General features: G+C 35.0%; 4 protein-coding genes across 6 annotated transcripts; 1 reads left to right on the plus strand and 3 right to left on the minus strand.

Moving 5' to 3' along the window:
• Positions 1 to 223: 223 nt before the first annotated feature.
• Positions 224 to 8,191, plus strand: LOC136412322 (pro-resilin-like). The gene is made up of 6 exons (XM_066395350.1): positions 224 to 344; positions 4,938 to 5,001; positions 6,401 to 6,616; positions 7,038 to 7,154; positions 7,219 to 7,399; positions 7,453 to 8,191. The coding sequence occupies exons 1-6, from the start codon at positions 246 to 248 to the stop codon at positions 7,988 to 7,990; spliced, it is 1,215 nt and encodes a 404-aa protein (XP_066251447.1). The 5' UTR covers positions 224 to 245; the 3' UTR covers positions 7,991 to 8,191.
• Positions 8,192 to 8,232: 41 nt separating this feature from the next.
• On the minus strand, positions 8,233 to 17,687 carry ChT (choline transporter). Its single transcript, XM_066395348.1, has 6 exons — positions 17,448 to 17,687; positions 15,199 to 15,395; positions 14,912 to 15,141; positions 13,850 to 14,312; positions 13,468 to 13,789; positions 8,233 to 13,407 (listed from the first exon to the last, which is right to left on the minus strand). The coding sequence occupies exons 2-6, from the start codon at positions 15,362 to 15,364 to the stop codon at positions 12,801 to 12,803; spliced, it is 1,788 nt and encodes a 595-aa protein (XP_066251445.1). The 5' UTR covers positions 15,365 to 15,395; positions 17,448 to 17,687; the 3' UTR covers positions 8,233 to 12,800.
• A 5,274-nt stretch (positions 17,688 to 22,961) lies between these two features.
• Positions 22,962 to 58,559, minus strand: LOC136412087 (ras-related and estrogen-regulated growth inhibitor). 3 transcript variants are annotated; one of them, XM_066394979.1, is made up of 8 exons: positions 58,311 to 58,559; positions 44,920 to 45,035; positions 32,484 to 32,620; positions 29,282 to 29,491; positions 29,126 to 29,227; positions 23,975 to 24,158; positions 23,776 to 23,923; positions 22,962 to 23,547 (listed from the first exon to the last, which is right to left on the minus strand). In XM_066394979.1, the coding sequence occupies exons 2-8, from the start codon at positions 45,023 to 45,025 to the stop codon at positions 23,445 to 23,447; spliced, it is 990 nt and encodes a 329-aa protein (XP_066251076.1). In that variant the 5' UTR covers positions 45,026 to 45,035; positions 58,311 to 58,559; the 3' UTR covers positions 22,962 to 23,444. The 3 variants fall into 3 exon arrangements, with proteins under 3 accessions (XP_066251076.1, XP_066251077.1, XP_066251075.1); XM_066394980.1 differs by lacking the exon at positions 58,311 to 58,559 and adding an exon at positions 44,275 to 44,360 and having other exon boundaries at positions 44,920 to 44,966; XM_066394978.1 differs by lacking the exon at positions 58,311 to 58,559 and having other exon boundaries at positions 44,920 to 45,041.
• LOC136412256 (uncharacterized) lies at positions 52,092 to 52,888 on the minus strand. The gene is made up of 4 exons (XM_066395270.1): positions 52,640 to 52,888; positions 52,508 to 52,587; positions 52,290 to 52,449; positions 52,092 to 52,234 (listed from the first exon to the last, which is right to left on the minus strand). Exons 1-4 carry the CDS (start codon positions 52,812 to 52,814, stop codon positions 52,125 to 52,127), a joined length of 525 nt encoding a protein of 174 aa, XP_066251367.1. The 5' UTR covers positions 52,815 to 52,888; the 3' UTR covers positions 52,092 to 52,124.
• Positions 58,560 to 59,405: the final 846 nt, after the last annotated feature.

Genomic DNA, 59,405 nt, shown 5'->3' on the forward strand with positions numbered 1-59,405 from the left:
GTCCTTGATTATGTTATTTCACCCTTTCTGCGAAGCTCATATATTCTTATTGAAGAACTTTAAGAAAACACTCCTTTCCGTAAAACAACTCTTGAACTTGAAGACAATTTGCTCTTTATGATTCTCAAATCAACTAAGCCGAGACCTTCAAAATTGCCCCATCTTGATCATCACTGATGAAGATTCGTCTCCATGACTTTCACTTTCCGAGCTTCGCCAAAATATATATAAGTGAAGCACCGAAGATGTTCATCAACACAAACCAGCGGATCTTCAATAAGTCTGCAATTTTTCTAATTACTAGTTTTTACGAGTGTGCATTCGCAGTCATGCGTTATTACGTGGTAAGTGATGTCCGATTAGTGTTTAGCTCTGATGACCCCAAATGGAGGATTGTGGATTTTCACAAGTGTTTCGATAATCGTGTTCGGGCTCTTGATATTTTTTTGAAATTTGAAAAATAATTTTTCCTCTTAGAAAATTTAGTAATAGTGGAAAAAATCACACGACTTTAACAAATTCTGCAGAAGTGTCGCTTTTCAATCAACCCTCAGTTGAGCGTGTTCAGAAGTAGTGTTGTCGGGTTTGCTCGTTTTTAAACATTTTAATAATATAAATTTTCAGATCTTTGTCATTTTTTAAATATATTCTTTAATTTTACTCCAGTAGATAATCTTAAACGAACAAACCACACAGGTATTCCACAGTGAAAATCTTAAGGGACAATTCTCAATGCTTTCGAGTTTCTTCATGTTACATTTTTCTAATCTGAACCATAGCAAATTTTTTATTTTCTTTATTTAATCGTTGTCAGTTTTGCTTGAAATGATCTAATCTTTTATACTAAAATGTTTAGAAATTTAATAATTTTGCTCAAAATCAAATTTTGAAGTATTAAAAATGTTCCCTAAGCGCATTTTTTTAAGTTGGTTCTTAGTTAGATTCTCAATTTCGATGAAAATTACCTTCAAAATAAACTTACCAATACTGCGACAAGCAGATACTCAAGCCCAACAGATCAAAGTCCTGGCAAGTTTATCAAGATGATAAATTCTGGAAGCGCTGAAACAAAGACGGGGATTGGTCAATTTCGTGGTTTCCATGGAAATGATTTTCTAGGTAAAGTTGCTAGTACATTAATCTGTGACTTTCGGTAGGTCGATGGCTCTTAAAATTGGTTTTCAGTCACGTAAATTTTCTTTCCGATAGGGTAAATCGAATTTGACATTCACATGGAGTTTTCTAACATGAGATTTTAACATTTACTTAACAAACTTTGAAGAAATAAATCTTCAAATCTCTAAACTTTAAAATTGTGTTGAATAGAAAAATATTTGCGCGGTTCCTTTGAAGCCCCAAACTCGAAACTAAAAGCAGCATAACTCAATCGGTGAACTCTATTATTCGTACATTTGAATATCAAAAACCAGGTTTTCTCGATATTCTTTTTCTGACTTTGCTTCATTTTCCTCGTTACTTACGTAACTTTTAACATCTCTTGGGAACAAGGGAATATTCTATAAACTATTTGACTATGTGCTATTTGACAAACTTTGATGAACCCAAGACAAATATTCAAGGCTTTGGAAAGCTTGTAAGTTGCCTGTAATAGGAAATTATTCATAGGTCTAAAAGGCTGTTAAGGAGGTTATTGCAGCTTTGTAGGTGTTTTTTGAATATGCAAAAATAAAATTTCGTGTCTACTGCTTTCAATAATTTTTTCAATTGATTTAACGTTTGCTTTGACCTAAAAATGCTACGATTTCCTCAAATTAACTGAAATAGAAAAAATCTGCTTTTAAGATTCTATGTTCCATATGGCAAGGTTGCTTTGACGAGAATCTTAGAAAACAAATGCTAAGCGCCTTATTGCCAATTTTAGCTCCATCATAACGGTTGGGATATGACATACATGTATCTCGTCAGGTAATTTAGGTAAATTTCTTTGAAACTGGCAGAGATATCAAAATAAAATTATGTGGGCTCCCTCAAAAATCATAAGAACACAAGAAGTAACTTCCCAATATCTCTCAAATATTTCCCAACAGCAAGACCTGCCGTTGTCAAAAGTGTCCGACAATTCTAAAAATCTAAAAAATAGGAGCTTTTTCTGTAGATAAATTTCGGCAGAAATAGCTCATTTCTCTTTTTCAAACTCAGGATTTGTGTTGGTCATTTGGAAACGTCTTCTGCGGACTGAGGACCCATTTTACGTCAAAAAAAAAAATTTCTTCAGTCTACGCTGTCAGTAATGTATAAAGTGATCTTAAGAAACAAGAACACTCTTTAAAATCACTTGTTGCTTTCCATTTAAATTATAAAATAATTTTTTCTAATATTCTCCATTCCCTCTGGCAATTCTGCTTTGACGGGTTTCTTTAAAAACAAATTTTGCTGTTGCCATTTTCACTTAATCAATGTAACTAAGTATCATCATCTTAATGAGTTTTTTTTGTGTTAAATAAACATTTTGAAATACGTATTATATTATAATAGACCCAGATGCTAGTTACGTCAATTTCGCATGATTTATGTCGCTCTTGTGTCAGTAATACATCTGTCGATGGCTTGCGGCCAAAAGGTCTCTTGGCCGCAAGCCATCAACTGATGTATGATGAACATATTTTTGACGTCAACTTTCTATCAAAATTCGTATACCCTTCTTAATATTCTTTGCTCGTTTCGCAAGCCAAGTTAACCTCATCAAACTGAGTTTGATCTTCCCTATCACTCTATATAATCTTGTTAGAGTCATCTTTGCTCTAACCTCCTTAACTTTGTTTCGGTTCAACTCGGGGGCAAAGAATGGTGAAAATAGGGTCTAATGTTGCAGCGAAATATTAAATTTCTACAATAATTTTGTGCCAAAATAATTTCCGGAAGAGATAAATCTCGTTCCTTTTGCAAACCATTCACAAGGACCATTTCAGCAAGACAATTGAAGAAAGTGCAATTAAATTTATTGTCGTTTAATTGGGTAAATTTATTTACCAAATGACGTTTTAATGTTGATGTTTAAGTGTCGTTTACATCACTTTCTGAAGAAACTGTTATGAGCATAAAATTCCAAATGGAAAATTTTTTGCTGACATGGTGCCTCCAAATTTTCCTTTGTAAAGTGTAAAAATTTAATTGTTTATTGTTGGGCATTCATGTTGAGTACTGATTTCTTGTACGTTGGATGCTTACACGTTGTCTCCTCTCGTACTTCCTCAATTTATTCAAACCTCATAGACATTACTAAACGGTTTGCTAGTATTTCTGTTCGGCAACGACTGAGAGTAAAAATACTTATACCAAACACGTATAATATAATACACATTATACAATAATTTAGAAGGTGGGCTAATTGCGAAGACAGTTAAAATGCCATTATCAGTTTTCTTTTCAGTAGCAAGGAACGTTTTAGTTCAGTTAGTTCTGGGAACCAATTTTAAAACTTAAATAATTTATGTTTCGTTATCGGGAAAAATGTCAGTAACACTCTCTATCAGGCCTTTCATGGAAAAACGTATTTAGAGCCAGCTTTGACTCTGAAAATCATTGATTCTTTAAGAAATCAAATTGAAAATTTCTTCGATATTCAAAAAGGATTAATGTTTAACAAAACTACAGTGGACTTAGACATTTTTCAAAACTGTTTTTTTTTATTGCGCTTCTAACAGCCGCTTTGAGCTTTCTTCTCTAATAGAGAGTAACTAAGACTGATGTTACGTAAAAGCACAGTGATGTAGAACATTTTTCTCTTAAGCTACAACTGTTTTAAAATGGTCTTAGTATAGTTAGGTTGGGGCAGTCAGAGCCCAGAACGCCAGTGTCTGTTACCAAACCACGTTGATTTTTTTCCCGACAAATATGGAACTAATAGTTGGCACACTAACAGTGGCATAGAATATTTTTCCCTGAGTTAGAAAAAATAAGACTTTCTCCTGTGGAATGTGAGCTTTACGTCTTTTCTTATTTCCAGTAGCCCTCTGGGCCTCGGTACACCCACCGTCTTTTATAAAATCAATTTGAATTTTTTGCCACGTGAAAAAACGATTAAAAGAGTAAAAAATTGTTGAATCTCTTTTTAACGACTTGACTTTGTTCCCCTCGTAATAAACCCATAAGTTTTAACGCTTGCTACGAACCAGTCTGTACAAGAAAATTTCCCTCCGCAGAACATAATAACATACTCAATTAATTAATAATTGCAGCAAGTGGAGTCTTCTTAATTAACAAACCCAATTTGCTCATCAGCCCCTGTAATGCAATAGCTAATAATTAATTGAGTTCCCACATTCAAACAATTTACAAAATTAACAAGAGCTTTGCCAACAACTGAGATCCAAATATTTGTGTAATAGTAACACAAACTAGTATTTTACATAAGTGTACACTTATTTACCATGTTTTGTTACGTCTTCATTAAGACCTACTTAGCACCCACAGAAGTCGTAAGCAAGCACTCTAACCGTTTATGAAATTTAATATAAGCGAGACAAAATTGTATTGTTTGTGTTGTTTGTTTTGGTGGCAAAATTGTGTTGTTTTATGTGTGTAGATATCCTCAGAATATATTTGCGATTTTTGCCTACAATTGGTTACGACACATAGACTTGTAATGACAATATTCTAATTAGTTGGACCTCCAAAGAAAATGGGTCTACAAGATAAGAAATTGTTGCAAACAGTGGATCTGATGTAGGTGTGGATTTTTTGCGATATTCACTTATAGTGGTATTAATTACAAGGTCATGTAATATTTCAACACTACCTTGCCATTACAGGATTCAAAAGACGTTTAAATATATGGAAATTGCTATTTAGGTACTCCATGTTTTAATTAGAGTACATCTTCAATCTTCAATGCCAGGACTTACATTGGCTGAGTTACCGTTCATTGCGACATGAATTAAATAAATTTTCTTAACAAGGCTTTTCTTCTCTTTTAGGTAACTCTGACACTTTGCACTCTTCTCTCTTCATCCCATGCGGCTCGCCTGCAAAAGCGTGACGGTAAGTCGGTAAACACCCATTATTTTCTCTATATATTTTCAAATATGGTTATTATTGCTTTGTGGACTTTACGTAACGCAAAGAGAAAAACCGTGATGTAATTTGAAAGAATCAACTATATTTGGCGTTCGCTTTAGTGGAACGTCTTTGCTTTCGTTACTCTTAATCGTAAATTTCATTTGCAAAGTGGTAATACCGCTATTTTTAACCATCACCGCATTTCTTGACAATTTTGAATTAAATCTAAAGAATTCGAGATATGAAACGCGTATCTTTTGCCCCCTTAATGTAATCTTGAAAAAAGAGAAAGTACAATTTTGAACATGTGAATGCACATCTCGTAACTGAGATAGTAAATTTGCACAGTCATTATGTGATTCAGGTCTAAAATCTCATAGCACATCATTCACTCGATTAATGAATCGATACTTTTTAAATATTTTTAATTACCCACTAGTTTTTATTTATTTTTTAACTATCAGGAAAAGGAGGATTTTCAACGCTCCCAAAAAAATCATTTTTTACGACTTCGCAAATCGAACCAAGAATATTTTGTATTTATTCCTCTTAGGACATGCACGAGCAGAAATGAAACGAAACTTTCCTCGGTCTGAGACACATTTTAAAATTTTATCCTCGAAAAATCTTCAAAATCCAGACATGGATTCTTGTGCAGCACAGAGCGACGATTTTCCAATACATCTGGTAATCTGTAGGATAGAATTAAGAGCTTTTTAATGGAATTTTCTTAGGACAGCTGCTATCGAAAATATAATTAAACTTTGAGTGGTTTTGGGATTTGGATTTCAAAACTTGATCCTACAATAAAAATTACAAAAGCAAGATATAGACACAGGTCCAATAGCACAAAGTGATAATTTGTCAGTACATTTTATTTTATTATTTTATTATATCGTCATCGGCCATGGGAGGTTTCTTGAGTATGAAAAATTGTAATAATAAATATTCCTAATTTTTCCTCCAAACTAAAAAAACAACGTTACAATCTATTCCTCGATAAGGCTGTGTCACCGTCATCAAAAATCCCACAAATCAAAACCACTTCCGATATACGATAATGAAGCAGTACTTATTTACATAGTCAGCAGCATTCCTAATAGAGATATAAATAAATAGACATTTTTCACTGTTATTTCCTAATAAATCAAAACCCGATACCACCTTAAGCAGACTTAAGAAAAGTGCTAGTTGCACCGATGAATCTTTCTCACACGCTATGCGCCAGTCGGAATGCTAATAGGTTCATTAGCCTTCGGCAATCAGTTTCTATTTATCTTGTAATGAAAAACATCAGGTTTTAGTACTACTAAAATACGTTAAGTGGCTTCTTTATTGTTATGCATGACAGGAATAATTTATGATTGCACACCTATTCTAGCACCGCTAGGCGGAGGTTATCCGTCTGGCAGACCTGGAGGCAGCTACCTTCCTCCTTCCAATGGAGGAGGCTTTGGTGGAGGAGCACCTTCTTCGAGCTATGGAGCACCCCAAGCTCCAGCTTCTCAATATGGAGCACCAGCCTCAGTACCCTCTTCGAGCTACGGTGCTCCTTCTTCCGGAGGCAATGGCGGAGGTTTCGGAGGTGGCTTTGGAGGTAAATTTAACTTTGACCTCAATGAGTAATTTTTAAGATTTAAGTTAGTGTGTAACACTATTATTATTACGCAAATTTAACACGTTTTTCTAATATCAATTAAGCCAATTATTGCAATCGTGCTTCATTGATGGTAAAAACGTGTTCTGGTAATGAACTTGTTGAACATATCGCGTAACATAGATTCACATCTTTAGACAGACGCCAAATCTTATGAGTGAATTTATCCAAGCAGAACTAGAAACTTCTTCATGTATGAACTTCTAAAAAGAGTTAATTCTTCGTTTATTCCATATCATTTCCATGGAAATAGTCGTCAAAGAAGATTACCGTTTTCTTGGTTTTCATAAAAATTATCTTCGTGATAATATTATCAATTAATTGAGCTACTAGCTCTAATGGCATTCAAAACCAAATCAAGGTGGTGCACCATCTGGAAGCTACGGCGCCCCTCAAACTCCCAGCTCCAACTACGGAGCCCCAGCTCAAGCACCCTCTCCAAGCTATGGTGCTCCTTCCTCAGGCAACGGTTTTGGAGGTTAATATTCTCCCTCAAGCTTAAATTTGAATGAGATGTAACATATTTTTATTTCGTTTAACAGGAGGTTTTGGTGGTGGAGCTCCATCATCCAGCTACGGAGCTCCCTCTTCAGGATTCGGAGGTAACGGCAAAGGAAGGTCAAATGGCAACGGCAACAGTCATGGTAATGGGCATGGAAGCAACGGTTTGAGCCAGTACCTTCCACCCTCCACCAGCTACGGCACCCCTGTGGGACCCTCCAGGTAAGCAACCACATTTAGATTGTTCTTCGACTAGCTAGAATATTTTTTCTTAGACCATCCGGTCCCTCTAGACCGTCCAGCTCTTACGGAGCCCCCTCAAGGCCTTCCAGCTCTTACGGAGCTCCATCAAGACCAAGCCCTTCCTATGGCGCCCCCACCTCCGGTAATGGTTTTGGATCTTCTGGAGGTTTTGGAGGAAGCGCCCCATCAGCAAGTTACGGAGCCCCTCAAACTCCTTCATCCAACTATGGAGCTCCCGCTCAAGCTCCTTCATCCAGCTATGGCACTCCTGCTCGAGCTCCTTCAACCAGCTATGGAGCTCCAGCTCAAACTCCTTCATCTAGTTACGGAGCTCCCTCATCTGGCAGTTTCGGAGGAGGTGCTCCCAGCTCTTCCTACGGAGCTCCATCCTCTGGCAGCAGCTTTGGAGGAAATGGAGGGTACAGTTCCGGCGGATTTGGAGGATCATCCTCAGGTGGATTTGGGGGTTCGTCCTCAGGTGGATTTGGAGGTTCGTCCTCGGGTGGATACAGCTCGGGAGGAAATGGAGGTGGACAGAACTATGACAGCAACGGCGGATATGTTTATTGATCATTTTTCAGTCAAGATGGTTTTGTAAATAAACTTTAGAATATTTATTTCATAGTCTCATTCAGTGAGGGAAAGAGTTACCATATTTTAAGTTTTGTATAACATAGCCAGTATTTAGACTCTAGCTTGAACAGTATTGAAAACGAAATAAATGATTTTTGTAAATTTATCAAATTGGGGATAATAAAAGTATGATTTTAATTATGTGTTTGATTTGTTGGATAAAAGAAAGTTTATGAAAGTTTTATGAATTTAATTTATTTCCATTTTACAACAATAATAGAACTAGTCCATCTAGAGTTTCATTTATACAGTAATAGATATTTATTTATACATCAAATCTAAAGGTTTTATATCTGGAGGTTTAACAGTCTATACTTTCATAAATACAATAGATATTATTGAACCTAACAGCTTCCTTTTGTTTAAGACTATACACGTATTGCTCTATAGTGCCAGCATCTTATTACTTGAGCTAGTCGTGTTTCGTAATATCTACAATAACGGTAAGTGTAGGCCTACTTTAGCATACTAAACGTTTATAGTATTGCGGTTTTGTCCTAAATTACGTTTCTAGTTATAATAAGATATCAACACTATAGCTCTGGAATATCAAGGTTATCATACGTAGCAATATAACAACAATAATGATATGTATTTTAGATATGTTTGACTCGATTTTGTGCCTTAACAATGCTTAGAATCTATAGGATAGAGAACAGATAAACAAGGAAATTCTAATAAACATTAGCCAGGATTGCAAATATTAGCTAAAAACAAATAAGTAAAGCCGATTTAAATCTGAGTAATTTGCCTTAAAGTAAATTAAGCAGGTGAATTAAGTGATAAAACGAAATTAATTTTCAACAATTTTCAACTTTCAACAACCTTTTATTTTTAATTCATTATTTTTAATAATTTCTGGTTTCAGCAAAAATTGTCCCCAGTATTAAATTATTCCAACAATCCTTCTAACAACTCTTCTCTAACATCTTTACATAACATTATCAGCTATCAAATTAAGTTCAAAGAAACTGGCATAAAGTAATATGTATTGGGAAGATTTCTATGTATTATTCGTGACTAATTTAAGTTATCAACTATTTATCAATAGGTTTGGACAGCTTCCAAGATAAAACTTAAATGAAGACTGCCCAGTCACATACTCAAAGTAACAGTGCTTGTAATCATCATCCTCAGATTGAAAATCAGTTTTAGCAAAGCTCTCGAAAAATAAAGTAGCAAAATCAATTCCTTTTCCAGTCGAATATCCGATACTTTCATGATAATTTACATAAAAATCTTCCCGTATGTACAGTATGCGTATTTTGTTTTGTGATCCAAAGAAATGGAATAAATGTAGTATCTCCATTAATGAACATAATCATAAAAAATCCTGAAACATGTCAATTTTAGATTTCAAAATGATATTTAAAATCTACGGCCCTATAAGAATATAGTCATTTTACATCTACCTGTAAAGACGTGATAAACCCTATTAGCCCCTACAGTGCAACAAATGCTATCAAGCGGGATGGGATGGACATAATTCTATCAAGCTCCATTGGCAATAAACATGAAATACCCCAAGTTTACCCAAATATAGGTATGTCTTCCTCCCAAGGAGGTTTAATAAAATTTTCATATACATAACGGCCGCCAGGCTATTTAGTAGGCCTCAAAAGTTAAATTTTGTAGGCCTTGAATTTAAGGCTTCATTCGCAAAATGTCAAAATATCTAATATTTTATTATTAATTATTTAGGGATTTACAGCCTAATGGGTTAGAAATTTTGCTCCAAATAAATTATGTGTAAATCAGTGAAGACCTGAGATAAATCAAGAGACGAGAAAACTCTTGGAAAATTATGAAAGGTATATGCGGTGGGATTTGATTTTAAAAGGTCAACAAGTATAAATTCTTCTAATTGAATTATTTAAATTGAATTTTTAGCTAAATTGCAGAAAGTGCAGATATTTAGCCATAGGTATATTTCACACGGATACATATGTATAATGAGTATCATCCCCTCGGGAAAATTTCTCCGACAGGGATGATAGCTTACATTATATGCTCGTTTACTACTATGATATTTTATTAGGTTTAATGAGAAGAATATCCTGAAAAATTACTCTTTTTTGCTAAATGTGAGCAGATTCTTTACAACCATAACAGTTTTGAATAATAATTGAAAATATCTTTTAAATAAAGTAAAAGTCCACATTTTCAATGTAAAAATTTTTAAAATGGAGCTGTTACCGGAAAAGATTAAATGTGAGGATGATATAATCAAACATTGACTTGTTCCGGGATTTTTAAAATAAGTAATGAATTTATTGTGGGCCAAATTGTATGGGTGGCCCGTAATAAAGTGGATGCTTCCAAATGAAAAACGATTTCCACGCAACCTAACTAAATTACCACTATTAACACATTACAACATTTAAATTTTATTAGAAATCACAATAGTAACATTAACTCTCATATATATAAATATATATATTAGGATATGTATTAGATACTCTGCATACATACAGAAAAATGTCTCCAAATGTGTCAATTTAGAAAATCCAATAAGGGATATGATATGTTATTGTAGGTAGGTACCTAATGGCATTTTGTTTTATGTTACTAATAAGAGGTCATTTGAGGATTGTTCATATCAAGGTAAACATCCTTCCACTGAATCTCCGTATAGTTTATCACATTAAAACCAGTTATATCCAAGTCTCCAAGGCTATTTTCCTACCAGCGTGCGGTAAAATTTATTTCGCACCCAAAACCTTTATGATGTCAAAAAATCTTTGTGGGCGGTATCAAGGCGTCATTCACGTGCGGTGAAATTTTTATCGCACGCTAATATTTAATTAAACTCACAGAAAATTAAATTAGCTCACTTGAGTTCATAGAAAAAATACTGTATCTAACAAGTGCGAAAATATCTTACTATACTCAACTTTTGACCCAACACCGCTTCGCGTTGTTCATGCAATCAATTTCCCGTTAAGCATCACTTTCCGCACTATTTAAAGATATATTATAATGATAATAACACATAAATAACTATTCTATATATTTAAAGAAAAAGCCCTGAGGAATCATAACTAATTTGCAAGCTTAAAAATACAGAAACATTATTGACATCAACAGGAAGTATTTATATCATTAGCGAATGGATCTCAGAAACTATCAGAGGTATAAAATCTCGAAAAGTCAAATTTTCTTGCCTTGGCTAAATCTCTCTAGCTGCGTTATTATGGGTTTTAGAGAAATTATGTAAATATAAGTGTTGACAAGTTTTGTCCTTAGCACCGAACATATCTGTAGAGTAAATATAAAGAGTGCATTGAGCATCGGCACTTTGATTTAGTCAGATCAAAGCAATACAGATAAACTCCAAAAAAGTCAGCAGCTACATTCCTGAATTCAAGTTTAGAACTCTACCATTTACAAGCTAGTGAAACATGCGTTATCCATAGTTATTCATATTCATTATTGAAATAAGTAATACTGGTACTTTCACTGCTTCCAGCGGGTGCGCGAGGCAAGAGGAAGGGATAGGTGAATTATAAACGACGTTTTCGGGTGTTGAGCCTAACGAGGGTTCTATGGTAAATGTGTGTTCAGTGTCCTGTTTTTTTTTAGTAATATAAACAAAGTAGATTGATAAATTTACTTTGTTTATATTACTTACTTACTTACTGTTTTAATTTCATTAAGGACTTTAGCTAGATATGTAAGATATTTGGGAGAATTTGTTTTTTATGTCGTAACTCTGATGATTTCCAAGATCCCTTCGCCAACTACAAAAAACTGACCCTATATCGGCTGCCACAAATTTATATGTAAATACGGGGACTTAGAAAACTGGTACTTTGTAAGAAATTCGAATTTGACCAAAATTGGGGGAAATGTATGCAAATTTCTCCCTATTTGAGCCAAAAATATTTTTAAAAATTGGAAAAGTCCCGAATAGGCACTTCCGGAGATATCCAGAAAAAACGAAGGGATATAGTTCTTGTATATCACACTGATTTCCACTCGAAACCCTTAGACGCTTTCCAAATAAAAACTGACCACAAAACAAATTAATCGCCACGAAACGTCCAGAAGTTTGGACGCTTTTTGTGACACTTTCATAATTAAATTATTATTACATCACGAGCGGACCAATTAAAAGTTCTTGTACCCATGAGAGATTCATAACGCTCCAGGACGGGCAACGTAACAAGAGACGAAAGTTGAACAAACTGATATCACTTAACACCAAATATAGGACGTACAGAACTGAAATTTATAGCTCATTTATCATCTGTTTATAAAGAATGATCGATGGCACTTCCACCTGATGAAACTAATAAGCAGAAACAAGTGTCGCCAAGTCTTCTAATATCATCTTCCCTTTCTACTTGAACGCTCATGGAATTTTGCGAAAATGTCGTTAAGATTTGAATTCAAATTAATGAATATACCATGGATTCAGAAGAATTCGATGTTGTGTTCGTTGAAGCAACAAAATCTCAAAAAAATCACAAAAAAATAATATTATCGAGGGTTGTTATACAAATATCTGAAATTGACGGCTCTGAGAGCAGCGGGAGTAACACTGTTTTTGACTACATAAGGCGCACTCATCTAACATAGCTCGTACTCACTAACACGTAAAAAGCGTTTAAACTAAAATTTTAAGGACACTAGTAGCGCTTTTCGGGGAAGCCGACTCATCTTACTTCTACTATACTTTTTTAATGCAACTAAATATGGAAGTAAATTAACTTGTGAGTCGAACTTCTTTTAGTATCTACATCACTTACAGCTTAGTTTGGTAGTTGTCCAAGGGATGAATGGCTGGAACATTTTTGCCCCCTCCTCCAGCTGAAGATACAGAACTGCGCAACCTATCGATCTCTGCGGCAGGAATGTCATCATCAGCCTCAAGGGCAGGATTAATCCGTCCATTCCTCTCATCCTTGCCCACCAAAGTGGCAGCACCGTATACTTTACCCATAGCCCCGGAAGTCATTACAGCCATCTGCTCGCCCTCTTCAGCGGGCTCCCCGACTCTCTGAATGTCCTCAGGGATGTTCACCACGCAGTGAAATAGATCGTAACCCGGTGCCAGTCTTCCAGTTTCAAAGACGTACTTCGTACCCCAGGAAACTCCCACCAAGGTAATCAGAGATAACATCATGGCTGCGGTCCTGAAAGGGAACTTCTGGACCTTCTGAACTTCGTCGTAGCCAGGGAAATGGATGAACGCCGGTAGATGCATCAAAGGTTCTCCTCCCGAGATTCTGACCAAGAAGGCCATAATATAAGCTGCCAAACTTCCGTAAGTGTTACAGTAATCTTTAAAGTGCACAACCATGAGAAGCTGGGGGAAAAGGATCACGTAAACCAAGTCGGAACACATGGACCTAAGAGATTTATTAAAATACTTTATGAACTTGATATAGTCACTTCAGTCTATGACATACCACAGCCCATAAATTGAAGGAATAGTAAGGGCCATCACAGTAGCTAAGAACCCAACAACCAAAATAGACACCCTCATGACCCAAATAATCTCCATTTCTGAAGCTTTCTGTCTAAAAATCAGTTTGTAGACGTTCCTTGCAAACATCGAACTGGCTGACAAAACACTGGAATCTGCTGAAGACATCACTGCAGCTGAAACAGCCCCAAGGCCCAGGAAAGAAACAAAATCCGGAGTTAAATACTGCAACACCATTGGGAGAATCATTCCAGTCTCTTCAGTGGTCAATGGAAATGGACCTTTGTACTCTGTTTCATTCCATGCTATTTTCAAACAAAACTAGTTTCATTAACTGGACAAACAAGCACCGAAAAGCGCCTTACCGGTGGCCTTAGCAATAGCGCCAATCATCACAGGAGGTATAGCCATTATGCCACACCCAAATGCAGCTACGTAGCTGAGCAATTGCGCTCTCTCGGCCGATTTACTGGAAAGCACTCGCTGGAAGTAAACTTGCCATGGGATGCCTCCGAAGATCAACAGAAGGCCGTAATCTATGTAAGAAGGCAAATCTCCAGATTCTATTTTTCCTATCCAGTCGTGTTCGGTTGTAGACAGGGGCCGAACATGTTCATTTGTCCATGCGAATGGGATGCACATCCACAAACCGATGAAGATGCAGAATAGCTGGATGACGTCGGTGTAGGCAACAGCATACAGCCCACCGAAGAGGGTATAGAGAACAGCGATGCAGGCGCTGAATATGACACTAGTGCGATGATCCATATCTATGATCACTGATAAGGTGGCTCCGAGGGCTGCAAGAATACCAGCCGCCCAGAAGACCTTAAAGAAAAAATGACAATTTTAAATGGAATTTTTACGTTTTTGGAAAAACTGGATCTTATTGAGAGATGATAAATCCAAATATAAAAACGGTGTTAAACAAAAAATGAAAACGGAAGCTTGAGATACACTCGGTCAGTTCTAATTATCGTAGATCGGTCATGAAAAGATTAGTAGATTTAGTAGGCATTGCATTCTGAGGCCATTTTGACTCAGAGGAGTAATTTTCTTATCCTTCAAAGCCCTTCTTCAGTGTACACAAAGCAGTAGGAACAGAAGTATTTTACAAATCATTTGCACTAAAAGAAATGGAAAAGTCGACCCTCGACGATTGTCCTCATGAATCTTGATGAAATTCTTGTACGTAATAAAATTTTTGCCGCAAAAACTCGAACTGCACAATCAATATCTAGGAAACTTCTATGTAGGTCAAAAGAATAAATTTATACCGTCCAAGGGCCTGCAACCTTTGAATATTAAAATGAGTTTCCAAGGCGAGATTATGAATTCCCAGACATGATCCCTGCTAATTAGCCATGAACTAATTTTTAACAGGTTTTAAGTACCAAGAACGTGTTCGGATTTAACTAGGTGCTTACCTCACCACACAAGGCAGGCAGAAAGAGCAACCCCCCCATTCGCTCCCCGAAGCAATCCTGAAGAGGGTCCAACATGGTGATGTATCCTTGTTGTCTCATTTTATTGGCAAAAAATATTCCTCCAAATACCAAACTTAGGGCATAGCCGAATGGGGCTTGGCACCAAATTAGACCTGAGGTATATACTGCTTCTGCTGTTCCGTTAATGTAACCACCACCCACCCATGTAGCTGAAACAACGTAAATATAAAAAATTCACTTTCCTTATTTTAGAGATTTATGTTTACCCGTCATGGTAAATATTCCAACAAACAGGCCGATGTTGCGACCAGCGAGCATTACTTCTTCTTCAGAATCATTTCCTTCTTCCTTTTTTCTGCCAGCCCACACACCTACAGCCAAAATTAGCACGTAGAAGATGACGATGGATATGACTCCTGCGATATTGATCATGATGATTTTTGGTAGAGGGGATGTTCAGAGCCTAAGGAAAACACAAAAAAAATGGAATAATAAAGGATTTTGTTTTGGAAAAGTACTTGGAATACTTTAGTTGCTACGTTGTACAATAGTCAATATTCAGGCCTATTTTTATGCTTTGCGTGAGCCACACGCTATCCATCAATGACCGCAAAATATGGAAATTTGGAAATTTTATGTCTTTTTCCTGATATTTCGTCGTCAATTTGAATAATCGCATTTCAAAGTGTCGGGCAAAGCAATATCCAAGAGCACATGAAAGTTGTAATTTTTTGGGAGATAGAGCAATTTGTCCCGGTAATGGCAGCTAAGCAAGGACAAACCAACCCCTACACTGGGGAAAACACACCATTATCGATTAGTTTTTGGGTGAATAACGACTAATCGAAATCCAATTTGCTTTCAGAATAGAAACAATAGCGTTATTATCGTTTAGCTTCGTGACCTATTTTTAAGGAATCTTTCATATTACGTGTGTACACCAAAGGCTCATAAAGGCAACTTTTTATTCCATAGGCTTGATTCTTCTATGATCATTCTAACTTATAAATAAATGAAAAGGAAAATAGATCATTGCGGGCTACTAGAGCTTGATAGGTTAATATAAGACCTGCGTTTAAGTGCAGTCCAATACTTATTAGAAAGAGTGATGCCTTGAGTAAATTCATGAGCAGTTAAATGGTAAATATCAAAGAGCTTAATAAACTCTCATACGTTTGCGGCCACCGTCCATCTCGAAATGTGTTTTAATGATCGCCTATTACTAAACTTATATCAGATTACCACGAAATTTGAACAATTCCAAGGGATTGTTCAAGATCTGGCGAATCGGATTTAAACTTCCATGATTTAAATCGAATTGTGTGAAGTTGTGTTAAATTGAGTGAAACAGCAGTCGAACCAAAATAAAACTTTTATCGCTTTTTATTGCAATAAAGTTTCGACGATTGTTTTTCCTCTGCGAATTCATAATTTCCAAATTGGAACGCCTTCTATATCTATCGTTGAAGCAAATGTTGAACACTACTCGCAAATCTAGTTCTAATGTGGTATATGCTTGACGTGTATGATATGTTGTCCATATATAACTAGAGGAAAACCTTTAACAAAAAACTGCAAGCTGTGAAAACATATAGATTTTCAAGTGTATCTTCTGATAAATAAGTTGTTACTACTGTTGAATAATTTTTTATTTGTCGCTCTAAAGCGGTCCATCCGTTACCAACGCAGGTTTTTGGTGTGGGGTTGGTGTGAGTTAGAAGAGGGGCAAATTTACTTTTAACCAAGATCGCGAAATGAAGTATGACGTATTTCATTCGAATTAAGCTTCATTTGAAGAATCAATTTAGGAACCATTCCATGGATATCAAGTGGAGTAAACAGCGCATATTAGTCCATAATGAGATTGATGAGGGTAAGGAGTTTTCTAAATATATTGGTTGGCATGAAGAAAGTTATTGTTTTGAATTTAAAGCAAAACATTTTGAAAAAATCAGAGATTTTGTGTGACAAACTTATCTTCACATTGAGGTGTCCCACCTCGGAGGGGACCTTCGAGAACGTCGGTATAATGTGCTCTTTAAAAGAATAAGTAACATTATTGTTGTTACATTTGCCGACAGTTCAAAAAACGGTTTTTTGATGAGGATGGTTCACGGCATTTCAATATTGCGCCACAAGTAACTAAAGAAGAATTAGGAGAACCAACAAATGGCGTAAACCTTTGCTTCATTTTAAGATTTTTCGACGTGAGTCCCAAGGCGTAGGTAGCAATTAAAAAATAACAAAATTAGTGCAAATACTGAACTCCTAAACAAGTTGCAAGTATTTAATGTGCTCAACTCATTGTCCATGGACCCATTCAGCTCTATGCATACTTAATACAACATTCCCTGCTAAGCAAACTCCTAATGACCTTCCCATTCATAAAATATTCCGGCTCCATTTCAAGTCGATATCCAAGATGGCGTCTGCATAATAGTAACTACTTACGAGCTAGTCTTCTATATTTAAGTACTTGTTGACAAAGCAATGTCATTAACTACCCCCATCTTACCGAAACCAAACCGTAGATGTCCGAAACCCGATTTGCCCAAGAGCGCCTATGTAAGGAACCCCAACACCTGTTTGTAAAGACAGCAGTCTCCCCACCTGAGGGAGGTTTTTTGTGAGGGGCTATTCCTGGTTCTAAATCTTAAGGACAACATCTGCCTCAGAGCGTGACATCCACATTGAACATACACAACGGTGATATGTCTTTTTTGTACGAGTCCAGACAGATAAAAATCCTCCGCGACGGTCGTGCAAGAACTAACCTTCCAGGACTCTGGATATCGATCCGGATCGGGTGACGTCATGGGCGGCACGTGGCCCATTGGTTGGGCGGGGAATAGAGGCGGATCCAGGAGTTCGCCCACGTAGGCACAAGGTCGTGCGAAAAGTAGGGGTGGGGTGGTCTGGAATAATTTTTTGTGCGTGAATGAATTAATTATCAAATTAAGGGATGTGTGAAGTTTTTTGAAGGTAGAAGGTATAGAATGTGAAGGTAGCATTAGGCGCTCTTGAAAGGGAATGCGCTTCGAGTTCAATGGGTTAAGTGAGTTAATCAATAAGGTTTGGGGTAATTTTAGATGGGAGCGAGTGTTGGGCACATTTCATGAAAGTGAACTGAAACTCATATATAAGCTGGTCAAGCCCTTTGGAAATTAATATTTAATGCTGGATACTGAAGTTATGAGGCGAAGATATAAATAAATAATAATGGAAAAGCTTCTTGTCGTCTCGTGAGGAGAAATTTCATACCCGACCATTTTACAGAGACATTAAAGTATAAGTTAGGAAAGAGCATTTTTAGAGTATTTTTAGTGAAAAGTATTGGTCCCCTATTAATTTTATTATGGATAGGCAATTTTTAAATTTAATGATAAATGATTTTTTAAGTTTAGCAAGAGGAAAAATTGAAGAATACTCTGTCAAAGGCACCTTTAATAAGAAAAAAGTTTGCCACTCCGGAATTAGTTCTAAAATTACTGCAAATGTGTGAATGTTCCCTTATCTGCGATAATTCTATTCAATTGTGGTATTCTGGTTTATGAATTATCAAAAAAGCGCAAAATTGGTCACTCGATAATTAAATTGCTAATTGAAAACAGTATAAAAAAGTTGATACATCTTGCCGCATGTTCGCAAGGAGTTTTAATCTGTTTTTTTTAAGTGATCTGATTCCAGTATTTAAAATTCAAAAAGTTCACTTAACACTCCCAGAACCGACGAATGGCAAGGTCCTCAAGGCTGTGCCTTGGGTTAGAGATGAAAGCTACTTAAAAGTAGCGGGAAAGCTTTCGAAATGAAAATATAAGTTTCACGATATTTCTATTGAAGCAGAGAGCATGGAACTTTGCGTAGATGTGTAACCTTGAAAGAAAATTGCCGAAAATTTTCTGGAACTTCAAGCCACAACCGCTCCAATCTTATAGCCAATAGGACTATGAAAGGTAAGATGTCTCCAACAGGGGGTGAATTGCTCCTAAATGTTTAAAAGTTGTTCATCAACGCCCAGAAAGAGGCGACCAAAAAATACGGCTTAGATATTAATTGTTATATATATTTCTGAACAAGTGATGCTCCTGAAACCTTTAGAACTCAACATCACCCTGAAATGACCAAACGAGAAGACTACTAGAATTTAAAAAAAATCCTGGACCACTAGAAGACTAAAAATCGGACATCCGAGAAAATGATTCAATTGCAATTTTTAGAAGCAAAAATATCATTTTGTGTCATTGCTCTCACAGCATTGTTGTTTTGAGAACCTTAAAAATCATCGCGAATCAAACAAAATCGGAAAGAAATTCAAGTCGAAACTTGGTGATCCAACTAATTTAACATTCTTCTATCTACGGATATTCATCGAAAGGATTTTAAACTCTCTAAGTTAAATTTGCAAAAGTTTTTTTCAAAGAATTTTATCTAATAGACACAAGTCAATTAATCGGACTTTCAATATAAACGACGAGTAGAAAGGACCTATCTAGTAAGTGATCAAAATTTCAACCTTTCGATGTCGAAAGAACTTTTCGTTTCTGGAAGTTTCGTTTCCGGAAGTTTCGTTTCTGGAAAGGAGTAACGGGAGGATTTCAGTAATAATAACTGTGATTTACGAATTAATTAGCATGGACCTAGAAATTCATTTTCAAACGGGTTTCCCAGAGAACAAAATTCAAAAACAATTTTTCACGAAGGCCACAACTCTGGTCGCCTTCATCACACCCACTCCAATTTTATCGGCAGTTAGAGGCCAATTTGGACCGAAACTGAGTTCAAAGTTTCGATAGAGATAAACAAATACTGGAAAATCTATTTAAGCTTTCATCCAGAGGAGAATTCATACCGATTTATTCGTATTTGTCATGTAAAGAACATGAGGGGACATCTATCAAGGTTTTATGGGGTATTCTCATAGAATCAAAAAATCTCTAGAATTATCAATCAATAATTCATTCTACTGCCGCATGAGAAATTTCATATATGAATCGATCCATATCAAAACCCAGTTCGGTATATTCAACTGTTTAGTCCAACTCCTCATCCAAAGAGGTCACGCCTGGATCTGAAGAGAAATCGATAGGAGTAAAGCGGGAATAAAATCAATTTTGTTTATTTGGATGGATTTATAAAATTGAGATTTTTTGTAGATAATCACTGGGTGTCAGTGCCAATTTATGGGTGGCAATTTCTACCAGAAACAGCATAAAAATAACTTTTACCCATCAACGTATTTATTTAAACTTAAGCACATACATACAAATATGACGTTCAGAATCACTTTATAATGGAATGTTTTAAGATATCTAGTCCTTATTCTAATAGAAAACTTCGATGGATGGGCTTTAGATTAAAACAGATTTAAAAACTGTTATCGTTGATACGTCAATAGCTCCTTATATGCTGCCTTTCTTCTTCTATATAGCATCTCCAATGTCAGACAAGACTCAGATTTTTCAACATATTCATTTTATCAGATACCAGCAGCTCTTATCATTCATTAAAAAAAAATGATATGTAATGGCGGCAAAATTGAGTGAACATGGATTGAATTCTTGTCTTCGGTCGTGGTCTATACCAAAAAGACGCACCTTAACTTATAAGTAAGCTAACCTGAACAACGATGTTATCTAGGATCTTACCTCGGTATACCTTATTTTGATTACGACTAAGCCAATAACTAGGAATAAGAATAAGTTTACAAAACCTACTTTATAAAGCGTTTGGCTGCTTATAAGTGGACTTCTGGTTTTCATACCTAAGAGTATGTTGATATTTCCACTTTTAAAATGTTTAACAAACAATTTATACATATATAAAGCTGTATTTTGAACACCAACGACAACATCACAGCAAATATTTTCTTCTTATATATGTTCTTTTATGAATTTACCCATATTATACACACACATGCATTTTATACAAATTAAGAGTCTTATATATAAAGTGTCTTTCAAATCAAAAGGGATAAGTTTTTGTAAGCATAATCAAGAGTTAGTTCCTCTAAAGTTATTAAAAAATCTATTTCGATGGATTGTTCTTTATTGCCCAAACTATTTTCGTGATTCCATTTTTGGAAATGCAGACAATCTAAGAACACTTTCCTACATCACCTTTCCAGGAACAATAATACAACGATGTGGTTTTCAGATACGACGTTTCAAAGAAAAGCACCAAAAATGTAGCCACGTAAAAAATTTAAATATTAAAGAAGGAACATAAAGTTCTTAAAAGTTTTCCCATAATTTTGTGAATTAAGACCTGGTGTGAAAAACAAGGCAAACCTCGAAAAATCCCCTAGAAATTCCTTGAGAATATCAAGCAAATGGACCATCCAAAAACACTTTCAAGGAATTATCAAAAGATAAATCATATTGGCTTGAGTTTTTTTAACATGAATATCTCCACAATATAAGTGCATCTGAGAGTTTTCGAGAAATTTCTCCGGCAGTTCCGCCAAAAATCTAACTATGCAAATTGCAAAAAAATCCTGGATCATCTTTAAAACCTCCCAAAAACGGTATGCAAAACCGTCAAAAAGGGTCAGAAAATTTGTCCTGTGAACTCCTTCAAGGATCTAATAGACATAACTTTTTCTTGAGTTCAGCAAAAATCCTTAAAAATTCGGACATTTTTAATGATATTTATACTGGTGCCCAAAAAACTAAGAAAATTTTCAGAGCAATTGACAATAAAAAAGTGTCAACAAAAAATCGTAAAAAATTTGCAAAAAGAAATTCACTAACATTCTCAACAAATCAAATGGAAAGCTGATTTTCTCGCTGATTCTTCTGGAACTAAAATATAAAAAACCTTTGTGAGTTATTGAAAGTACATTTTTGTTACCAGGGGCATGTAGACTCGCAAGAAGGAAATTGGAAAATACCAAAAAGCCGTCCAGGAACGTTATGTAGAAGTTAGAAAAAAGTCCCGAGTTCGATTTATATAAGAGCCCTTCGGGATCTTTCTAGAATCATTGAAAATCAACCGACAATTATGAAAACTCGAGGATTTTTGGAAATAAATTAACAGCTTCCAGATTTGGGAAAAATGTCTCCAAAGATATATTCACTTCCAGGGAAATTATCAAAAATTCCTTCGGCAACGCTAAACAGAGTTGTAGGAAACAATCCTCAGTTCGGTCTTTTTAGAAATCGATCGTGATTTTTATTCAATTACAAAAATCTTATAACAAAGAAGAAAATCCAATTTTTTGGAGAATGCAAGACATGCTTCCAACGATATTCTTAAACATATCTTCAAAACCTTGAACAGTGAGGGTGAGAAAATTGAATGACGAAATTTATAAATATCGTCACTCAATTTGCTCACAGAAATTTTGTCATATGTAACATAACAAGACCTCGTGTGTTATCAGGTACACAACTTTAAATGCAAATAATATTACACAGCAACGAAACAACAAAAAATCCTAATCGCTTCAGCGTGAGAAATTGTTTTTGCTGATTTGGAGTGATTTTGATTACAAAAACAATGATTAAGCTAACGTACAGATAAAATTTATCAGATCAAACTTGAGGTTGAGTTATAATTAGCTGGACAAATGCCCAAAAAATTACTCCATTTATTAAATGAATTTTAAATTATGTCGGTAAAATGCTGAGTTGTCTGTCGAAAGCCTTTTGCCAGTCCGAATGTACACAGAAAGTGTGCATGATGCTTTTATGGCAAAACGCAATATTTGACAAGACAGATCAATGTTGGCGTTAGAAAACAATGGTAATGGAAACTAATGGCAATGATATTTCTTTGACGACACTGATAAAAGCCTGTTTGTTTGTCGCCGTGAAACCCATGTTGTTAGCGATATCAGGAACATTTAATAAGTAGTAAACTCAAATGATTAAAAACTTATGAATACCTGATGAAAAATTTAATTTTTCTAACGAGTGCATTTATCACTGGAAAATTTCTATCAGTGCCTTTTATTGTTAGTTAATAGTGAAGAATCAAGGTTCTTCCAGAGAATAGAAATCTTGAAAATTACACAAAACAGTGTGTCCCATCTGATTTGAATTACAATTTATTTCTATGTGTGTTCGAATACAAATTTCTAAAACGAATCAACAAAGAGATCAAGTCAACAAAGAAATTCAAATCTCCTCTAATCCGATTTCACGCAACTTTATTCTTTGCATTAATAGCAAAATGCTGATGATTCTTTTATTGTGCAAGAAATTCATACAAATTCAAATTTTGTACACTAAATTTAAGTTTTCCAGACAAATATCAACACTAATTAGTATTCTCGATGGCTAGAAATTCAATGCAAAATAAGAAGGGTGTTTGCATTAATCGTGACGCTGAATACATTTGCCAGGACTGAAATAGGCTACAAGTTCTCGGAAAAGTTTAAATCGACACAACCAACTTTTAGAGGGTTTATTATAGAAGTTCTGATGTTTTCGGGGTGCTTTACAAAGGCACTTTTCATTTGGAAAGTTGGTCTGTAAGCTATACAAAAATAATGTTAACCACGAAATAAAAATTAATAACTGGCATTGTTCCCTCGCATGGATATACTCATCCGTCTGTCAGCGTTGAAAAATGGAATTGTCTCGGTAGAGTTTCCAGAACTTCTTGGCCGATATCTGAAACCGAAGTTCCTTTTGTATTCGAAACTTAAATAAACGTTGCTACTTCCTACCATTCCAATCTTTCGCTCTTTAAATTGCTTAAAATATATTTTTTTTTTGTAAAAGAGGCAAAGGGAATTTTTTCCTCTCGGCCTCTGAGTTATATTTAAAACCCCAATAATTCTTTTCCAGAAATTACCTTTTGAATTTCTTGAGAAAGGTTTTCGCCAAATTACCACGTACCTCCACTTCCACGGTTTATGTTGCAAATGTCCGTCAGTGGAAGCTCTGGCCCTAAATGGCTGTCCCTCGCTAGGACTAGAGATATTACTGTCTTTAAACTCCATGTCTTCCTCCTCTTCTTCGAAATCCACTTCAGTCCATCGACGACCTAAACATCCCTCTTATACTAACGATTTCTTCAATATGTAAAGAACTATACCTAACATTCCAGTGGGACGACAGCTACATGGAACAAGACTACTAGGAGAGACTGAGTTTGAGCAGGACAATCTGGCACAATCTGGACTTTCTGGATCCTTATCGCTCCCGCATCGTTTTAGCTTACTTGGATTTTTGTTTAATACTCTCCAGAATCGGCACGTGTCTCGGAACACGTTCCACACCTAAAACATTTCCTGATTGCTTAAATACCAAGGGATGGAGACCGTTACAGCTATCTAGCTTTGATAACTCATTTCTTGGCCCTGGATTAGTGAAAAACTGATTAATGTTTTCCAAGCAGAACATTTTTCCTCCACCAGTAATAAATCTAAAACGAAATAAAAACATTGATTTATGAAATGGGTTTGCTTCAGCTATGAAATATTGGGTTTGATCTTGTACTCGATAATGCTGGATTAGTTTACGCCTTTTTTTTGGTCCAAAAAATTGTCCTTGGCTTATTATCATTCATTTAGCAAGTCTTAAACCCTAGATGAATTTATACAACGGGCCAAACTAATAAATCGGATTAGTCAACAGAAGTTAATGTCAAAATTAGACGAAGTATCCAGCAGCTCTCGGAACCACAATATCGTTTGTTCTCTAGTTTCCAGTTCCTAATTAAATGTGTTCTGGGTACACTAAATAATTAAACTTCGTGGTTTTGGTTATCCTGCTGCAACAGCTAACAAACAAATTACATGCTCCAATGGTACTGCTGTGATTTAACCTCATTCAAAAATGATTAACCTCTAGCTACCTACATCGCTACAAAATACATACAAAATAGAAAAATATAGAGCCGAGGACTGGAAGGAGTCTTGAAGAGTAGTAAGAGGGCAGAGGTGGCAGACTGAGGTTTATTCTGTGTTCCTGAAAGAGAATCCCCTTTTTGAAGATAAATTGCCCCATTATCGAAGGTTTTTCATTTTTATGCAAAAATTAAAATCTTGCACTACCCTATCCTACATATACCAAATTTCTCCCAAGTAATGCCGTTTCTCATAAAGTGAAATATACAAATTGAATTTAAAAGCAAATATAACATCAAAAACGGTTTTAACTGACTTAACGGCGGGTTAAATCATTTGAAAGACTCTGGAATAACTTTTGGAGAAAATCGGGTCTAAACCCAGAGTTCGGTTTAACTTCATCTTGAGCCACAACATTAAGGCCCAGTTGCATATCTTCAGATTAAACTCCACCTGAGGTTCAATTCAAGGTCACCGCAGGTAATTAATAACAAATTTTTTGTTTAAACCTCCGTTTACGTACACGAAAGTGACTCAAATTTTTTAACCCATACAAGGTGCTCATAATATTTAAGTTACCACTATATTGGCCTAGTAGCCCTAAAGCCTGATTTCTAAAACTTTTGGTAACTTTGCCAGTAGGATAATTTCCAGGAAAATAGAAAAATTCTTCGACTCTGAATTCGGCATTTCGATCAATATGGAGAAATTGACTTCTGCTCAGCTTTGATTAATGTCGTTTCTGTGAAAAGCATCTCGCCGGTAAAGGTACCACAAGTCCGAAAAACCGAGTCTAAGTATCTCAACTTAGTTCATTTTTAGAGCTAGGTAAGAGGCTAGTGGCTAAGGGCTAACAGATTAAAGCTCTGGCAAATTTATCCGGAAGGTAAAACTTTGTCGATATAACTTTTAGGGCAAGATATCGGCCCATTTCTATCTTTATAAAAACTACTTAATGTAGTGGATTTTAAGCTCTCCTCAAAACTTTTCCAACAAGGTGACTTATAAAAAAATTGAGAAGTTAACTAGTGCTCTGCTGTGATTTCATAGTTTCTATGGGAGTTATCTAGCTGGTAAAATTGCCAGGAGCTTAAAAAACGGACCAAAGAACCAAAGTACTAACGAGCTTAACTATATGTTAACTTCTATAGAAACGTTGAAATTCAGTCTTAGTTCGGGTCTTAATTTCTGTGAAAACTATGTTGACTTTATAGTTAACAGCACATTAATAATTTGTTCCTTAGGGGTTAACTATTAAGTCAAAAAGGGATCTCGTTGGCGCTATCCATTTCGAAGTTTCAGGATACCTACTTTGAAAGTGCAGGTAAGGATGAAATTTAAGGGGGTGTGAAATGCCCTTGGGGTTGTCTACCTTATGATGGTTTACCACTTTTAGGCTTGGTTTCTCCGACTTCTAGTAATTTTACGAGTAAGGTAATTTCCATAGAAATGAAGAACTTAAAGATTAGGTATATTTGTAGAGCAACGATCTTTCAAATAGTATGTAGATACTTATGCGTAATCTTTGACAGGTGTGTGTCTGTGGTTTACTAGCTGTTCATACAAAAACTGATTTCTGATACACTTCCCTTCTTTTTGAAAGTTTAAAACTCAGTTTTTGAGATATAAAAAAAAGTTTAGAGGCAAAATAAATTGCAGAAGGTGAGTTTATGTAATTTCCTAAATGAATATCTTCCAGAGTCAAAAAATATGATTCGTGAATATCGTGGAGGGTTTGAAGTCTTGGTCAAGAATACCATCGATTAAAAACACGCTGATATTGCCACATAATTTAATAATGAATGCAGTTTCAAAACTGATATACTAAGTCTATTGTGTCTAAATTTGGCCACCGAGACCATTGAGACCACTGAGAAGTGAAAACACTGAAGCTTCTCTCCTTCAATTTTTCCTCAATTAGCCATAGTCAATCAATCAATCAATCAATCAATCAATCCAAGCAGTCAATCCAACATATGACTGAGTCGAATTTGGTTAGGAATTGACTTAATGCGGAGGACTTGAGTATGGCTTTAATATAATGACTTCCCACTCTTAACTGCCACAACCCAATAACTTGAGGAATCCTAGCACAATATCCACCTTAGCTGGGGCCAACCACACGTTACGTAATTTCCACAAACTATTGAGATTAAGGGAACAGGTTACAAATCTTTCGATTAACTTAATATACAGAATCTCAACAATCTTGCTCGTTACAGCCAAGATGATTGAGCTATCCTCACACCAGTTCCTGCTAAGTTCAACAAGCATTATCAAGTTCAAGAATAAAGTTACGTACTTTTAAATTGGCTTAATGCCGAAGACTTGAGTATCGGATTAATGTGACGACCCCGTGAACGCTCCAGTCTATCGCAAGTTACAAAAACAGAAAAAAGTTTGCTACTTACTAATGCTGCAAAAATCACTCATTTGAACTATGTAGCCGTGCAGTTATGAATTTTCAAATTGACTTAATAACTAAGACCTGAGCCTCGGCTTAAAGTGATGAGTGATGACCCTCGGCTGCTGCTTGTTACAGCCAAGTTTCTTGAGCAACTTCCATAAAACTTCTATCCCATTTAGTGCTAGCTATAAGCGATGAAAACGTTATCGAGCTGAAGGATTTAATTTTGAAGATATGAATTTTTATATTGACTTAATACTTAACGGATCTATTGAGATTAATTCTACCTGTCTTAGCCAAACTATCCTAAGCGCTCGTCGTATAATTTCATCTTTAATTGTTGGAGTTAGAGAAAGAGCGTTGAGTGGAAAAGTAGTGTTTAGACTGGCGGTATTTAATTCTTCTGCCAGGGATCGGTAGTCCTGAACGCAGGAAGATCTTTTCGCAGAAATTAGTTAAAGATACCAGCAAGCCCGACTAATTTTTCCGTAACTTACGAGGAGGGTGTTGAAAGTCAGATTTCAAGAAATGCCTGATAGATGCTCCAAAAAGGGTTGAAAGCAGTAAAGGGCCTGGCTTAGATCAAAAACCTACTCATGCTGGAGGCACGGGACAACGATGTTTGAAGTTTGGGAAACTTTCAGGTAGTTTTGTCTAAGCTCTCAGAAGTTTCCAATATTCATCTTTTATTATTTCTATCATATCTTTGACTTCTCAACTAACATTTCCTAGGCCAAAACGATGGCGAAAATTTATTGACACTTGCTTGCGACGACACGCACACCCGTTCAAGACGGTTAATACCATCGAAGGCAAAAACATTCTAAATCCGCAAAATTAAATAAGAATTAAAGACTAATTAACAAAATTAACGCGCAATTTGTTTCATTAAAAGTTTCGATCCGAACAAATGATTCGACTTCTCCCCCAAGTAAACATTTTAAAATGAATGAGCAGCTCGCGTTTAGTTCGCTCCAAACAACTTATTTCAAAATCAATACGCTGCAGACGAATTCAATTATTAGCAACTCTTCGACATCGTTCCCCTCACCTGAACTTTAATTTTCCGGAAAATTTACCTGACCTTTTGGTGTCCAACGAGATGAAGTTTTCAATTGCCACGAGGTCTATAAAGGCATTACAGAGCTTAAATTTGAAGTGAAAAGGAAAAGTTACATTAAGACTCTTTGGACAGTTACAGTCGGAATATTCAAGAAGACCGGAGACGATTTTGCCAGGGCTCGCCGGAGTGAGAGCATCCAATTTGGAGTCAATGTATTAAATTTGAAATTGCGCATTCCCTATTAAATATTTACATAAAGAAGTGCAGTTTTATATTTATTTATATTCGACCGAATAAACAAACGGATATTTGCCTCATGTAATGTTCGTGCATGTTATTCATGAATATTAATTTGATTTGGCGTATAAAATACCCCTTTATCAAACTGATCGTTGTATTATATATCGTGTTTTGTTAGTAACATCCCGGCTTGTGTAGGAAAGCACAATGCCTTCGAGATTAAAAGCATGGCCCTACCTTTCTTAATATTACAATCCCCCGCACCTGGCTATGGATTAAATTAAATTGCTTCAAAAAATTTAAACAGTCCCTCAAAGTCAAATTTGCTAGACTGCCTTCAGAGGGACCGAATTAAATTATGGCCTTTCTGCAAATGTTTTATTACTACGGTAAATTAAAGAAATTCACTTTTCAGAAACTGTTCGTTTGCCCCTGCTTCGGCTGCCTGGAAAATTGGGATCCCGTTTAAATTGCAACAAGATGTTCTATTCCTAATTTAATTCAGATGGAAGCTTACACATAATTTTAAAAAATTGCATCAGCTCATTTCCTTAATTTAGTAGCAGTTGGCTCCAGTTCTTGTTAAATAAACATTCTGCTTTGCTTTGTTTCTTCCGGTTTCCAATTATCAAATTTAATTAGGTCCCAAGGGTACAGTGTCGGTGGCAGCAAGTTCGCTTAGCTTACCTGCTCTATACTCTCTCTAACTGATATCTCGTGAAAGCACACACAACCTATTTCTTTGCTGCGCTTCTGTCCTTCTTCTAAGGAGATCATTCTGTCTTCTACCTAAAAATATCGTTATTGCAAGAATTTCCTCGGCCGTTTGCCGTTAACACTTACTTGGTCGATTTTGTTGCCGACTAAAACTACTGGAACATCAACTACAGGGTCCTTAGTGCTATTGCCTATCCTCTTTTTCCTTTTGTTGTAGTTTATCAGGAACTTTAACCTATAGCATTCGTCGAAGGAACATTTGTCCGTGACTGAATACATAAGAATGAAGGCTTCGGCCCATCGAATGTTGGCCTCGAGGCCTAAACAGTCATTTTCCTAAAAGCAAAGCAGAAGGCCAAATATTAATCGAGGTGAATCTACTGATGCTTATTCGAATCCCCATAAACTGATTTACATATTATTGGCTTATAAATTCAGTCAACACATAACGAAATTAGACCCTCGACCTGTCAGGTCCAATTTCTCCTCAAACTCTACGAACTCGGACCCTTCTGATCCAAATGTGCCCTCGACATATTTCATCTCCCTAAATGTTCCGATCAATGGATAACAAAATAATACTGGAAATTTAGAAGAAATTAAAGATATTAATTCGGTTTGATAACTAACTTGAGAGCATATTACTTGCGATTACTTTCATTTAGAAACTTCCTATAGAAGCTGCTGCTTAATTAATGAATTAATTAATGAAAGCTCCCCTCATTATGTATATCTACTGTTTAATGTCAACTCGAAACCGGTTTACTTTTTGGTCTCGAAGCCTGTATTCCTGCAAAAGAAGCTGTTTTCAATACTTTTTTACTCAAACTGTTAGGACTTGGTTATCAACAATCGATAACTGTTCCGTTTTTTGTTTGATTAATTTGGTTTATGCATAGGCTTAGGTTTAGACTCATAAAATACCCTTTAAGTATACGCAGTTAGCATCAGTCGTTTTTAAAAATTAATTTCTGTTTGTGTTTAGACTTAGTTTAAACTGTATCAGGCACCCCTTTTTATTCAAACTCGGCTAGCAGAAACAATAATTTAATCATGCTTTCGTTCATGTTAGTTTAAGTTTAAATATTCAAGCAAGTTTCTTTAGACATACAGTCACATTTTTGACTCACTCACGGTTAGACTCGCATTTACACTCATATACAGAGTAAATCGTAAGTAGAGCTTTTCTTTTTAACACGACATAGCCCTCTAAAAACTAAGCACAATTCTTATGTAACTTTTTTTTCAAAATCTCAAAAATAACCGAAATAATTGCGTATGAAAAAGAGTAAAAACAACCGTGAGACTTTTTAAATAACCAATTTTCTAACAGGCGAATAGGTCGCAATGAGCCAATAAGATGGCCCGCCAGATCAACAGACTTAAATCCACATGATTTTTATCTGTGGAGTTATATAAAAAGCTTGGTTTTTACGAGTTAAATTAACATAATGATAAAGTGGCAGAGTTGCTTGAACGGATAGGAAACGCCGCAGAAATATTTCAAGGAAAAAAATCTCTTCTAACAGCACGCACAGAGCCCTGGATAAGGCAAGCGACAATTTGTATAAGTGAAACCGAGGACGACAATTTCAAACACCTTAGTAGCCAGTCCCGGAGAGAATAATTAATAGAGCTCGTTGAGACGATTAATTTGAGCTTTTTCTTAAGGTAATTGCCCAACGTCTGTGCTAGTTATCGTGGTTTAAAGTTTGAAAAATCAAAAAAGTAGGTATTTCCCCTCTTTTGACATTTTTCGAAAAAAATTCGAAATATTCGATATACTGTTTATCCATGGGGGTCCTATATTGACCGTGAATACCTCTCAGTTGGGGTCGCAGAGCCTTGGCAAGGCACTTTTTTCACATCATCCTTTTCGACACGAAAAATTCCCAAATCTAGTGACGAAAATGATGCTGAATCTCGGAAACTGGAGAAAATATGGCTTAATGGTTTCTAGTGTTTAAAGGTTTTGTTGTTTGTTAAAACTTTCATTTGCGCATATTTCGGTTGTTTTTGAGATTCCGAAAAATATTGCATAAAAATTTTACTTAGTTTGTGGAGGTCTATGTCGTGTTAAAAAAAAACCTTACTTAAGATTCACCCTGTATAGACGCTCTCACGTTTAAGAAGATGTAACGTTCATACTTAGCTAGAACACATTCTATCTCTTCGCGAAAGTTGTTTGCTTGTTTTTTTTCCCGTTTGTCGCGTTTCTCGCAATTCTTGCATCACGTAGTTTTCGATACAAATAAACTTTTATTTAAATAATGAACGTTGTTGATCAATTATTCCAAAACAGTGTCTCCAAGACTGCGAACTCAAAGTGGTCCGACCGTGAACATTTAGTCCATAATCATCTTGGCTGCCAATTTGTAGAAGGACCACAGTTCGATCATCGGACAAGATCGTACGTTTTGGTACTCGAGTCGTATCACACACATTTGCTTCCTCTACCCTCAATCCACATTCGGTCCCACTCAGCCCGAACAAGGTCTTCTTAGCAGTAGCCAAAGATTATCATTCATCTCCCGATGGCGATCTATTTTGATAGGACGTGCCTAAATAAATATTAAATAATTTCCAAATATCCTGGTATCGTTGAAATCGGTCCCTTCGGCCCAACTGCCATTTTGAATGGTTAATAATTGATAAACCTTTTCTAGTGTTGTAGCAAACGTGCAGTAAAGAATTTCCTTTGCAATGTCATCGTTTAAGTTTAAGTGCTAAAATCTGCACGGAGACCTGTAAAACAATTGTTTTCTTGTAAGCTTTTACGGGCGTCTTCTGAATCATTTAGTGCACTTCTTGCGACCAAAATTGAGTACACAAAAGACTACTTGAAGGGTTTGCTCTCTCTCAAATCAGGGTAGCAATTATTCTAATTAACATCCGTTCTGGTTAGCGTCGTTTAGCAAAAGTGGAAGGTATGGAACTCAAACTTCCGTGGAATGAGCGCACCTAACAGCATTTTCAATTTAATGTTTTTCAAATCTCTCGTGATTACACCAACTAGGATGTTTCATTTTCAAAACTTGAACAATGCGAGTCACGTGCTGCAACATATTTTCAGGTTCGTTAGCACTTGAAAATTAAATTACGCATTTTGCAAATTTTCCCTGTGCCTAAATTTTACTGGGCTTTGTCAGAAATCATGTTTGCAAACAACGTTTCAATATTTATAGCATGGAAATGTAGTTATTTGCTTTCTAATATAAATTCTCTTGCGCCCTGGCTCTATCAAATAATCCTGAATGGGATTGTTATCGACCATTGTAAGCCAGACAATTTGCAGGTATTAAATGGTGGAATGAGAAGAGATGCTCACTGGAGGTTGGCCGGCTGTGTCCAATATTTCGAAGTAAACCATTTCGTTGTCAATCACAGTGTGGAAATTGTACACCTTTTCCAGAGTTGGATCGTATTCACCGATGTAGCGTCTTGTTATGAACCGAACCACCATTGCTGGAACAAAAACAAGAAATGATAATAAACCAAACAATAACATATTATTTCAAGGATGTGTGAAAAACAGAGAATATTTCATTGCTAAAGCTTGGTAAATATTATTAATTTGTCCGTTTCGTAAATGAAATTTTGGCATTTTCGCAAATTCCTCTTATCCCAAGTAAACTTACTAAATAAATCCATGATTGCAAAATTTGTCAATAACCTTCGTAAATGCTGCTGAAGCTGCGCGATTACGCAAAAGGAATTGGATAAATTTGTTTTTTAAGACTTATGGAAATATAGGATTTGAATAGAGGCAATTTCAGATATTCAGTCGAGATTCGTTTCTTTCGGAAGCACAATAGTTCTCGACCTATATAATATAATGGAGGAGGTTGAGGAATTTTAATTTGAGTGCATTCGGGGAATAAAAGACTACAATTTGGCTGACAAATCATTTCAAATAGAATTCCTTTCAAAATTCTAGTTCTGCTGGGCTGGAAAATAAAAGTCTTGAAATTATGAGATTTTTGTAGAGGAAACAGATTCAGTAGGTTGTTGTTTTCTATTCCTTTAAATGTGAGTGTTAAACGCATGCAGTGAGTAAATAAATTATAAAATAAATTCGATATATCAGCAAGTAATGGAAATCGCATTTGTGTGAAAATCTGAAAATATAAAAATAATTCGAAATTAATGAAATGAAAGCATTAAAAAACACTTCATAGAAGCACAAATTAAATTTTTTTTTTATCATTTTTGGTTAAAATTTCATCATATTTTCGTTGATTCGCGTTAATTTCTTGTTTTACATATTTTCCACGACTTTTGCCTAGTAATTTGTGCACAATTTCAGAATTTCAAATTCGTCCCGAAAGTATAAAAAAGTTTGCAAAGTAAAAATAATTAGTTACTATTCGACAAAACAATTTTATATATTTTTTAATTAAAATCAAGTGAATATCTACATATGTCGGTTATGCTGAACAATGGAAAATTTGACTAAGACGTAAACGAACATCATAACTAAGCAGGTAGTTACTCATCGAAAAAACAAATTTTGTTCAAGAACATCAAGAAGTATTTATCACCAATAACATACTTCCAATAATGCAGCTAAATACTCATAGATAACGTATCTACATATCTAATTTGCCGAATACATGTGGCGGTGATTTCAATTTTAGCGTAGTGGTAAATACCAAATTAAAGATAAGTTTACCAGTTACCATTAGTGAGTAACATCATTTTTACTTATACCATAAGAAATCATTTTAACATTATAAATAATATTTCTCAGATTCTCAGTTGGTTAGAGTTGAGGGAAACAGAGGTTAACATGTGTTGGAGTAACTTTTTTCTTCAAGTTTTCGAAAAGTTTGCCGGAAGAAATTTATCCCTCTTTAAATTTTCTAGTTTCAGCATCCCTCTTTCTAACGTTAGCGTTATTAAAAAGGTAAAATTCTTCTAGTTGTTACTCGAGTTTTCTCATTCTTCCCTTAGAACGTTCATTAATAAAATTTTTAAATGAATATTTACTTTTTTTGTGTCTGCTTCCGTCTTTCTTTTATTTATTTTATTTCACATCTCTTATCCTCGTCATTGGTTCATTGCGAAAAAATGAAACATAACTTCGTGTTTCTCTAAATTAAAATTCTCTATGATTTTCTTGAATGTTTAATTTCTGGTCAAAAATTCAAAAAAAAAATCAACAACACAAAACACCACGTGCGAAAACGATTTTTGCTACTCACATTGATCTGTCCCTGCCAGGAAGCACATTACTCTCGTGCTGGAAATACACTTTTCAGCCCCCTCAAGAAAAGTTTGTTTCTCTCTCGAATGCACTTCTCATTCATGGTTTAACAAATTTCGCACATGTTTCCACTTGCATTTACACAAATTAAAACTCAATTAATTACGAGTTTTCCGCGAAACCAGCAGTTCTGCATATTAGAACATGTGTGTGCTCACACAGAAATGTGTTTCTAAATGCAGTTTGCATCAAAGACTAACTCGAACTGAATGGGGAAAAACACATTGAATTTCACTGCTCAGAATTCGAGAAAGGATAGAAAATTTCGGCCACAAAAGTGCGTTTTAATAACTTAAACCAAAGCTTTATGGTTAACCTCCCCTAATCCTAAATCCTTTAAAGTTACCAGTAAATTTAAGGAGCTTTGCCTTTTAGGATTCCACAAAGCTTTCAACTAAATGAACGTAAGGGAGATAAAAGGATAATATAAGTGTGCAATAACCCTAAAATATTTGGTACCGTTCAATTTTGCTTTTTAATAATTTTTTAACGAAGCATTTATAACTGCTATAAAACTGATTTTTATGGTTCGCTGGCTCTAAACTCTATTCCTGGAATGTTAACATCAGCAAACCCAAAACTAACATATGTAATATCCGATATTCGAGGGAATCACGAGCCGGCACAATTAGCCAAAAGTTGGTAAAATAAAAAAAAATTATATAACAAACAATTCGCAACCCTTAAACAAAGAAATTAAACATCGAACAATAAAACTTTGTTTCGGAACAACGTCTTAACGCCTCGGAAATTCCTCAGAGCGTCACCTTGATAATTTCTCAAGTTAAGATCCCCTCAGAACCACTCTTCCGGAAAAAGTATTAAAACTTTCATCTCAAGATGCAAGTTTACATAATTAACTTACTTTCGAATGGTGACGGGAGATGGAAAACCGTGCTTAAAGCAACTTTTCTAAACTTTAAAAATTATGTACTCCTAAGAACATAATTGGCAACGAAATTTCACGTTACGAATAGCACTGATATGAAAGAAGGGCAGTAAATCGTAACGAATGACGGCCTGTTGTGAAACTTTTGCATTTATGTGCGCGAATAAATTCAGTGAAACCAACGAATTAATTGGAGTTCCTGCAACGCACACCCTTGCGAATGAAAACTGAGAAGGGAAATTCATGTTAAACGTATTCATCTCGACTGCAACATTCATGAGCAAATCCAGGAAACGCGCTTACCAGGTAATCACTTTAGTTCCCACATACTTTTGTTTAATAATTCAAGTGGTATTGTGTACTTTAGAGATCACTAGAGTTTCGTAGGAGGATGAAGCAGGCCTCCTGCATTTACGTTGGTATTTAATTTAACGCTTGATGAAACCAAACGTTCTCCCTTTTAACTTAAAACGAAATTAATGAATGAGATAATAACGCGGTGTATTTAGCCCTAAATTCCAAAGGGCTCGTTCAGCGATACCTAATGTTCTCCTTTGTAATGGGAAATTTGTTGACCGCCCAAAAAATATCAAAAAGAGTTTGCCTTTTGATTTTGGATTCACTTGGTTTTACGCCAAATTTGCATTTAAATGAGATCCGCCTTCATCGGCATTGTTTATGTTGTGCTTAATGGCGTCAGATTTCGAGATATGTTAGGTATACAATTTCTAAACTTGTTAACACAATTCCGTTAAAATTAAATTACATGAAACTCATTATTATAGAGTTAGCATACTGAAAACCACCTCATTTTGGGGGCGAATTTAGCCATTAATGATATATGAGGATTTGAATCATCATGTTCAATGAAAATTAGGCATGCATGCAATTAAATCCGGCAGAACTAAATTTGCATGTTATCCAATTAATTTTCGAACATTGATAAAAGGTTTCGTACGCAAAGTTGCACATGTTGGGAAAATTACCAATCTCAGATTTGATTTCTAAATCAGCTGTCTGGATAATCCTGTTAAATCAATACAAGTTTACTCAATAATCCTACCTGGCAGTTAATTTTGTGTAACGTGTATTTTAATTAGACACTTGAGTAAACAGCATTCAAATCCACGTGTGTATCTACATTAGATCGATAGAGATTATCTAAAGCTCATGTACTGCTCTGCGGTATGTCTGTAATTATACTTTGCTAACGTGGGGCTAATTAATTCATGAAATTGAGCCCCAAACCGAAGTCGATGGACCAGCTGTGCAGGGTGTTAGGGAAATAACTTTCGCAAATTTAACTAATGGTTAAGAACGTCATTGTGAACAAAATGGTTTCTGACAAGGGAGGTGGAAAACCTAAAGGCTTTTTCCGAAAAAAATTCAAAGTTGCTGCAATATACCGTATGTACTCCACTACTTTAGTAATATGCCCGGGATGGCCATATGTTGGGAACCCATTATCTTCCAATAAGGGTTACCCTGCGCAAAGAAACTTTCACTCCTTTTTCCTTGTCAGGACAAAAGTCTAGATACATCCACGTTTAGCCAAAATCTGCATAGCTGCAACGCCCCCGTAAATTATCATTCTTGCCATTCTCTTAAAACGTTACGGTTAAACTTAGAAGGTTAACACCTGCTGATTGCCCCGTTAATTACCGAAAACCGGGATACGCCTATGAGTACTGACCCCCAGATTTAGTACTTAAGATACCAAGAAGCTTGTAAGATATATACAGGACGTTTCATTTAAAGAGAGGCAAGCAATTTTCAAACTAGTTTTTGAGATAATTGCTTATATGATAATTTCGAGAAAAAAAACAAACACAATTTATTTTTTTTTACCGAATTTATGTTTACAAACACAAATATCTGATGCTTCTTTGAAATTTTCAAGTAAAGTTGGTACTAGTTTCAAAATTAATTTTTGAGATAATTACTTGTCTCACTTTAAAGGAAACACCCTGTATATATAACTCGACGCTCCCGGAATTCATCTCTCTCTCGTAACTCTTACTCGTTTAAAATTCAACTCTTTCTATTGAATTGTCGCTTTAATGCCAAGATCATTTTTAGTTTTGTAAACGATTAAGGTGTGTAGGTGTGTGTGTGTCATAAGTAGTGGAGTAAATATGTGCTGAAAGTGTTCCCGAGTTTTGTTTCGTGAAGTTCCATTAGATTGGTAACCGAAGAGCGACGATAAGCTTGAAAAATTTAATAAAATATTGAAAAACGTACTTGACCCATGTTCATTGTTTGATGTGTAAAAGAAAAAATTTAAATTACGCAACAATAACATTGCTAAAAGCAATTTAAAACTTAATTAATAACTAACAATATTAAGTTAACTTAGGCGGCAACGCCCCACTGAACGTAACCGAGAAAAAGGAGTTTATTTTTTTTATGATTGTTTTTTGCAATTCTTTAATATCCGATAGATGATAAAACTTGACCTTTTATTAGTACGTGAATTTATCCCGACTTATTATCAGTACCTACGTGAAAACGTACTCATTACGCCAGTATGATGCTTTTGATTTATGAAGAGCCGTTACAAAGTTCCGAAAAAGCATCGTTATCCAAGAAGAAAACTTCCAGTTCGACAAACAGTTCTGCAAGTTTCCCAAAAGCTTCTAAATACAGGTCGACAGCGAGAAGTCGGTCCTGGAGCCGAAGAACAAATTTCAAACCTTGTTGATGAGGAGTCAACAATTAGTGTCCGGAGTTGAGCGTGCATGGACTCAAATGATGGACATTTTGAACATTTAACATAGTAAAAACAATAATCAATTTGTATTTTTGACTGTGATGGAAGTGGTGTCAAATGTGTAACGTAACGTGTTATGCCAATTAGAGATGAAAATATTGATTTGTTCGGAAAGTCGTCGTCGATTTCCGAGATATATCAACGATTAGCTCTTCGAGGTTAATTAAGAGTCATAATGATTTGAAATTATCATCAATTATTCTGATATTATAAAAACTCCTCCGCAATCACCCGACATTCATGTCATAAAAAAATCATTGGGTTAAATTAGAAGCGGAAATTAGGAAACATGAGATTTCCAATAAAGACCAATTAAAACGCGCTCATCTCCAAGAATGGGAGAAAATTTCCCTTGATTTTACTAAAAAGTTCGTAGAATCGATCTCAAATCGTCTTCGCGAAGTTATCTCAGCTAAAAGGCTACCAACTAAATATTAATTTATTGCAAAAACGATTAAAAAAAGAAGTAGATCATTTTAATTTCGAGATTCGCTTCGAAAGCAAATAAAACTTAATTTTTTTCCTTCCTTTGTAAGAATTTGTTTTTTGTTTTTAATTGTGGATATTATAGAACAGATGTAGCATAATATTTTAGCAATTTTGTCATCTAGTTTATCGTTAATTAAATGAAAATTTATTAATAAATAGCGATTTCAATACAGGTGTATCATTTTCGCTTTGAGCGACTCTATTTTCTAAAATAGGCTTTATTCACTAAGTGTAGATATATTTCGCATCAACCTTACTTTATTTGAGTTTATTGGAGATTGGTGAGAAAATGGAGAAGCAAAAAGTACACGTAAGATTTATTTTGTTCATAAAAATAAAACAACTCGGGTTTCTGAAGCACTCCTTTACTTTCAAGAATCAAGCCCAGAATGAATCCCGATACAAATCGTCACAAGTACCTCCGAGCACATATCCCTTTTTTTTAAGAGAATTGATAAGCGATATTCCCGCCTTTTTCCCACGGTTACCTAACCCATCACCATTTTTCTCTCGTCTACGTTAAAGGAATTCATAAACAACTCTCTATCGTTTCCTCACGTTTACGTTGGAAGAAATTTACAACCGCTCCTCTATCATTTTCAGATAATATTAATTAATGATCTTAACATAACTAAGGAATGCTCACATGCATTTTCGACATTTAATGCTTTACTACCACCGCAAAGGCCTTTTAAGCTACAAAAAAGATGTGTCCAGTTTATGGGGCTGTAAGTGAACGAATAGTTCGTGAATGGTGTGTGAAATTTAGAGGGGGTGGATTTAACCTTGACCACGTTCCGGTAGGCCATCCTCGGTTGATGACGGCCAAATCAAAGTGTTAATCACAGAGGACCCATGTAGTACCACTCGTGACAAAGCACAGAGACTCAAACTATCAAATTCCACTGTTCACGATCATTTGATGTGGCTTAATTTCGTTAGTTGCCAGGATGTTTGGATACCTCACGAATCAAACGAACGCAATTTGATGAACCGTATTTCGATGGATGATTTGATGCTTAAACGCAACGAAAACGACCCCTTCTTGAAAAGGATTATAATGGGGGATGAAAAATGAATTCTTTAAAATAATGTAGAGCGGAAAAGTTCGTGGAGTCAGTCCTCTGCACTGTTATCTACCACCCCAAAGACTCCCCAAAGAAAAATATTCACTCAATAAAAGTTACGCTTTGTTGCTGGTGGGTTGGGAAAGGCAGTGTTTATTATTATCTGTTGCCGAATAATCAAACAATCAATTCTGACAGGTATTGTACTCAGCTGGACAATTTAAAGCATGCCATTGAACGGATTCCCCCATAATTGGCTAATCGTAAAACAGTGGTTTTTCACCAGGATAACGCTAGACCGCATGTGTCTTTGGTAATCCAGCAACATTTGGTAGAGGTCGGTTGGGATGTGTTACCACACCCACCATATAGTCCCGACTTAGCACCTTCTGACTTCCATCTATTCCGCCCTTTACAAAATTCTTTGAACGGAAAAACATTCGATTCTTTGGAAGTCTGCACACAGCACTTGGAAGAATGTTTTAACTCTAAGGCAGGGGTCTTCATTGAAAATGGAATAATACAACTAACTAAAAGATGGCAGACAGTTATTCAACAATATGATTCACATATTACTAAATAAACCAGATTACTATTATACCACTTTTAATTTTCAAAATTCGCCAAAAATCAACGGCGACTTTCCGAAAAATCCAATATTTTTAACGGTAAATAGTTTTTCAAAATAATAAAATATTATAGGAATCACATGTTTAAATTTTCTAAATTTAGTGCATTTTGTTAATTATGTAATATATGTTAAAACCTTTCAGCCTCAAAGAAACCGTATAAGAATACATACCTAATTTTTGCGGCAATTTAGACAAGTATCGAAATGAAATAAACACAACGCGACGTTGCCAATTTTCCAAAGATGTGATTTTGTTTTCTGGGGAAATCGTTGTATTTACGATCCCTGTTGTAAGGAACATTTTTGTTCCAAAAAATGATGTTCTTAACCATTGATTAAATTTACGAAAGTTATTTTCTTAACACCCTGTATACTAAAAGCAAAAAAATCAAGGCAGAGGCTTTGATGGCAATAAAATTAATACAGGAGATGATTAATCCTACATAGCAAATCTAGAAAATTAGACATAGGAGTACCACACAGGCAATAAGTTTCAATAAAGGTATATAAAGAATAACAAACTGATATGATTCCCTCAGCTTTGGGCAATAAACCTTAATTGATTGAATCACCGCTATAATGAAGTTGTAAATGAAGTGTAAGAAGTAAATAAACCAGTACACAAGAAAATACACATCTACATTTAATCCAATATACTAGATAACGTATTCTACAGGTAAAATACAAATCAAGACTGTACTTTAGCAAGATTTGACCCAAATGTAACAAAAACGTCCATCAGTCTTCAATTTTCAGCTGAACTTTGTTAAAGAACCTTCTGACAAAAGCGAAAATTTTATGTAAACATAATCACTACAAATGAAGAAAATATCGAACGTGAGAAAAATAAAAATTGAGAGCTTTGTCGCATGGGGATTTTACATGAAGGTTTGAGTAATACTTGAAAGGAACACCCTGAACAAATTTTTACCTCATATTCGTTAACAGAACATCAAGTGGCGCAGTAGAAATTCCACATCATTGAAAGCAAGAAAACATTGAACAGGGACTACCTAGGAAACTTGTGATCTCCCTCGAGATTTTTTAACGAAAAATCGGATAAAACCTGAGAGAAACACTCACTGCTTTTCTATTTTCCACTCGGCCTTATTAAAAAATAATTTTAAGTTGAATGATGACCTTTAGCATGTCCAAAAGAATTGAAAATGAGGAAATCATCGACAAATAACGGAGAAAAGATGAAGCTGAGATGTCTCGGCTATTTCAATGAAATTCCTAATAAAACTTGACAAAAACACTGGGAACAATTAGTAAACTTCATTAAGAGAAGTTTGAGTTAGAGAGGAAAGTAAAGAACAGAGGTTTTATAAATAAATTGGGAAAATATGTTAATAAGGGAGAAACTAAAATATAAAGATCACTTTTCTGACCTTTTCAATGAAGATTCAAATGAAAATTGTAAAATATTTTCAAATAAATTTTACAATATCTTTGTTGCATCTGGAAATTTTGAGTTCTATAGCCCTTGAAAATATAAAAATTAGGGTTTTTAATGGGATTAAAAAAGATCCAGTCTTAATTCAAAACACGTTGTCTTTCAAAGAGCTGGAAGAATATTGGAAGTTGATTTATAAGGATTTGTTTTTTCTCATTTCTTTCTCGCCTGTGTGAATGTGAATCGTCCATAACGATTTCCACAAATCCACAGCTTTCATTAATCTTTTCAATAAATCCAACAGAGAGTGGCTTTAGTCTAAACTAGAGTTATTTTCCAGATTAACGAAGTGCATTTAAAGTTCATTCATTGGAACTTCTTGACTTCCAGAAAATTTAGAGTTTTCATTTATTATAGTTCTTAAGAAATACAAAGGCCAATTGTGTTAGTTTAAATGCAACTTGTCTCTTACAACTTAAAAACGCAGGTCTGGTGCTTTATAACGAAAGCTTACAACAGACAAAGTTAGTACCAGAGTTGGAATCTTCTGGAAAATCAAGAAAATCAGCACTTTCTTTGGAATTTTGAAAATAATTCAGAAGTTGATTGAGAGTGGTTCGCGTTCCGGATAGAGAAAAAAACGTTTGAAATCAGATTAAGTATATTTCTGTAATTCCAGGGAATCGATTTTCCATTTAATTTCTAGAAATTTAAAATGCAGTGCAGCACTCGGTTAAAGGATCTAATTTGAAGCTATGTATTGTAGTCTCGAAATGAATGAAAATGAGATGTTCCCTTGGATTTTTCAAAGAAATTTACAATCTTGTAGAATTTAAAACGGTCGCCTTTCCATATTCAAAAAGAACATTTAAAGTCATATGTTATCATCTCCGTTTCTGCAATTCCAGGAAATTGAGTTTCCATTTAAATTTAGATAAAATTGATAGAGGCCGGATTTTTAAGCTCTTTTGTTTCCAGCTTCAGGAAGCAAACTTGCAGTTTTAAAATAATTCCTTCTGGAACACTAACAAAATTAGAACTTTTAAGGAAATTTTAAAAATACTGTTAAACCTGGAAATTGCGAATTTTTTCTTCAATAGACAGAAAATTTCCCACAAAAATATTTGTTACTGTGTTGTACTTCTAACAAATACTTTTGTATTTAATTATATTATATTTAAATTTTAATTCCATTAAAATTTTCCACCAAACTTAGTGTTTTTCAATTTTAGAAATAATTTCTAAGCAGATCTGCGGGACGACCATTCCATTAATTATAATAAAAATAATTAATTAATTATTATTATTAATTGTAACGCGAAAAAGAATTTGAAAAGAAAGCAAACAGGAACAACTATTTTGAGGAGTAGATCCGTTAAAGTTTTCGTTACTGATGAAGCTGATTTTATACGAATCTGTAAAAAATGATTTTATACTGCAGGTAGAACTTACGATAATTCTTGCACCTGCGCATACCATGTATGAGTGACTGTATATGTATGTGTATACCATGCGCTCTATTTTTATTTAAGCCCCCTGTTCTTTTAAGGTTTTTATAAGCTTTACACCTGTAGTTCATGTAAATATTAAAGAAATTAATCATTGCCATGGGCCACACAAAAAAAGCAGCTAAAAATGTCTAAAAGCCTGATAAACCGTCCAGTGGTCCAATATATTGGAAATTTTAAAATATCTTATTAATCATAAAGTTCAATGTGCATTCAATATACAGTTTTCTTTAATAAAGGGCTCTAGTAAATGTTTTTTTTTATTAGTGCTTAGTCATAAATTTATTTAGGTACCTAGATCTCTCAAATAAAATTTATTTTTGCAGGAACCTGATCGTTCCCGATTATTTCTGAACGCGAGTTGTGTAGCTAACCGTAACATAGCAGGGCCATCTGCATCTTCATGTGGTAATCTGTTTTTCCTTCGCATTTTGTCTTATCCATATATTATTCCACATATGGATTCTTGGCACCATGGACAACCGAAGTCCATTAAGACCCAAGGATGATGGAGTTAATATTGTTTTGATTTTGACCATTTAGCAACATTTTGAACCACTGCAATCGCAATGCCTGTTTATCACTGACCCACTTTTTGTGCGACCTACCGTGATGACTAATTTCTTCAATATTTAGCTAGAATTTAGTTCAGGTTAATTTAATGCGAACGAGGCTTTACGCCTTGTTCACCCTAGAATCGCAACTTAGTTGAGTGACAAGTAGCCACTAAACGCTAAAGAATTTAATTAAATTGAAAGTATTGTTGTACTAGATAAAATATCCTCTTTTTGCAAGTATTCCATTGTTACCTTAGTCGGCATCGTTGACCTAGTGTAAACTAGACATTAGTGGCTAGTTGGCACTGGACTAAACTAATGGCCCACTGCGAACCAGGCATGGGAATTTTTGGAAGGAAGAAAAGAAAAAACGTTTTTACAATCATTTAGGAGTGCGATTCTGAAATTCCACCACAACCAGAAAAACGAGTCTACAGGAAGACCCAGAAAATAATTCTCCGCAGATATTCAGTATATGGAAAAATGGTGCATGTTCTACATGCAACTAGAATTGAAAACCGTGTCCTTTTTAAGTGAATGATTTACAATGCATTTCGCCAATATTTCCATTCTGATCTTATATTTATCTCCTTGACATCCGCATCTCAATACAAGTTGTTATTCACATCACGCTGGAAACAAAATTGAAAAGTATTAAAATAGGACACATCGTTTCGAATGGATTTCAATAACACTAGCGGGGACAAGCTGCGTATTTCAGTCCCGCTTAACTGTCCTGGAAAACTTTTAATAAAACTGACACACGCGGACAAGCTGAAAAAGTCTTTCGATTAGTAATGTAACCAAGCCGAAGAATTTAATTTAGTTTCGTCATCTGCATGTCGAATAAACAAATCCGAAAAAAGTTCAGAAATGCAATGGGAAATGTGCAGGAAAGTTCTTCATTAATATTCGTGAAATTCGCTTGTCGCTTGCAATCAAATGAACTTGTATTAGAATTCTCATGAAGCGATGATTTCAGCATTGTAATCCTACCGCTCGCAACTAGTGTGTCTTCTCAAACACCAGAACTTTACTCGAACAAAACTTCGATACGTAAGATGACAGTGGTAGGAAACACCCCTGAGACCGTAAGTAATTAGTTTTAGAACTTTTATCGAATGGTTGATGTGGTTGTCTAACTTTTTCGAGTTTCTTTCATGAATTCGTTAAGCTTACGTTTGCCCTTACCTGACTTTCCAACTCCGGCTTGACCTAATATCATAACTTTCAAAGTTTTCGGTCGCGGGTAAAGTCCCAATTTAGCTAAGGATAATTTGGGCGAAGTAACGTTCATTTTATTTCATCTGAAATAAAAAAAAATTATTCAACTTCCATTCGGCATCAAAAATTAAAAGGAGCTTAACGTAACAATCGATTAGTAAACTAGCCAATAGAGCTATAAATTCCAAAATGAAATAATGCGGTTCTTACAGACAGTAGATTTCCAATTCCCAATGATACATTTTCTAAACTCCTATAAATTTCTATAAATTTAAGTATAAAAATCTACTGCGAAGGCACTTTTCCTCAAATTTACTGTCTGATATTTATGTATTGGGAATTGGAAACAACCTGCTTATGTATCTTGGAGTATTAGCTGAAGCTGTAAAATAATGGGTAAAATTACAGGCATTATACTGGTCACACAAGTCTTGGATTTATAAGCATTGCAATAATTACTTTAAAGAAAGAGCTCAACTCAGCCTTAAAGGATCTGCCGCACCAATCTCGCCACTAAAGCCACCGAATTTGAATAGAAAATTTAGAATTTCTCAAATTTTAGCAAAAAAACTGTTTTTTCACTCAGTTTAACATTTTTCCTGAACTTTAGAATCGGAGCAACAAAACGATTCCTCTCCCTATTCAATATTTAAAGCGGATTCCGATTTGAAATGGATTTCTTATTTCGCTTCATGCATTTTAGCTCAATACGAAGATTAGGATTTCGAAAAGTTCAGAGAGAAATTCTGAACTTGGAAGATTAATTTCGACGTGTAGACGATGATGAAAACGTAATCATTCAAAATATAGTAATATTCACCTACCAATTTTGTCCGAACCGTGTACCCAAAATAGCAGGCAAAAGCCTGCCTCGACACGTTGGTAAACTGGATATAACTAGTGAAGCGAAAGTAAAAATGCCGTTTTGCGCGCCATTTGCTCATATTTATCTTGATTTTCTTTACAATTTTTGATTCTAGTAACTTAAATAAATATAATAATATCAGCTTCCTTGACTCCCCCTCTTCATCTTGAATCCCGAGGAATAGTCGATACAAGTTTGCTTCTCTGAAGATCATAACTCTCCAATGAATTCAAAATTAACCAAAGGCTTTAAAGGGCAGTTAGATGAACTAATTCATCTTCTAAAAAACCAACTTCAACAAATGCTTGTGCTAACTATACATATAAATGTAATCATGTGGTTGATTGTTCTGAACGATTCACGTTTAACACCAAACGCTAATCATAGAAGAGATTTTTATGTCTTTTGCATTCGTAGGACTAGTGCGGAAACTAAGTAGGTACTATTTTCGGCTGAATATCTAATATATCTCATCTACCCTGTTGTGAACAAATATTTAAAATCCCTTCTTTAACAATAAAAAATAAGGGCTATCTCGATCGTTTAACGCTGATTTTGCACATATGCTTAGGGCCGCGATGCGGGAAATTTTATTCTCAAACTGAAAACATATTTTTAGTTATCCTTAATACTGATTGGCTCCCAGCTCGGGTCTACATCAAGAGTAAATTTACTTTAAATTAAAAAAACCAATATCAGACCACCTAAAAGTGTGAAAAGAATTAATAAGTTTTTCTTGCCTTTTAGAGCGGAATTTTAAAATTTGCCCAACAAGCACCAATAAAACTATTTAAGCTGCAATGAATCTTCTTCCAGTTCCATATTTAGGATTAATTGTATAAAAGGAATGAGTGAAGTAGAGGCAAATTAAATACACAATTTTCCTTTTGAGTTGAAAATAAAAATAAAGGTCTTTACTCCTTTACATAAGCTCTTCGTCCTAATATTTATTCTGCAAAATTATTATTTAAGGTCTTTAATATACATACATATATGTGTGTATATGTGTACAGTAAAGTGCAAGTGAATACTGAAAAGTTGATAAACGATCATGGAAAACTGGAAACAGTTTCTCATAATTACATCAATCAAATTCTATATTTACACGATAAATCTAGTCTTTTTTTAGGTTAATGTTATTTATGATCTACATAAAGTCAAAAGCCAGCAATGCATTTACTATTTGCTTTTATATGTGCTAGGTCCAATGTGTTAAATACATTAGTGGAAAAAATATATCAGGGATATTTCAAATGATTTAGAATTCTGTGCAACGGAAAAAATACCCAATTAACCTGAACTTGTTATTTTCTTCGAAATAAGTATAACTTGGTACGGCCTTCTAACACTCCTGATTTGACCTTAATTGAAAGACTAAATCGAAATGTATAATTTAAAATGTGAAGGAATGTTTCACGAGGAAGACAAATATAGTCTTATATGTTTTAATGTTGGTTGAAATTGATTTTTTACAATAAAATGCTATTAGAAAATAATACGCGTTTCCTCTTTCTTCAGGCTGAAGTTTTCTTTCCTGTCTGAACTTCAAGGTTATTGCTTTACAACTCATGGAATTACTTCATTTTTAAACTATTCGTTTCAATATAAATCTTCGACATTCCGCATCGAACATTGCCACAGAGCACTTAATACAGCTTTTGTGTCTGTTAATGCATTAGTAAGCCATATAATTCAATTTTGAAATGTAATTTAGACTGGAAACTGTAGAACATATGGCAGTATTCCAGAACTGAAATTTTTAAAAAACGTTTTTTGGTAGAGATTTCAAAACAATTGACACTTTACCATTGTAATTTTTTTTTCTTCTTTCTTTTTTCTTTCCAGAAGTAAGATTTTTTATATTAAACTGCAAAACTGAATATTAACATCTGGTACATTATTGGAATTTAAAAAAAACTGAATTAAAATCTGTTAAAATTTAAGACCATAAGAAAAAACAAAGTTGATGATGGTGATCAAGAATTGAAACGTCGCGTTTCAAATATGACATCTCCGCGTTGTAAAACTTGTTACGATAAAGTGTCAATCGTTTCAAATTACCTCGTCTAATACCAAGGAAAAAATAAAAACCTTTTTCTAAAATTTCAGTTTGCTATGAATACTTCTGAAAATCATTTGAATTTTTAAAGCTATAAAACGGCACATTCTTGAACTCTAAATTGCGTAATTTTTACCCAAATGTGTTTCTGTTTGATGTAACCGGCAGTAATGTGATTTAATCCACTTTCTTTCTGGAAATTAGAATTTAAACCTTTGGAAATAAATTAACTCGGGTCCGAGCTAAATTTAATCCCCAATTGGAATTCACCGGCCGTACTTTATTGGGTGTCTGTCCCGTAAATCTAAAAAGCTTTGTTGAAAGTTTGATCTCAAGATGATTTATGCAAAAGTCAAAATTTATTCGGAAAACTCAATTTTTGTTACTTTTGAAATCGATTATGGGTCTTTTCGAACAGTTGCTTAAAAAAGTTTTCTATCTCGTATCTTCATCTTGGCGAGCGAGAAGCTGAGAAGTGGACCACTAATCTGGATACCTTCTATACATTCAAGATGGATAGTCAATTTTCCCCTTTATTTTGTTTAGAAATAATGCCTCACATACCAGAAGGGGTTGTTGGAGCGAACATTTACCTTTTATTAAACGCTCAGACGAAAAACTCTTGCCAAACTTTTGATGACAAATTTATTACCGTCTTTAGACAAAAACGAAAATTAATATAACTGAAGCATATTCATGCAATTCTTCGCGGGGCCAAACAAACCATTCAAAAAATAATGAAAAATGAGTTTTTATAGTAAATAAATTTTGAATTTTGCATAGAGAACCTTGAGACCAAACTTCCAGTAAAGCTTTTTAGATTTACGGGAGAGAGACCCAATAAACTACGGCCAGTGAATCCCAATTGAGGATTAAATTTAGCTCGGACCCGAGTTAATTTATTTCCCAAGGGTTTAAATTCTAATTTCGAAAAAAAAAGTAGATTAAATCACATTACAGCCAGTTAGATCAAACGGAAACGGTCCATGAATATTGTTTAGCGTGTAACGAATACTCACTCGAGTTGAATACTGCCATTGGCTCGAGTTCTGTATTCTATAATTTCTGGTCTAAGTTACATCTCAAAATTAAATTATGTGGTTGGTTATTATATTAACAGACACAAAAGCTCTATCAAGGGCTGCTTGGCAATAATACTTGTTGAGGAATGTTGAAAATTTATTGGATGAGGGATGGAAGAATTCAGTGCATAAAGCAATAAAACTGGAAAGCAAGCAAGAACAAAAACTTCAGCATGAAGAAAAATGGAAAAACTCCTATGTTTTGCAAATAAGGTATTATGGAAATAAATCCTATTTGGGTTAAAAATTAAAACACATAACATTTAACACATTTATCGTGCTGGCGAAAGCTGTACTTAGTGATATTTGTTACGAAGGAAATAACAGTCTTAAAAGATTAATTTCCTGAAAAAACGAAGTTGAGGTTCATTTTTACCTTAATATGTTTCTATCGACTAACGCCTGCCTCCCCTTTGACTCTATGTAGCTCTAGCTATAAATAACATTCACTAAAAAAAATAACAAAATTTTTCGTACAAATATACAGGGTGTCCCAAAAGTGAACCGCCATACGTTAACCATGAATTTTATGTCGAAAAATAACCCTAGTTTGCTACACAGACGATGGTCCAAAGATGTTTCATTACCGAAATACAAGGTGTTAAAAGAAAATTTAAAAAGCTCAAAAATTCAACAACCAGCCTGGATATATATTTAACCAATTTTAATTATATTTACCTTCGTCAATTTTGCTGTCATGTGCTCGTCTTGCCATATGATATATTTCTATACCGTTCGTTATTTAGGTGATCCCCGTGACGTGCATTCTTATTCAGAGTCCCTTGTATGTGTAATTTATTAAAATCTGTTAATAATTCAGCAAATTACTGTCTAAAGCTTTCAGTACGATATAATGTGTTAGATAAAGACAGATTCGTAGAGGAACTATTATAGTAGGCAGAAGAGATATACAGGGTGTCCCAGATAAGGATGAACAGCATGGGGATCTCGGAAACGGTAATAGATACAAAATGGTTTAAATTGGGAAAAAGTTAGGCAATTTAAAGCAAATTAATAATCTGTTTTTATATCGACGAAATTCCGAATGGTTACGAAGATATCCGGAAAAAAACGAATTTGGCGGTTTTCGTTTTTTGCAAATAACTCTTATACGGTTATAGTTAGAGGAATAAAAGTTTTACATTATTAAAGCACTTTTTTGAGAACTGTTTAGCAGTGTTGCCAGTTTTCTTGTTACATCCTTACTTTCGGAGAAAAATGAGTAAACTTTTGATTTTCATATGGGCGTGATATCAATTATTTATATTTTCAAAATCGTCATAAAATTCCCTTTTCAGCCATGCATTACATTTAATATTTTTCTCAGAAACTCTATGAGTTATAGCCATTAAAGCATTTTTTGATAAGTAGGCCATGATTTTGACTTATAGTAATGGTGCACATTAAATAAATGAATGCTGTGGAAACGTCAACATTTGATTCGATCCAAGTTTAGCCGCATTGTTGTTATTAAATACATAATTTGAAACAATTATTTTTTTAATTTTAGGGTGATACCAGTAATATATTTATACTTTTAAATAATGTTGACGTTTCCACAGCATTCATTTATTTAATGTGCACCATTACTATAAGTCAAAATCATGGCCTACTTATCAAAAAATGCTTTAATGGCTATAACTCATAGAGTTTCTGAGAAAAATATTAAATGTAATGCATGGCTGAAAAGGGAATTTTATGACGATTTTGAAAATATAAATAATTGATATCACGCCCATATGAAAATCAAAAGTTTACTCATTTTTCTCCGAAAGTAAGGATGTAACAAGAAAACTGGCAACACTGCTAAACAGTTCTCAAAAAAGTGCTTTAATAATGTAAAACTTTTATTCCTCTAACTATAACCGTATAAGAGTTATTTGCAAAAAACGAAAACCGCCAAATTCGTTTTTTTCCGGATATCTTCGTAACCATTCGGAATTTCGTCGATATAAAAACAGATTATTAATTTGCTTTAAATTGCCCAACTTTTTCCCAATTTAAACCATTTTGTATCTATTACCGTTTCCAAGATCCCCATGCTGTTCATCCTTATCTGGGACACCCTGTATATTGATTTGTCGCCAAATGTAATAGGTCATTCAAGAGATCCAAGAGAAAGCAAGTGTGATAAAGAAATACGTATTCTAGATCCAATGATTATCCCATTACTTCAATGCTGACTAAAAGTGCCAATAACATATTATTTTTGGAATCAAAATATTGAAATTTTTCGTATATCTCAGGAACCACTAGAGATTTTCCTAATAACAAAATTGTATTTTATTGAGCAGGTAATTGCGCAACTTCGTCGCAGTTACCGACTTAACCGACTTTGAGGTACTCTGTACTAAATTAGCTTTATTGATTTCTTTAGTAATGCGTTTGGAGATAAGTAATATTCCAACTAATCTGACAATATCTCGACATACGTTTATTTTTAATTTCTAACGTTTCTTCTCTTGAAATTTGGATGTTGCGATAGATTTTTCCCTTTATTTGATTTCTTTATTTTTTGGTTATTCATTATTGACTGAGAAATAAAAGAATACACGTGGAACAAATTCACTTTATTATACTTAACTGAGAGTTCAAGATCAACAGATAAAATTGCAACAGACATTGTTATAGACTAACTACGATTATTGGAAAATCTGATGCAAACTTTTCATCGATTAAAGGGAGACCCGACGAAAATATAACAAAAGCATAATATTTGTATTGATGCAGCAAGTACTCAAGATCATTTTTATTGCATTTTTATTAGGCCATCCATCCAGACATCTGCATTAATAAATTCGAATTTCATCAAAAATCAGCTCATTTATCGTTCACTTTAAATCGTAATTTAAGACAGTGCCGCTTTAAAGAGGTAACTAAAGCAATTAGTGAATCGAAAATAAAATGTAGATAAGAGCAACGAAAAAACCACACGCTCTATAAAAATAGCAATGTAAATCACGAAAAAGTAAACAATATATAATAGTTTTTTGAAATTAATTCGTCAAAGGTTTTGCTTGTTTGAGAGAATTCCATAAAGGTCTTTGATCAGATACGTATATGTTTCTCCATGAATAATTGGTAAGTCAATGGCTTTTGAATTAAATTGAACCCAATAAACTACCCGTTTTTGATCAGTAAATTGTTTATTCAAAACGTGCAATTGCTAGAACTTCTCTTCAAATGAGAATTTCGTAAATGCTCTCCTCCATCTCCTTCGATACCAGAGATTGGTAGATAATTGCAGGGTTCGCATAACTAAAATCACTTTCAGCCCTTAAAAACACAATATTACTTTTTGTAGATTTACCACGATATGTAGAATGGGTACCTAGAGCAATGGACATGAGAAAGAGTGCCGTCCATGGCAAGCCGGTTGAATACCTTGAAGCTTTTAAAACAGTCATCATCCTTCGTAAACTGTTATAATGATTGAAATATAGCCCATACAGGATGACTATAACCCATGGGTAGATTAATTCAATGTGTCTCTGGAATTTAACTTTTTAAAAATACTATTTTTTGAGAGGAGTTTGTGGTAACATCTACCGTGGCAAGACCTTTGTGCATCATCCAAGCTGCAAACATCGTAAGCATCACGTCCTGTATGTTGAAGGATATGAAGACACCTTTGGAAATCAGTTGTTAATTGATTATCGAAGGAAATTAGAAAGTTTGTACCTTGGAGATTTCTCGTGAATTGAACCTTACAAGCGCAGAAAATGGCGTTGAATAACCAGAGAGAAGCGATTAGCAGGATGGGAGGTTGTGATTCTGTGAGCTTCGGGTTTGCACTCTTTTTGTCGATTTCGTCTGCTGAGGGGAATTCTTCCACAGCCACTGTTCCTGAACTCATTTTGAATTTCGATATTTTGGTAATTTACATGTCAACGCAAGTTTTCGCAATTTTGAAGTTGAGTGTCATTAGAGCGTCGGAAGCAGTAGTACCGGTTTTTGCCTTGTTTAAACCAGGTACTTCAGTTACGTACCTAAGGCTAAAAACATAGTGACGCATCTCACCTTGCCCCTCGCATCGCCGTAAAATGAGGAACAAAATATTTTGTTTTCCAACAGCGAGATGATTGAAACTTGCTCTGTGATTGGTTCTCTCAACTCCCCACTCTCTCCATACGGCAACAGTACACTCCCGTATGTGCGCATGTCTTCGGACGTATGCACTATAATGTGTGTGTGTACCTACTTCGAATACACACATGCCTGATGAAACCAATAAGTAGAAACACGTGTCGCCAGGTTGCCGAACATCCTCTTTCTGTTCTATTTGAACTTCAAGTCCAATCATCTACGCAAACACTTACTGAAAGTTCAAAAGGCGAGCTCAGTTTTAATTCTAGTAAACTTTTAAAACTGAAGATATTGGATAAACAAGGTAAGTTTTTGCTAAGGATTTGTTCCAATTTAAGAATCAAAATACTAAATTCTTTAGGAGTTTTCGAAAAATGACGTCGGTTCAGAAGTATAAGGGATGTTTTAGGCAACGCTCAAGAATTGAAAAATACGAAAATTTTTTTACTCGCAAGCTCCTAAATCACGCTTATTCTTATTCTCAGTTTTTAATGAGCTCTTCTCGGATTTTTCTAACCAGTTAGGCAATTACTATCGATACTCAAACCCTCTTTACTAACTCTCCATTACTGATCCGATCGATATGGGGATTTCAACTTAGACCTACACCCAGTGCTTTCAAGATAGGAGGACGATGACTTTATCAGAAAATAAAATCCATTTTTCAAGAACTATGCGATCCATTATTTCCTGAGAAAAACTCACCTTAAGGATATTGTCATCATAAAAGCTATTGAAATCATATGATGACTTTGCAATCGATACATTTTAGCGGTGTAGGGGATTTTAAGGGATACTTCACCTTCGTTATTTTGCTGCCTCCAACATACACATGTGACATATGAGCAAATTACATTTCTAGATACATCAGAAACTGTTATAATATAATAATTCAAATATTATAACACATCTACCTCGCGTGACAGTTCCATAATTTGCAGTAATCCACTACTTTAGGGAGGATTTAGTGCAAACCCTTTACAAAGAGATTATCGGGATGAATTTAATCCTCAATATTCATCCCCCTAACGGGATTATTGCATCTCTACGTAATATAGTACAATCAATGGAGAATTTTGATTAAAGGGCTACTAACATTGAATACCATAAATCCATTCTAGAAACGTCTTAGAATCCTGCCCCTCGCAAAAACAATGAAACGTCCTAAGTGTTCCTATAACTAAGTCCCAAGAGTAATCTGCACGTCGGAATTAATTAGGGCTAAATCCACTTCTGTTTACAAGTTTCACATGAAGAGGCTTCGGAAAACATTTTCCGGGGCTACTGCCTTATATCTCTAACTCCGAAGGAAGTTTTTGGGTCGCATCTGGATATCGCTCGATTTAGTGCATTTTAGATTCCAGTCTCAAACTTAAACACCAACAATTTCATTTGGATGGGCAATTCGAACTTCACAAATAACAATTTCGTTTGGATGGACTGGAGATTCAATTGAGTAATCGAGTACTTGTTAGATTGTTAAAGTAGAAAAAGCAATGCAGTGAAGTGAATTCGCTTGGGGAATGCTCTATTTTGGAAAGTTCCACATTTGGGGATTTTTAACGTTAGTCTCATCAATGTTTAAGAACTTTCCACAAGGACAGAACACTAATGAACCGATTGGATGAAACGGTTTATCAGAATCGTTTTTAAAAATCTCGACATACGACAGAAAACCTGCTGCTCTTAAAATGATGGCATTAACTTTGTTGGCTCTTGGGAAAATTATTAGTAAAAATAGAAGGAACATTTATGGGGAAATAAGCCATCTCCTACCTGAATAATAAAGATACATATTGTCACAATTTCCAGCCAGTCGAGCACTGTTTGAGCACCCGAGCAGAAGCTTGATCGTAAAATGGGTTTCCAAAGATGTTTCATAAAAGCCTACATAAATAATAAACATTTTACTGCTGATGTGGGAGATTTTTAAAAATACTTGAAACCTTGTGAAAATACGAAATTTATTGTTTACAGACCACAAAAATTTCTCTTCCTGGTAATCTAGTCTAAAATTGGCTTGCGTTCCAAGAACGAGTGGTGGCTCCTCGTGACAACTAATTGGAGACCTATGGGTGGAAATTAATTCTGACCAAACCACACACGTAATGGCACATTAGATTTCGATTTGTGGTTTCCGGGTAAAAAGTAAATTGGTCACATATAAATGACATCGTGTGAAAAAACATCTTGCCTATAGAAACAAATGTGTTTGATTGATATTGTATAATTGATGTAATCGGCTGGACCATACGGGATAGGCCATAGGCACACATCAATGAAATTATAACAAAATTAGAGGCAGGATGGGATTGGACGCTTAATTCGCATACACAACCGTCGATTTTTTGGTAAGTCAGCAGATGAGATAAAGTAAAACATAATTTTTTCTAGTTTTTCATATCGAACTTCATATACATTCAGAGAACCAATTTTGAAGCGAAAGCACGGAGCTTTTAAGCGCTCTACAGGAGATATCCTGTTTCCAAAAGGAGCATACCCCCAAACCCTTATAAAATGGACATTTTACTGAGAAATACTATACGAAGAATATGTTTTGTTTGGTCCTGCATTACATGCTACTCCAGTCTTTATACAAAGTGGTTAACAGCATATTCTTCATAGAAAACGCTTATAATCGCCAGCATTATCGAAAAAAGTAATAATGATTTTGGTATTTTATTTCAAATCCGAGAGCTCTGGTATCAAGTGAAACAAAAGGAAAAACTTTAAAGAAATAAACCCTACACCATCATCGAATTAAGTATGATTTAGATAGTCACGTGCACTAAACTTGCGATAATAGTCAGGCACCCTGTATACACCCACCCGCTCTTCCAAAGTAAACATGAGTCCAGCAGATTAGGAATGAGAACAACTCAAAAACTCAACAATCTCCCTCTCTCTCTCTTTCAAAATCTCTCAAAAACATCTCATCTTATTTAAGCCCGCATAACTCGTTTATTCAAACTTCAAGGCTTTACATTCAGGGATTTTGCGGCGGTCGAGCGCTGCAGCATTTGAAGCTTAAATTCGCTAACGGCTTTTGGTGTGGCAATTCGATTTAACAAGCAGCTGTTAATTTGGTATTGTGAAAAATGTTAATTCAAAATACCAGCTATCCAGAATATTACGCTTCAGCGCTTTCCATCAGCGCTACATCGAAATGCGACCGCTTCAATAAAGTGCTGCAGCGCTTCTGTTACCTAAAAAAAGAGAAGTAAATGCGGGAAAGAAAAGAAGATCTTAATGATTTCAGTCTTTTAATAGTTCCAATTCTCTATCAAAGAGTTCAATGAACTCTCTTCGTGGCTGTCTTTAGCATTATCAAATAAACTGAACAATTTTTGAAAGTTATTTCAAATTCATTGGTTAATGGCAGTAGCAATCGACGAACCAGAACCTTTTAACTTTTCAACCACTTATTATTATAATCACCATGAAAAAAAAAGTGAAGAAGAAAACCTTGATAAATTCTTTAAGACTTTTTACCTCTTCGTCTATCAAATTTGAATATTATCCAAGATTCACTGGCACATGCTCCACTCATTTTAGAAGAATAAAAAGCTTCTTTTAGCATTTCGAAGCTCAAAACAAATTTCCATCATTGTCAAGGAAAATTGAGAAAAATTAAGATAAATTTATTCTTCTGGGTTTAATTTAGAGAACATTTAAATTATATTGGCGAATATGATGGGAAGCTTTTATACAGATTGAACATAACCATCGCTATTAAAGCTCAGGGCCAGGGACATTTATATATGTATATTTGGCGGCTGGACCCCTCTTATTTTTTCAATGAAGTCACAATCATGCATCCAAATCACTTGTGCACGCAATCTAAGCTCCAAGATAGAATCCTTCGTTATTCCTTTTGGTAACTTTGTAAAACTTTCAGCTTTTCTATCCACGATTTTAAAAGAGCTTTTCTTTCTTCTTCTTCATCTACTGAACTACATATTTGAAAAGTTTTTCAAAAACTTAATGTTTGCCCAATCGTGCTGGAAAAACCAAACATTCATTTGTTAAGTTATTGAGATTTCTACTGCCACAACTGTAAGTTTTCATAGTGAGGAGAACTGAAAAAAGAGATTTTGTTCATTTCTTTTTACATGTCCCAGCCTGAATTAACCAGACAGTTCATAGACAATGATCCTGCGATGGCTCTCTCTCTCATTAATTTTACTTTACTTTTTGGTTCACTCAAGAAACGTTTCAGAATGAACACGGAACACAGGGGCAAGGGGACAAGGAAAGTGAAGAAAGATTATTTTTTAAGATAATTTTTAAAAGTTTTTGCTCTTATAACTGAAGCTCAAATGATTTTCCACCTCCTTCCTGTCTTGTCCTTCGTGTAAAAAAGCGTGAATTTTGAAGATTCTCATGCGGAATTTTTAGAAACGTTTCTGTTTATAAAAGGAAGAAAAACGTTGCTTCTCGCGCGCGAATAAACATTAAACTCAATGGAAATTACAGACGTTCTTCCATTTTAAAATTTAATACTTGACTACATAGAGATAAATTATGCCTGAGTTGGTCGTATTCAGTTAAGTATATTCTAATATTCCAATATGATTTTCTTTTAGTTTCCATTCCTCCTCGCAAGACCACTCTGTGTTGCCCAATAAATTACACTTTTCAACTTACTTAATCGTCGACAAATTTTCCGATTATCCTCGCTACTTCAGGCTTACAAGATGCACGAGGAAGTAATTTCTTGCAAAACGCCATTAAACCTCCCTAAGTTTGACTAGTGCTATGCGGTTTTGCCTTGTTGGCTAGATTAATGGTGGCTTATGCATTATTCTCAGACATGTGTGCTAATGAGAATTTATTTGAAAGACAAATCGAATAAAATCCAGAATCAATTATTCTAAGTTTCCATTATAAAACAATTCGCAACACGTCTCGATTCTTTCAAAACAATTCCATTATCGAGTCACGTAGAATGAGATGTGCTCATTATACTCAAGAATTTCCATAGAAGAATGGGCTGGAGATTGCAACTCGGGAAACTTTAATTAGCACATTCGTAAATAATAAACAGCTCTAACATAGTTATGGAAATTAGGTAGTAATGGAGAGGTTGTGTTTTTGGCATTGTTGAAAAATGCAGAGAAAAGAGTCGAATACGGTTTTAGTGCCCAAAATTGCCTTTTTTGAACTTTCTTCGCTTATTTTTAACAACTGTAATTTGCCTCGCGGCAGCTCTATTTCATCTCCGAACAGGTTTGTTAAGAGAAATGCTCCTCCAATGCGTACTTACTCAGTTTTTTTTTAATGCGTTTTGTAATTGTTCCCCTCGCCTTTATCCCCGAAATATTTCCGCTGATTCTAAAGCACCGTTCAGATAGCTGTTCTAAATAATTGTTTAGATAAATCCGGAAACATCCTTGACGCACCAAACTATTTTTTATGTTGCAATGGACAAATAACAGAGCGAGATTAGTTCAAACTTTTACGCATCCAGCACGTGTTTTTCCACTGGATACCCGGCTCGGGTGTTTGGTTTCTGCTCCTGCAGAATCGCGCAATAAACTGACAATTTTCCTGAAAGATGCGTCCAGAATTTCCCATTTCCCCTTTTGGTTAGGCGCAAGCGTTTCATTACGATTTTTGTAAGAATTCTTTTCCGGACATTACTTATCTAATTAGTGAAAGGAAAAGGGGATAAATATAGCTCGTTGACGCAACAGGACACTTTCATCAGGAAGTGCATGCTTTATAAGGATTTTTATAACAGCTAAAATATTTCCTCGATTCATTTCCTCCTCGAAAAATTCGAAGAAATTTTTCCCCAAAGGGTGCAAACATGAAAGTCCCAAGATGCCTTCGGGGGAGTGTCATAGACACAAATTTAATACCTCCCACACAGCCTGAAAGTTTCAAGCAGCTACACATAAATACTAGTGGAAGCGGGTGACTAGATTATTTGCCGGAAAAGTTCCAGCAGAATCTATATTTCCTAAGTAAACATAGATGGTTTTGTCAGATGACGTGGTTTAAAAGCTTTCGCTATTGGATTGAAAAGCTCATAACTTGTGAAAAGTGCGCTGAAATTGAAGTTCGTTTCTGGCGTTGCAGAGCGAAGCGAGCGAAGTTCTGATATTTCAAGGGAGTTCATTACGTCGTAGATCACAAATTTGATCATTAACTCTGCTATGAATGTACTCTAAATACACCTTTGAGAAGGAAGTATTTTTCATTACACTTTAAACGGAAAAGTTCCAAGTTGGGACCTGTGTGGCTGACGTAACTATTGCATTTCAAAATTAAAGTTTCTAGATGAGGAATGCTTTGACTTCTGATGCTTTTGAATCGCGAACGTAATTTCAGTGAAAATGGTGACGACGACTAGTCT

This window comes from Euwallacea similis, chromosome 11, assembly GCF_039881205.1.
Source record: "Euwallacea similis isolate ESF13 chromosome 11, ESF131.1, whole genome shotgun sequence".
NCBI lineage: Eukaryota > Metazoa > Arthropoda > Insecta > Coleoptera > Curculionidae > Euwallacea > Euwallacea similis.

What these genes read in the sequence shown, in the direction of transcription:
- ChT (XM_066395348.1), bottom strand. Translation starts at nt 15,364, where the DNA reads ATGATCAATATCGCAGGAGTCATATCCATCGTCATCTTCTACGTGCTA. An exon ending in TGCCTGCCTTGTGTGGTGAG is followed by an intron (nt 14,313 to 14,911) that starts GTAAGCACCTAG and finishes TTTTTCTTTAAG; the next exon opens with GTCTTCTGGGCGGCTGGTAT. An exon ending in CCTTCAATTTATGGGCTGTG is followed by an intron (nt 13,408 to 13,467) that starts GTATGTCATAGA and finishes TAAATCTCTTAG; the next exon opens with GTCCATGTGTTCCGACTTGG.
- LOC136412256 (XM_066395270.1), bottom strand. Translation starts at nt 52,814, where the DNA reads ATGAGTTCAGGAACAGTGGCTGTGGAAGAATTCCCCTCAGCAGACGAA. An exon ending in ATTCACGAGAAATCTCCAAG is followed by an intron (nt 52,588 to 52,639) that starts GTACAAACTTTC and finishes TGATTTCCAAAG; the next exon opens with GTGTCTTCATATCCTTCAAC. An exon ending in TCTCATGTCCATTGCTCTAG is followed by an intron (nt 52,235 to 52,289) that starts GTACCCATTCTA and finishes TGTGTTTTTAAG; the next exon opens with GGCTGAAAGTGATTTTAGTT.
- LOC136412322 (XM_066395350.1), top strand. Translation starts at nt 246, where the DNA reads ATGTTCATCAACACAAACCAGCGGATCTTCAATAAGTCTGCAATTTTT. An exon ending in TCGCCTGCAAAAGCGTGACG is followed by an intron (nt 5,002 to 6,400) that starts GTAAGTCGGTAA and finishes CACCTATTCTAG; the next exon opens with CACCGCTAGGCGGAGGTTAT. An exon ending in ACCCCTGTGGGACCCTCCAG is followed by an intron (nt 7,400 to 7,452) that starts GTAAGCAACCAC and finishes ATTTTTTCTTAG; the next exon opens with ACCATCCGGTCCCTCTAGAC.
- LOC136412087 (XM_066394979.1), bottom strand. Translation starts at nt 45,025, where the DNA reads ATGAACGTTACTTCGCCCAAATTATCCTTAGCTAAATTGGGACTTTAC. An exon ending in AGCCGGAGTTGGAAAGTCAG is followed by an intron (nt 32,621 to 44,919) that starts GTAAGGGCAAAC and finishes TTTTTGTTCCAG; the next exon opens with CAATGGTGGTTCGGTTCATA. An exon ending in CATAAACCGTGGAAGTGGAG is followed by an intron (nt 23,548 to 23,775) that starts GTACGTGGTAAT and finishes CTTCGGTTTCAG; the next exon opens with ATATCGGCCAAGAAGTTCTG.